We start from the raw sequence: 70,484 nt of genomic DNA on the forward strand, positions 1-70,484 counted from the left end.
CTTCATTGCCTAGAATGAAACATGAAAGTAAATGTTATTCCACAAACGAAGCAAATCAGAAACAAAGCAAATCAGAATAGTTTCCCTACACTTCCATGGAATCATGAGATGGCCAGTTGGTCAAGATAAGAGAATAAAACCATTAAATACATCTTAGTGCGAGGTCATACTCTTTGTCCAAACATTATTGTACTCGTAGTCTCCCCCCTATGTCTTGGAGACGGACCAATCGTCACAACCAATGATGTTCTTGCAGTGCCTATGAAATCCAACAACAGAAGCACATCTGTGAGAACAAATTACTGCGATAGCCTACAGGCAACAAGGCGCACAAAGGCAAGCCTTCCTAGCTTTGCAAAAAGATGGCTGATGACCTAGCTATGTCAAATCATTTTCGCTTTTGACCAAACCAAGGGAATTTACCTCCAAATGAATCTTTAAGCAACCTAGTAAGCTTGGAATCACGAACAGGAACATGTGCGCTACTTTCAGCAAGTGCATTGATGCATTTTCCTAGTGAACTTAGGGACAAGTTAATAGACTTCGCCTCTTCTAATGTATGACCCTCGCTTCCTGCACAACATCAATTTTCAGCTCTACAGGGTTGCAGTTTACAGTAAAAACAATTATCTCAAGACGAAGATATAAAACTGTAGGAGGGCATGACATTTTTAAGAAAAAATGTGCCAAATTTTATCGATGAGAATGCACTTACCAGATTTGTCTATTCGCTCCGATCCTGCCAGGTCTACAACTACAAGCTTGCTTTTCCTGACAATAGGTGGTCGTAGAGAGTCCATCATTGAAGATGAATGCCCATTTTCAGCAGACATACTAACATTCATTTCACTTCTACCTTTTACAGCCCTTCTGACATTTACCTTCACCAAAGATAATCACAGAAGGTCAAAAAAATAACCACAGTAGTCGTAATCATGTGCTAATAGGCAGCAAGATCAAAGAACATAAAGATTACCATGAGAATTGCATGACTACGAGATGACTCTGTATTTAACTTTGTGTTTGCAGCAACACGATGAGCTTCACCAATCCTTAAAAGGTCCATAAAACTCTTCTGGTCTCTAACTTCAACTACAGTGGCCCCAGGCAACGAAACATCCCCTGTTCTTGGGTCTTCTACAATGGCTATGTTATCATTTACAGGATCAAGGAGATCTTGTATCATTTCCATATACAACTGCATCGACAACCCAATACAGAGTTAGGTCAGAGAACTGTATAAAGTTAGAGTGCACAAATTCAAAACGAAGGCACAAGATAAAATCACACAGAAGCCAAGCATCACAAACCTGTAGATAAGATAGTGATACTGTATCAGTCTCAGGGGTTATATCAGCAAGAATATCCTCCATTGCACGGACCATGATTCCCCGTGCAGCAGTATCTTCATCACCAAGCCTCCCAAGCGTAAAAGTCTTGCCGGTACCAGTCTGCCCATATGCCATAACTGTACCATTATATCCCTCCAAAACGCTCTGCAGAACGAGGACATCGTTGACATTGGTAAGAAAGTAACACATAGCAGGAGTATTGGACTATTGGTAAAAATAAACAAATGGCAGGAGTAAAACTGAAGGCTATGGCACTATTAGAAAGTTCCAAGAGTTCAACTCCAGGTTTCGTCTATCATGTCAGCTAATTGGTTAAAGTTTCGGATTTCATTACATGTCAACACCCATGCCAAAAGTCATTTGAAGTTCTGCTAAATATCTATCCACAAAAATATAAGGTTAAGAGCAACAAGCTTGCAACATGCAAACGTATGTTGTTTCTTAGAGGTTTCACTAAGAGCACAAGCTACTGTGATTACTGATGTAACATAGAGTCATGGAAACGAGAAAGGATGAACAGGTTTTACTCCAAAGGTTAAAATGATAAAGGTTAGAAGTTCACATACCTCCACAACTGGTTTAGCAACAACTTCATACACTCTCTTTTGCGAAGAAAACTCTGTAAGCACTTCATCGAATTCAAATGTGTCGGACTCCCAATTGTTTTTACGAAGCTTTAGTCTTTTGAGCTACACATCAAACGTTCATCCAGTGAGTACATAGGAAACTTGAAAGAATCTTGTTTCGCGCAGTATGCTAAACAGGAGATCAAACCTCTGGCTGGAGTTCAACACAGTCGGCAAAATCAGCATCCGCCGCCTGCTCTTCTGCGTTCCGAGGCCTTAGCCGTACAGCAACTCTAACTCTGCTTGAAACTGCAGGAAAATGGGGGAGGCAAAACTCATTTGATTAAAGAAACGCGGACGCTCCAGGTCAAATCAAAATCACCACGCACGCATGCAAATTTGCTTACGGATTCGGAATGACCATGTCAACCAAATTTAAAGCATAGCGTGCGATAAAAAATCTAGCAAAAGAAGCATTGATTTATTTCATCTCTGATAGGAAAATTGTGTCCTCCATTTCACAAAGTGATCTCTCTCGCTCTGCAATCACAGGGCACTTCCCGGACATGGTAAGCCAATTGCCTACTTTGAATGCGGACCACAATTCAGTAAGAGAAGAACAGGGGAACATTCAAGAAAATTATGGATGCACATCTACCAAGCCGTGCTCTTCAGTACCATTCGCAGTTACTGTAAACTGTACAAAATAAATTTCGAAGGGTAGGTGGCGCCGTGGTGGCTGGGCGCAGGGCCGTCGTGAGTGGTGCACGAGGCAGCTGGATGACGAACAGCAATGGTCCAAGCACAACTAAGGCTGCATCAGCAATGTCCTCCCGTCGAGGAAACAGCGTTTTCTATTTTGTAATGTGAAAAGAAACGAAAAGAAAAACGACCAGCACGGCATCCGCCATTGATTTAGCAGGAGGAATGGTGCGATCCAAGGATACTGTGACCCATTCACCAAGCGCATCTCAACCATTTTATTCTTCTCTCTACAGCTTCCAGGCGGCGGTGCAGAGGTGGCTGGGGAGCCACGTCACACGGCCGTCATTCAGGCGAGCTCGCGGGCGGCGGCGGCGCCGAAGGAGCAGAGCCTACACGGCCGTCCAAAATCCAAATCCGAAGAGGTTCCCCCCGAAGCGATCGCACCATCCAACAGAGACACGGTCGCCCGCGCCGGCGATTCGGAATCCGGAGGCCAAAGCGGGCAGGCCGGATCGCGGAGGGCCGGCGGAATGCGGCGGATCGGACCGGACCGGACCGCAAACCCCCCAAAAACAAACCTCCCGTGGATAACGATGACAGCAAATCCAAATCCGGATCCCGTTGAAGCGATGCGAGCGGAGCGGGGGCACCAACCTCCGGATTCGGACGAGTTGCGGCCCCCCGCGGCGGGGAGCGGGCCGGAGCTGGTGCGGCGGTACGCGCCGGAGGCAGCGGAGAGGCGGGGCTTCCCGGCGGGGGCCTTGGGCGTGGCGGTGGAGCTCTGCTGCCTGTCCATCTTCGCGGCCGTCCTGGACCCCAGCCCGCCGTTCCTGGCGCCGCTCGCCATTATAGGCAGCGGCGGCGGCGTCCGTGACAGAGATCACGGGGAGGCGGTGAGCCGCGAGGGAGGGGAGGGGGGGAGCACGGGGACGGAGGCCGGAGAATAAATGCGGTGAGGGGCGCGGGGCCCGCCGGGGGGAGGGGGGTGGAGGGCCGGCGAGGAGGAGGGAGGGTGGAGGCTGGCTGCTAGTGCTGCTGCTGCTGTGCTGCTGCTGATGGGTTGGTGGGCGGGGCGGAGCCGAGCCGAGCCGAGCCGCTGCACAATAGGGAGCTCTGCTGGGCCGCGTGGGCCGTATCTCTGGCTCTTCATGCGGCTGGTGTGGGCCCGCCGGCAGTCTGCTTTTTCCGGCGGGCGGGCCATGGGAAACCGCCGGTCCCACCGGGCAGCTTGTTGACGACGCGTGCGGCCGTGTGGAGCGTTTGAATCCGGCTGCCTCGCTCTCCTTTTTTACACTTGTGGTGGTCGATCAGTTTAGCTAATGGTCCATCTCCATAGCCATAGGGGTGGGCTAAAGGTGATAGGGGTGGTAAAATTTACTGTTTTTGACTTTTTTACGAAAAGTTAAGCCGAATTTGATCCTGGTTAAAAAAAATGACTCTTTTGCTACCGTCAGACCCTTGACGGTAGGGTATACCAACCTGCCGCCGAGGCCCGTGGAGGTAGGGTTACACGTCCACCATAAAAAGATCTGTAAGTTACGGACACAGTGCGCGCGAGTGTCTACCGCCGGACCCCTTGATGATAGGGCCATTTTTCTACCGTCAGTGGCCTCGGCGTTAGGTTGTTTCACCCTACCGCCGAAAGTTCTGGCGGTGCTAAAAGGGTCGGATCCGGAAAAAAAATATAATCAAAAACAAATCCGGCTTAACTTGTTAATAAAAGGTCAAAAGAGTGAATTTTACGGATAAGGGTTGAAGATATATGCACCTTTTTTCAGAGGACTTTGGCATGGGTCTTGGCAGCAAAAGAAGCACCTCGACTCCCCTCTATCCGTCCTTGCCTTGGCAAACAGCATGATCGATCGCGTCACCGTCAGTGTCACGCTGGCTGCATCCACAGGGTGCATACGTACGTACTGTATGTACGTACCACGGCATCTTAGATCCGGTTGGTTGGCGCCATGTTTCCATCCCCCGATCTCGACATCTTCCGTGCGGCCGGGGAGCTCGCTCGCTCGCAACCAAGCTAGCAAGGGACGGAGACGTCGCCATCTGCATCTGTATGTATGTTCCTTTCAAGTGACGGTGCGGCGCAGGAGCTATCTGACCTTAATTACCGACCGATATGGAGACCGGCCTGTAGACTCACTGTAGGCTGTGGTTGTACCGGACGAAACGCAACACGCGCCTCACCTGACCCCGACGGTGACACTCCAATTGCACCACATACCCAAATACGTAGGTGCGTAATCCCTCTGTCCGGTAATAAGTGTACTTTGTTTAACTTTATTAAAAAAAGGTGCTAGCATTTGTGATATCAAATTAGTATCAATAGATTCATCTTTATATGAAGTTTCTAAATATATCATTTTAATGTCATATACGTTGCTACTATTTTTTATAAAGTTGCTCAAATTCTAAAAAATTTGATTAACTACAAATCTATATATACAGAGGGAGTACGTACGTACACATCTCTCCCTGCGGTCACTGTTCTTGCAGGGGACGTATCGACCTTTTGTGTTTCTGTGCATGCACCATGTCCTCATTGTACCTATCGATGACTGAACCTTATTTCACCTTATATATAGGGAAGAAAAAAAGAAAAGGGTAGGCTTGGCTTGGCTGGCTAGCCAGGTATAGTAATAATATATTCCTTTGTGTCAGTATTTCTTTTTAACCTTTTTCGAAAAGTAATACGTATATATAAGAACGTCTTTCAAGATAGATAACCTTGAAAAACGCTTTTATAATATGAAACGAAGGGAGTAGTTGGGGCAGTATTTCTTTGCTTGGATTGCAGATTAAGGTTCGGTGGAGATTTACCCATCGGTGGGTAGGCACAACCGATCACACCCATGCAAGCAGCAGCTGGGTTCGTTTTCACCCACTCGGCCAAGACAAGATGTGCCCGCGGACGTTGATGAACACAACAGCACAACATCCACACAACCCTGATGCCCGCGGAGCTACAGGGTATGCCAGGTATGCCCCGGCATACCCTGAAATTACTGCAAGTTTATAGTATATATACATGTATTTATATAACAAAAAAAAACACTTGGATCAAGCCCATGTGGCCACAGGCCACGCCCACGCGGCCCATGCTAGCGATTGGAGAGGGGAGCCGAGTCCGACGCCAATTGGATCGAGGGCTCGAGGCACCACCGAGCCGCCGAGGCGCCGACGGTTCATCAGCAGCGTGCGCCTCATCATCTCATCCTCGTGCAACGCCGACGGTTTGAAAGTGACGCCCACACGGTCGCCACGGCCTCCTCCTCCTGACGGAGTGTTGCAGCATTAGGGTCCGCCTGGCCCGTCTGAATCGTCTGATTGATCAGCCAGCCGCCTGGCTCGCGCCGTTGGTCACTTCGACGATCTTGGCGTTCAATAATCAGTACACACAGGACTATTGGCCGCCTTCTGCGCTTGATTGTGGATTGATCGTTGTTGCTGCAATACATATTACAGGTTCTCAGCCACACGGTCGCAGGACTATTGATCTTGACGCGATCTCGGCGATCTTGGCGTTCAAATAAAGAGGCACAAAGTGTATGATTTGGTTTATGAGCTCCTCAAATTGGTATTGCTTCTACCAATGGCAATAGCAAAATTTGAAAGGGTATTTTCTTCAATGGTTTTAGTGAAAACAAAGTTACGAAGTAAGATGGGAGATAGTCTTTTGGATGATTGTCTAGTCACTTTTATTAAACGGGATATTTTCTTTCAAGTTGATGAAGATGATATTATCAAGACATTTATGTCCCTTCGAAAGCGTCGAATAAAATAGTCACAAAAATAGCATTGTAAGTCTCTAGTTCGCATGCATACCGATATTTTAATTATTAGTATGATTTTTGAACTATTTATATTGTATTTAGTGGATGGTCTCAGCTTAATCCATGAATTTAAGTCTTATCGTGTGTGATTTTTTTTTACCGGCATACCCTAATCTAAAATCCTAGATTCGCCACTGCTTATTGTGCTCTTGTTTATTCCTGTGTTAGTCGTACTAGTGATATGTATAGAAGCTTCTAATATATGTCTAGTACGCAATAATATGATCAAGCATAGGTACGAGTTTAGACTCTGTTTGGTTCCAATAAGTCAGGTGACTTATAAGTCAGGTGACTTAAAACCACTGACTTATAAGTCACCCTTGTTTGGTTGTCACCTGACTTATAAGTCACCTGACCACACCGGCGACCTCGTTGTCGAACTGGACAGACCTCGCCGCGCTCTGGACGCCGCCCGGCACGACGGCGATGTGGTCGTCGTCGACCTCGCCGAACAACGGCTCGCCGGAGTAGCGGAGCATGCAGGCGTCGAGCCAGACGACGGCGTCCTTCTTGGACGAGCAGAGGCGCTGGGCCTGGTCTCCCGCGGAGCGGATGCACTCGGCGCACGTCGTCCTGGGGACGTCCCCACGGCAGAGCGCCAGGCCGTGCACGTCGCCGGAGCTGCCGATGTCGACATAAGCCCCTGAGCGAGCGGATCCGGCCGGGGCGAGCTCGCGAGGGAGGGCGGCGGCGGCGAGCTCGCGATGGAGGGCGGCGGCGGCGAGCGGATCCGGCCGGGGCGAGCTCGCGAGGGAGGCCGGCGGCGGCGAGCGGGTCCGGCCGGGGCGAGCTCGCGAGGGAGGAGTGGGGTGCGCGGTGCCTGGGCGTGGTCACGGGTGGGCTGGCTGAAAAAGTGGTGGGACCCACCCAAAAGTAAGTGACTTATAAGTTTTAAGTTGGGGTGGAGCAACTTATGACTTATAAGTTGGGGTGACTTATAAGTTAAACCTGTTTGGTAAAATAAGTTACTTTTTGCACTTTTTAACTTATAAGTTGGTGACTTATTTGGAACCAAACAGAGCCTTAGTACTGTTTACATCATGCTCATGATTTATTTTTGGAATAATTCACTCAGAAAATTATTTATTTACTCAACATACTACCGCTTTTATAATGTCTTTTTAAGATTCCACTAGCGAAATACATACAGATGGACATACTTTAGAGTGTAAATTAATGCATTTTAGTTCGTATATAGTCTTTAGTGGAAAAATTTAAAAATCCGGAGGGAGTAGTACACTAGCTAGCATTGTCCCTCTAGCTCGCAGAGGGCTCCACTTGCCAGATCTGTCATTCTCCCAACTGTATCTATCGACGATGCTGTTTACATGATCTTGAGAAAGTCTGGATCTGCAGGTTTCAGCTCGGGATAATTCTGGGGAGACCGGGCGGCCAGCAGACAAGCTGTTGCATGGCCCATGCCAACGGGATCCAACCAAAACGAGCCATGCTTTTCCTTGGGCAAGTGAGAAATAATTGGAACGCTCGGGTGACACGCGCACGGTCGGCTCTCTCCGGAGAAAAGGCATGCATGCATGCCACTGCCAGACCCATCTGGATGTGGATGTGGATGTGGTTGGAAGCTGACATACATACATCGAGATATATAGAAAGGCACCGTCTGCTAGTGCTAGGTATGGATCCGCATGACGGCCAGCGCATGCAGCAGGGCAGGCAAGGCATTAAGCTAGATCTGTGACTGTGAGCATGACATTCTCTTAGTCGTAGCAGGGCACGACACGAGACGAGACAAGACCAGATCCATCCATATGCACAGGATGCCCCTGGTCCACCGAGAAATCATAAAAAGAAGAAATCTGTCGTGTCCAACCGATCGTGCTCCATGGCATTGCCATTGCCATTGCTCGCCATTGCCGTGGCCCGTGGCCACCTGGACGACGGCGACGTACGTACGGGGAAGTTGATGGACCGATCGAGATCGAGGCGGCCACGTCGCGGTGGGCGTGGCATGTCGGGCGGCGGGGGAGGGAGCACGAGCACGGCGGCAGCTGGTGGCCAGCGTATCCGTCCCTTTCCGGGCGGACGCGCCGCATCATGCGCCCAACTCCCAACGTACCTCCAGCTGCAGCGTCAATGCGTGCGTGCATGCCATGCAGGCATGTGTTTCCATTATTAAGGCCAAGCGACGGTCTCGTTAAAACGAACAAATAGGTCGGTCCAGCGCGAGACGGCTCGGATCCATCTTGTCCGTTCCGTGTCCGGCGTGATCCATTTTAAGCGCAAACTTGCGCGAGATTTGGATCGCGACGGACACTAAAACGAACGCGCGCTCGTCCGCCTTGGGAACGCGTGACAGACGGCCACCAACCTTTCACCCACCCGCATGAATTCGCACGAGCGGTCGGTCCCACCTATCATCCACCCAGTGGAAGGTCGCGATCCTTCTTAAATGAAGAAGCCGTGGACCGATCATCTACAGTTCCCATCGCCACGCCGCGGCCTCCTCGAAACCCGACAGCCCCCTCGCGAAACTCTAGCCTCGTCATCGAGCTCGCCGGCCGCCACAGCCATGGGTCTGTGGAACTACGGCCGCAAGGGCACCCACGACCGCGAGGCTGGCTCCTCGTCGAAACGCCGCCACGGCTCCATCAAAAAGGAGGCCACATCACCACCGCGCCAGTCCGCGGCTCCCATTATTAAGGTACTGGTGCTCGTGCTGGTGTTGTTACCAGGCGGCCTTGGGCGTGGCGGCCGCTGCGGCCTGGTCGTCTTCTTCCCGGCTCGTCGACCTTCGCGGCCGTTCCTATTAGCATGACAATATAAAAGATACGAGCAAAACTGAACGGCAATATTTCGGGGATACCTGTATAATTATTTTCATCTTGTATTTTTGAATTTAAAAATATGATATTTCAAAGATATCCGTATCGAAGACGTATCTGTACCATTAGGGTATCGGCAAAATACAGAAGAAGGATACATAGATTTCTGAAGCATCAGTGCTTCGTAGGTGGTGACTGATGAGCCGGCAGAGGAGGGAAGAGGAGAGCAGGAGACCGCAGAGACACGACGAGCACGAGCGGTGTCGTCGCGTCGCGGGACGTATCTCTGGTTCCTCCTGCTGGCAAGGCCGCGCTCCCGGTGACCTTCTCCGGCGGGCCAAGGAAACCTCTGGTCCCACCTGGCAGTGGCTGAGATTAACGGTCCACGGTGGCACGCGGCTTCTTTATGCAGGCTGCTGGCTGCTGCGGGCTCCGGCCGTGTGGGCTTGGCTCGATGGCGGGACGAGTGTATGCAGGCGGGACCCAGAGTCCAGGGACGAGTGTATGGCATTTGAATTCCACTGCCTCTCTCAGCACACTCTCTGGGTTTTGGGGTGGGGTAAAGGGTAAAGAAAGGGGGTGGCCACTGTTAACCTGTGCTCTTGATGATCACCTGACGGCCCTGCTGTGTTTGTGTGGAGTGGAGTGGAGTGGAGGGGAATTGGTTCGAAAATGGGTGCAACTTTTGACAACCTTTGCAGCCGAGAACAATTGTACGTACACAGTCCTTGGAGTTGGAGCCAGTCCTCAAAGAATCCTCCTACCGTACTACTTATCACTCTCACGCACGGCTTTGGCTTTCTGTCAGACGCAAACGGCATGGTTCCATAATCGTGCCGTCAACGTCGACGTTACATCGGGCCATATCAAACGTTAAATCAAACTAGCTGGTGCCATGTTTCAATCGGTCGGCCGATCTACTTTGTTTCGTGTGCGACTTATTTCTTTCCCCTCCCGCAAAAAAAAAAAGAAAAAAAAAGCTTCTTCCTTTCCCAAGCAAGAAAACATCACTGCTTCTTCTCTCTGATCTTTTCTTCAGAAAATGCTACTCCTTTCGTAGTGATCTAAAAGCTTTTATATTTTTTTACGAAGGGAGTACAACTGAATCCAAATCTGCCAACGAAAGATACAACCCACAATGCAATCGCAGTAACCGAGAATGCATTCCTGGGTTTACCCGGGAAACCTTTTGGAGCAAGGAAAGCACGGTAGCTATAGTAAGCTAGGGGAGGACTATATATGCATGGAGTGGATGCCTTTGCTTGGGTTGCAATTTCAGTCTGAGGAGCTACACGGACAGACAAGCTAGCCTCTATATATGTCTACGTAATTGTTGTTGTGTAGGCACATTGTGGTCGCACTGTTCTACGGGATCTCTGCGGTTGGTACAAGACTCGATCATACCTATGCATCTACTTGCCTGGCTTAATAAATAAATATTATTATTTCCTCTCAGTCATGAAAGAGACAGGCTGAAGACGATGACAGTACATCGATTTCGCCTTAATTTAAGCTCGCACGTCTCACTAATACTACTGAGCCTAATGCTCATGCTTACCTCTTGAATCCCTGCACATATCATTCCGTCTATCAGCATCAACATCATGGTTCCTGTTCCCGGTCTGTCGTGATTATAGTTATAGATACTCCCTTCCTCTCACAATATAAGATGTTCATATATATATATATTTCTGTCTAATTACAATTATTTAAGTAGTACAGGGTTGTATCATAGGACGGATGGACTATTTGACTCGAAGTAGGATACGAAATAATTGGAGCGATGAAGCTAGTGGCTGCAGCACCATGCCTGCACTGTCACAGCAAACTCCTGTTGTGCAGTGAGTAGGCCCGAAAACGTATGCAGAAAAAATCAGATTTGCTAACAGGACTCCGTATGAAATAGCAGGGCCTTTGTGATTGTGGCCCCGAAGCATACGAGACGAGAGCAGCAGTGGAGGGAGTGGTGCCCATGACAGCCGAAATAGCTGGCTTTGGTGCCCTGCGGCCTGGTGTTAGTTAGTGCTGTGCCGGTAGCTGGGAGCCCCGAGCAGAAAGGCAGCTGGGGAGCGGTTGGCGTGGCTTGGAGCCGAATGATCCAGTCCATACTCGCTTCCATGATCCATGTCATGCAACAACTCTCTCCTACGTGCATTTTGAGACGGAGGGAGCATTTTGCTGTGCCATAAGAATTGTAGGAGGGACGTCTTGTTCCATTGCCATCCGGGGAGCATGCTGGTAATGGTGGCAGGTGCTTTCAGGTCAACCCGATGGATATCTTCGTGGCCTGCATGAAATTCAGAGACAGACTGTCCAAGGAACGAAAGAAGAACCGCCGCACTTGTTTAATGATGATTCCGTTTCCTTCTCCTTTGTTAAGTGTGTCCTTATATCATATGCAGGTCTCCGTTAGTTTAACAAGCTGCCAGAGCTGAGCAGCCATCGATCGCTGTCTCAAGCTATATACGTACACTAGTGTATCCAGCAGCCAGCGGCAGCGGCAGCGGCGCGGATTATTCCTTGTCTCCTTGGATCCTCCCCGCGGGTCCGACCGTTGCTCGTCGATGCGTCGTTCCAGTTACCAGAGGGGAGGACTCGCATGTTCCATCTGGATCGACTCAACGGATCCATAGCCTGCAAGTCTGAATTTGGGGTTGGATACAACAGTTTGCAGCGTGGAAAGGAGAGCATGCATCAGACAATGGACATGTACGCCCTGGCCTGCTGTAAAACTCTGCTTGTGGAGATCGATCCGTCCGATCGATCGGCAAGGATCCACCACGTGCCCTGGCCTGGCCCATGGGATCGAGACGGCAATCCGTCCAACCGAAAGATGAGCGACCGATCGATCGATGCTTTTGCCACAGAAATGATGAGCAACGCTTGCTTGGTCAGTGGCCACACGCACGCACACGGTCCGGCGGGTCCGGGCAAAGGTCCTTCATATGCAAGATCCGGAAGCTCATTTTGTATGCCAAGAATAGATCCATCCACTGCACCAACATCACATTGGCATCTCAGTATCTGACCCCATCTCGGCGACCGATGAACGGGGTAGTCACCGGCCGACGGCGCCGGCGACGGGGTGGCGTTCTGGGGCATAACGGTGCGACTTGGTTACCTCTTTTGTGTCGGGTGTGCTCATTTTTTTTAACAAAACGCAAGCGTTTATATATACGTGTATATACTCATCCTTATAAATATATACACACATATCCTACTTCTATAAGCATCTTCAAAAGACTTAGCCGGAATATTATCTTAAAATTTATGAAGTCATTATTGGCACATCGTCGTCGACAAGAACGTCTCCTCCCGCTGAATGCACATCGTCGGAAATCCATCCGACACGGGTTGGTTCGTGCCGGTGGCCATCTGTCGGACGAACGTTGAATGTGTCGAGCGGGATGTGCTAGTACCGTTCATGTAAAAAAATGCTTATCATGTAGGAGTGCACGCATATGTTGTCTAAGTAAGTAAATGTTAAATTTTGTTTAACAATGCATTATGTTGTAAGCTACACAAAAAAGACAAAATTCCACAAAAACACAAGCCTATTTTTCTGCATGTATTTGTCTTTTTGTGCCTCTCACATGCAAGCATGTGTATTGATGAAATTTTAGGCAGTTATAGTACACTACTATACCTTCATGTACTACTACACAGAATATTGGAAATTTTCAGCCGTGAAAAATAGATATTATTTTCAACTTCAAAAAAACAAGCTCAATGTGCCCATGCTGCAAAGGCATTATTCGCGCAGAGTGTGTTCTCGTCTTCTCTTCTGAAAGTTCACACCCACACATTCATACTCCTGAAACCAGACTCCCTATACCACTTTTTTCCTTTCCTAGAAATAATAACTTAAACGAAGCCAGGGAGATCATTGTTTGATAGCTTCTGTTCCTAGTGAACTATGTAGCATTCCGGAATCAGATTGTAATATGTTTTTGAGTAACTTGGTTACCCTGTTTATTCTAAAATTTTGGTTACCCTATTGTTTCAAATTTCCTTTGGAGACAACATATTGTGTTTCAGTGCATTTGCCTGCCTATTTTCCCCAAGGGACACAGCCTAAGCTCAATCATGTCCATGTTTACTTTGCTTATATGCTACTCCCTCCGTTCCTAAATATAAGTCTTTTAAGAAATTTTAATAGAATGTATATAGACATACTTTAGAGTATAGATTCACTCATTTTGTTCTGTATGTAGTCCCTTAGTGAAATTTCTAAAAAGACTTATATGTAGGAACGGATGGAGTAGTATTTTTTTTTAGACAATCCCATGTGCTATTTTTTTTTTTTTTTTGAGAAATCCATATCTACAGGTTTCTTTTTTTTTGACGGAAATCCATATGCTATGAGTGATCCACCAAAGCCAAGGCTAGGCCACCCATGGGCTCACTATGGACCGGGCCGTGCGAACTCTACTGTACCGCGCCATTGCTCAGCCCAAAAGTACCATCCAACCAATATCGCAATGTTTTTTTTTTCCCTAGAACAGCCAATTCCAACGTGCGGAACGCCCGAACCCGATCACCGACCAGACCGACCGACCGACCCGAACCAAACCACCTTCGCGTCGTCTCCCTCCGCACCGCCGCGGCGAACTGACCCACCCACCCGAGCTCCACCCCCAAACCCTCGCCCGCCGATGGAGCCGCAGCCGCCGTCCTCGCCGCCGCCCCCCGCGGCGGCGGCGGCCACGGCCACGGCTGCGCCTACTCCTCCTCCCGCTCCCGCTCCCGTTCCCATTCTCCTATCGGACTCGCCTCCTGCGGCCGCGGCGGGGGAGCCCGCGCTGACCGCCGCGCAGAAGGCGCTCCGCTTCAAGCCGACGCGCTCCCCCGAGGACCCCGAAAAGAAGGTTCCCCTCTCGCCCTCACCCACCTCGTGTTTTCGATATGCAGTAGCTCCTGTACGGCGTGCGTGCTTGCCGCGCATTGGGGGTCGGGGGGGGGGGGGGGGAGCTAGGGTTTCGGCGGGCGTACCCCTGCGGTCTTTGCCGGAACGTAGCACGGCTAACCCGGATCAAACGAATCATGCCGCATCGTTCGTAGGTGGTTTCTGCAGTTGAAAAAAATGAAGTGATGGCAAATGTGTGCAACTGGACTTTCATTTGGAACGTTCCATCTGTTCTGCTCCGTGTTTGTAATTGAGCTGATGAGCATTCGACTTATGAGAGGCAGACTGGACTAGAATATGCAGGCCTACTGGATCCAAGACCTTATGCAGCGCTCAGTAATAAATCACAAAATGAATGATGCTAGAGTGCTTGCCGCTGCAACCGAGAAACGGTCAGAACAGGGATCCAACACAAAGTGCTATTTTAACTGATGTGCTAAGTTATGGGCTGTGTAACCTGATAATGTCTTTGATAACTCTGTGTGCCGTTTTCTTTACCGGACTGTCATGCGTGTTTGCTCTGCTCATTCCCATAATTAAGTTGATGCGAGTTGAGAGAGGAGGCTGGAATATTCAGGCATATAATCGAGCGAGTACCTTGTGTTTGGCAGAGGATCCTTTGTGTCATGCTAGTTGCTACCATGCCTTTGCGTAGAACATCTTCTTAGTCTGACATATGGTGGTCCTGTATAAAGATTACCTGCTTCCTAGGCATGAAGAGTGTGCCAATAACTAAGCATTTATCGGGGCACATCTTACAGTTATGTAAAGGCTCCTGTATGTTTGATGGATCAGATTGTAGATTTTAGTTTTGGTACGTTTCATCCGTTGTGATTTTCATTGTTAGATGCTACTCCCTCCGTTCCTAAATATAAGTCTTTCTAGAGATTTTACTACGGACTACATACGGATGTATATAGACACACTCTAGAGTGTAGATTCACTCATTTTGCTCTGCATGTAGTCTATAGTGAAATCTCTAAAAATACTTATATTTAGGAACGGAGGGAGTAGACCTTATTGTCCTTCAAGCTGCAATGACTTTCTGATTAACTGTTACCAAAATCACTTTAAAAGCTCTAGAATAGTTAGGCATGTCACTGAGCAAGTAACTTGTGTTTGGTAAATAATTCTTTTGTCATGCTAATTGCTACCGTCTCCTTGCATAGAACAACGGCAGATTATCCTAAAGTATGGTGGCCCAATACAAAATATCACATGATTCCTATGCAGGAAAAGAAGGGCAAGAACTAAGAATTCGTTAAAGTGCATCTTCTAGTTTTGTAGAGGCTCAAGTATGATGTTTGATTAATCACACAATAAGATTGAATGTTGTACATTTCATCCATTGTTATTTTGATGATTAGACAATATTTATATGTAGTCTATGATGATTTTTTGATTAACCATTGCCAAAATCTCTTGAACAGAATAAGAAGCTCAAGGATGTGGAGATCAGTTTTCCAATTGTCTATGGAACCATTTCATTTTGGCTTGGCAAAAAAGCAAGCGAGTAAGCACTTGCTTCACAGAAACATATTTTCGTTAATTTCTTGAATCAAAACTTTACATTGTCTGAAGAAAAAAATATTTTCCCCTTCTAGGTACAACTCTCACAAGTGGACCGTGTACATCCGTTCTGCAACAAATGAGGATTTGAGTGTCATAGTTAAGCGTGTAGTGTTTCAGCTTCACCCAAGTTTCACTAATCCAACAAGAGTTGTAGAGCAACCGCCTTTTGAGTTGTCCGAATCTGGATGGGGAGAGTTTGAGATTGCAATAACCCTTTATTTTCACAGTGATGTCTGCGAGAAGCGCTTGGACTTGTAAGTGACAAAGTTCTTTTTTGAAAGAGATTTTTTATTTGGGAGCAAACACTTAGGTGGTATAATTGACGCAGGTTTCATCAGCTTAAGTTGTATCCGGAAGAGGACGCTGGACCTCAGTCAACAAAAAAACCAGTTGTAGTGGAGACATACGATGAAGTTGTCTTCCCTGAGCCCACTGAAGCCTTTTTCCTGCGAGTGCAAAATCACCCCGCTGCTACCGTGCCCAGGCTACCTCCTGGTATAACATTGTCTTCTCCAGGTATGTGGCTTATTGGCTTCTACTTGCTATTTTTATAGTGGGAAATGGTTAAGTAGCATCTGAATCTTTGAATCATCTAGGTCCTATGGAACTTATGCCACATGATAAGAAGCGTTTTGACACCAAGGATCATTCTCTGAACCAGTGGTTCTCAAACTTCTCTGAAGCAGATGAACTTTTAAAACTGGCTGCTGCTCGTCAACAGGTGAGAATCAGAGCTAGTGGTATTTGTCCTTATTAGTTGTATATAATAGCTGGCAATGCTGGTAGAAGGCATTATTTCCCCATGGGACATAGTCTTGCCACACATGTTGTAAGGTTCACTGCTGTTGAGAGTTCCCTCATATGAATTTCAGTCAGCGAATGTGTTTTAGGATAAGACGTATGCCAGTAATAGAAAGCCTAGTGTCTGGTTGTGGAATCATCCATTCGATCTGATATGCATATCCTTGCTCTTGCTGTAACACTGGAAATATTTTGCTCTTGGTGTCACTTTCATAGAGCCATGTGCTGTTTCTGGTGGCTTTTATTTCATTTTGCTTGTTTAGTTACGTGGTGTTGCATATAACGGGTCACATTCAAACCTGATAGAATTTGCATGGATGTGAACAGTTAGTCGTGGAAAACATCCTGTGATTGACATTGTTGCCTTTTTGTTCTTCTAGGTGCAAGCTCACATAGCTAAGCTGAGAAGGCAGCTAAGCATGATAGAGGGAATGCCCCAGCAATCCAGAGTTATCTCTGGTCAGTAAAGTTAACCTTTCTTCTTCTTCTTCTTCTTTTGATTAGCAGTGATCACATTTGTAAATCGTGTGCTGAAGGGTTTAACTTCACAATCTTTTATGTCCAGGTCCTGGCCAACAATTTGGGCATAGCTAATGGAACGGTAGCTGTTGTAAGAAAGATGCCGGAACTTGATAACTCGCTAACATGTGATAAATGTATCTTCATTGACATCTTTGGCTCGCAGTTGATGTTCAGTTCCTGCCAGTATGCATAAAGTGCAATCTATGTCGTACTCCCTTTGTGCATTTTGGAATCAACATGAGCATGGTGTACTGCACATGACCTGACCTGGAGGCATGCTGGATCGTGTACCTGCCTTAAGTTATCACGCTGTCTATTCTTCCTTTTCTTTTATGTTCCAGTAGAAGCATAGCACAGGGTTGCAAATCCATTTTGCTAACATAATGGAATGCGCTTTTCTTTTTTGTTACTACAATATTTGTTAATTTCCAAAATCATTTAACAGTTACATGAAGACTCTAGTCTAACCTTTATTTGAAGTGGATCCATACTAGAACATCTTGCAGTGAACAAGAAGTTTAAGAAGTTTTTTAGGGGAATGCCGTACGACACACCTTACTTGAACTTAAGAGTTAGTAGCGATCTAAAAGACCTTATATTAGTTTACTGAGGGTGTACATCGTTTATTACATCCTGCAAGCTAAAAGCTGGGGGATTACCCTCCCAGACTAACGGAGTATTCGAATAAAAAGCGTGCCTTGCAATGTTGTGCGCCACCATGTTGGCCTCCCTTGGACAATGCTGATGAGAAACCAAACCGAATTTCAATGATCACATTTTAAGCTTCCTTCAGGTCTGAGAACTAACAACATCCATCTTTCATGGACCAAGAGGCAGGCAAAAGATCCCTAAAGGCAAAACAAGGTGTTCAGTTAGGCTACAAACCACCTCCCTGTGATTATTTCTTGCACGGTGCGCCTCAGCACACCTCTCCCTATTTAATTTTCAGCTACTTGCTCTACCGATTGTGCTAAAATAAGGTACTTATCTACCTTTAAAAAAGGAATATCTTTTTTGGGAATAACCACTTAAAATAGGATTGTGGGTTGAATATTTAAAAATATAGGGATTTTGTTTTGTAATATCATTGAGGATGACCAAAAGCAATCGGCATTTTTTTTAGAAAAATCCCTGTCCTTTTCAGTAATTAACCCACAATCCCTCTTTAAATCACAACCAAACCCTTTTTTGCATTTTTTTTTTCAGAAAATCCCTTTATGTTTCAGGTAAACAACCCACCGTCCATATTTAAGTCAGCTGAAACGTCTTTTTCTGTTTTAACAAAAGAAAAACTTATTTCTCGGTTAATCAATCCATAGTTTATTTACAACAAAATTATCCATATCTTTTACACCATAAGTCTGATTCTAACATGTTATATATATAAGTTAATTAAAAAATATGTAGAATCTAACTATGATGTTGTTTTTAGTTGTTAAACATTTTAAAAATATTATTTTTTATGCACGCTTAATTTATAGTGTATGGTCCTTTTTTCCATACGAATTGCAAATAAACACCAATTAAAACCATATTGAGAGGGAAAAAAATACTGATAACCAGACATGCACACCTCCGAAATACCTCACGAGAAAAAACAACATATTTTTCATCTTATTTCGAGCAAGTGTGGGGGAAGTCGACAAACGTCTTAGGACTAACCATAATCAAATGCGTTTTCATTGTGTGAGCACTGAGTCCATTGTGGACAAGGCAAATGTGATACCATGTGAAAATAAACAACCTATTAGGGTCTTGAGTCATGGTTATTGCGTTAAGGGCATGTGTCATTTTCTCTCTTGGTGCAACACACGGGCTGTTTTGCTAGTCTCCCCTAATAATAAAGCGCGGAGCGCTTCTGCCGTCCGTCGTGGTAATTTTACATAAAACCCCCTGTGTTTTGTTGAAATCAACCCGCAGTCCTTCATTAAGTGGAAAAAAACGTTTCATTGTTTCAAAAAAAAAAAACTGTCCCATTACCTCCGTCTTCCCCACCCCGCAGACCTCCCTGCCCCCTTCGTATCCAGATCGAGCGACAGAGAGAAGAAGAGGGGAGCCACCGCCGCTTGCGCCACGGACGCCACCGCCCCCATCCCAAGCCGCCGGCAAGCGCCCCCCCCCCCCCCGAGAAGGAGAGGCGAGAGAGGAGAGGGATCCGGCAGGCCGAGGACGACGACGAGCTCGTCGGCTTTGAGGAGGGAGGCGATGAGGAGCGGGGAGCTCGGGCGGACGTGCGGAGGGGATGACCATCCCTCGAGGCCGGCCCACGCCCCGGCGCGGAGCGGGGAGCTGCTGCCCAAGGGCAGCGGCCCCGACGCGGCGGCTGCGGCGATGCGGCACGAGGGGTGGATGGTGCGGTACGGGCGGCGGAAGATCAGGAGGTCCTTCTTCCACACCCGCTACTTCGTGCTCGACAACAAGCTCCTCGCATACTACAAGAAGCAGGCCAAGGACAACAACATGGTAGGTGCTCCAGACTTTCAGAGCTCCGTACCAGAGTTTCTGGTCAGAGTCAGATCGTTTGAGCTGATCTGAAGCTGAACAAATATGTTCATTATAATTTGCAAGTGCTCTGTTGAGCTGGGGCTATTGAACAAGAGGGGATGCTTTTAGTTGAGTCTGGGAAGTGCTAACGAATGTGCCTCGCGAATTAGTGGGGTTTTCCTTTTTCTTGTGAATCATGTGAGCAACTTGCTTGATCTGCCTGGAGCCCTGGACCTTTTTTAGTGTTCCAATAATTGAGTCTACTGTTCTCCTGAAAGGTGCTGTTTTCATAGATGTACAACACGTAGATGGGGGGTAAGAAGTAAGAATGTTTGAAACATATTTCCCTGTTTCTGTGGGAACCGACAAGTTTCAGTTAGCTGCATTCCTCTTTGTTTGGCCCTTAGCAAGAGGTTTCCAATGCAATGAGAAAACATGACAATTTGATACCAGTACATTGTTCATGTGGTATATTCCGCAGCAGGGGCATGGTGCTTGTATTTAACTTTCTGGAGCAAATCTTGTGGATGTGCAGGTTCCACTGTTTCTCATCTTCTTTTGTATATACCATAAGCATGTATTACTGGTTTTGCGATGACAGGCTGTAAAACAAACAGATAAAATGATTAGATACAACAGTACCAAAAAAACATGCTGATAGAAAGCCGTAGGCACAGTAACCAACTAAACTTCATTTACTCACATATCTTACTAAAAGTGTCTAACTCAATGTCAGTGTTGCACATAATACCTGCAATTTTTATAAAAATGTTCACAAATGATTGAATGTATGCAGTTAAACAGTAATGCTTCTGAGTCTTTCTGATTATATACCTGAGTGAATTTTAAAGAATTAATTGTCGGGATGGATCCGAATATTATAGTATATTTTTAAAAATGTTTCTTGAAATTCAGAATAATTCTTTGAGTTACCAAGTTTTTTGACAACCATGATATTTTTTAAAAAATATGAACATTGTTTCAACTTGTGAATTGTGAATAAAATTAAAAGAAGAAATATTTTGTTGCATTTGTGAACAAATTTTCGAAATCATGAGATAAGATATGAACATAATGTGGTCATCACCATTGAAGATGGTGGTTTTTTCTCCCCTTGCAACGCCCGGACCTTTTGCTTATATGCTTATGAGTTTTGGCCCTTTTCTGGGAGGAAATTAATGGATATTTTTGCTGAACTTGGCTAGAACAGAAGCTTCTCCTGCATGTGATTTCAGATTTCAGATTTGTTCCTTGAATCAGTAGCTCTGATATTTAATTTCTCTGTTCAATGGAAGGCGCATATGAGCTGCTAAGTGATACATTAGTTGTTGGGTAAATAGAAATTATATTCTGATGCTTATGTTGATGTGTTTTTGCCCTTTCCTGGGAACAGAGTTAATGGATATATTTGCTGAAGTTTAAATAGAACAGAAGCTTTTTGTATGTGATTTGTACCAAATGTAGCATGTGGATTTCAACTGTTTGTTGCTTGATGAATCAGTGGCACTGACATTTGTTCCCAGTGTTATTCTACTTCTGAGTCCAATTAGCGCGCATATGAGCTGCCGAGTGATATATTAACAGCTGTGAAAACAGATGTAATATGATATGGATTATTGATGTGTATCATATCTGAGTCAAGAGTGCGAAAAGAAGATAGCCCTATCCGTTAAAATGGACCAATGTGTTTTCAAATGTTTGCCGGCTTATTTTCCTCAATGAAAATCTCGAGAAAATGCTAAGAATTTGGCTTCTCCAATCTCCATGCATCGGCAGGAGTTTATTTTCAGCATTATTGATAACCCGATTGTGCAATTACACCAGTCAACAACTCCATAATGCACAAAAGCTTACACACTAGGATCCTTCTAGAAATGGCAGCATGCTTTGTGACTGACGGCTTAAAACCGGGCTGTGACCTGGGAGAACAGCGCTTTGAAATCCTTCGTCGGGGTGCCCCAAATCGAATGCCTTGAATTTTACCTCTTCATATTGCAGGGCATGTTTCAAGAGAAGTACAAAATCAGAATGATAGTCCTCAAGTGTCTGTCCATAGAATAAAGTTGCAGCAATTATCATATATGTTATACCTGAACACAAACTTCGGCCACATCAGCTCTAGGAATCGCCTTAGTGTCAGTCTGGAGAAGCTCATCATCCTTCCCAACAATCAGCTCCCGTACTCCCCCATCTTTGTCTTGCAGACCACCAGGCCTAAATCAAAGGAAAAAGAAGGAAATGATAGCATATTATGTATCAGCGAAGAGTTAAGAGGCTGAACCAGAGCCTCCTCTCTCTCTCACTCCGCGTGGAAACAACAAATGACCCTTCAGGAAGGAGTATTCAAAAATCTTGAGTTTATTCTCATCGAAGGAGTAGACATTACTGACATCAGCTTCCACGTGACCCCCAAGATTGAGAAGATTGTCTGGAACTTCCGAGAGATGAAATCAATTCATGGAGTCAGCCGCCTTCCATGATCATTTTATACGGTCATACATATGAATATAAGTCTATTTAAAATTTCTACTAGAAAACAACATATGAATGTATATAGATATACATTATAAGTATAGATTCATTCATTTTGCTTTATATGTAGTCCCTTATTAGAATTTCTAAAAAGACTTATATTTAAAAATGAAAGGAGTAGTTGCTATAATGATTTATCGTATGTTTAGATATCTACTTACACTTTAATGGCGGTGCAAAGTTCAACTACATGTTGATGAAGGACATGAGGGAAGGGGATTCAAATACAAAATTCATGATCCGAAAATCGACAATCTAAACCCGATGCAACGCACGGACACTTTTACTAGTAGTAATAATAAATACATTAAAAAAACACACCAAAACACCCCGTATTTTCGTCCGTCCTAAAACTAACTAGCGTATTTCCTTGGAGTACACAAGTAGGGCGTACGCATTGACGAGCAAGCTAGGCTTGCACAGCGGCGGAGTGTCCGGCACAGCACGTCCACCTCTAGTTTTCTGCTCTGAAATCCAACTCTGAACATGCATGGCTAGGCTAAATCCACGTCTCCGCCTGCCCAACTTGCAGCAACGCCGCCCGCCGCCGCCGTTCAACCATGCATACCTCCGCCTCTACGAGTACCGCCTCCCCTACCTCTACCCTACCCCCAGGGCCCGAATTCCCACCGTGCTCTGCACCTCCGCCGGCGCCGGCTAGTTCGCCGAGAGGACCAAGGCGACGAGTGCTATATATGAAGGCTAACACGAGCGGTTCGAAATCAAACCCAGCTGCGCCGGTGCTGAAACAGGGGCCGTTGACCTCAGCATAACCTTGCGGCGCTGACCGTGATCGATGATCCCCTCCTTCTCGGTTGCTGGCGTCGCCCCTCATCTTCTTCAGCAGCTTCAATTCGAGTTGCTGCTTGCCACCGCCCTCACCCGCCCATGGGATGCCGTACGTGGTCACCCGTCAGCATCGCTAGCTTGACACCGTGCGTGCAGGTTACCGCGCGCCGTCCTTCTTTGGCAGAAACTTCAACCCAAGGTACAGTGTGTGGCTGTGTGCAAGCAATATATATATATCACAATGTGAAACATCTTCCGATGTTCATTGCTAGCACACATAACTAAGCTGCATTTGGATAAAAGAGTTCGGTCAAATTCTAGCTCGTGGTACAAAAGTGGAAGACCAGCTTCTTCAAACCAAAATTGAAAACTTTGAGGAAGATGGATAACACTGATGACATAGCACATGCATGTTCTAAGAATCTCTACCTATTGCTTAAAAAAAACGGAGACGAAATCGAGATGCTCGAGTCTGCAAACCCAAAGGGTGCAGTAACCATTGATTTACTTAAACTTCGAGCTGCAACGAGCCAATGATCTGTCTTTTGGAAGCATCCATGAGAAAAACTTGCATATACCTTGGTGAAAGATTTGGTAAACTGTGACCATGCCCAGCCTCGACACTGGCAATCGATAGAGAAAAGAGAATCTCGTTTGGATAACCCCTCAACCTCCTTTGCCCTGAGTCTGCATATGCATCATTTTCGTTTCATGTGCTGTTCCCGGGTGCTCCTGCTGCTGGTTTGTTGTCCTCGATCAGTGCTTTTATGTGTTTGTGCTGCTTACTATGTCCAAACTCCAAACCCCCCTGTTACTGCTGCTTGGGCTAAGCCTCTGGCCCCTGGAGATGATGTCTGCATACTGCATATCAAGCTTTCTAGGGTGGCAAAGGTTTTGCGCTCTTGGAGTCGTATATGAAAACCAGGTTACAACTTGCTGCTCTCCAAAGTGGCTTCAGCAGGTTATTCTGGGCCTGGACCATGGCACCATGCTCAAGATCTCGGCGATCTCATGTTGGCTAACATTCCTCTCAAACAGTTCCTGAGGTTTAAGATCCTTGCACTGGCTGCCATCGCAAGATCAAGAATTAGACAGCGTTCAAGAATTTAATGGCTCAAGACAGGAGATGCCAACTCAAAACTCTTTCACCTTAAAGCCAATGGCCAATGGTCTTGAGGGAGAAGGTGACATCTTCTTAATGCTGCACGAGTCAGATGAAGCGTGCAGGTAAAGAATTTCAGGCAAGGTCCTTTGCAAACTATTGGCAATTTGTCTTGCCCCTTGTTTCCACACCATAGTCTTAAACTGTCAAAGCGCATCAATTAAGCAAAGAAGCATCCATGGAAATCTCATTTATGTCAGAAGTGCGGTTAAAAATATGCACACCAAGAAACAGCCGTGCTTGTTTCTCAAGCTAGATATTGTTGGGCTTTTGACTGGGTTTCTTGGGAATGCATGCTCGAGCTGATGGAAAGGATGGGTTTTGATCAGCAGTGACGGAACATTATTTTGCTAATTTGGAGCAGTTCGTCTTCTTGGATCCTTGTCGATGCATGGCAGTCTGGGAGAGCCCTTGATGCATCTTCGGGGCCTATGTCAGGACTCAGGGAGACCCACTTTCTCCAATGCTATTCACCATTTGGATCATGGCGCTCCAACAGGAAGATTGTGCCTGAGCGCTGTCCCTGGTCAATCTTCTGCTGGCTAAGCTTAGGATCATCGTTTATACAGACGATGCGGCTCTGTTTGGTAACCGTACCTCCTCTTCTATACGCCAACTCTCTGAGATACTTGGTCTGTTTGGGGAACCTTCTGGGGCGAAAGCTAATCTTCAAAAGAGCACCTTCTACTCAATCAGATGCACGGTGGCTTCGTCGAAAAAAGTTGCACGGTAAACATTTTTTCCGATCTTCGGGTTCAGGTGCAAGAGTTTGCTTGCAAATACTTGGGATTACCAGTTCACTTCAAACATATCCCCAAGTCTGACCTGCAGGCTGCAGCCATTGATCGGTAAGACTTCAGGTAGGCTTCGAAAATGTCCTGTATTTTTCAAAAAATATTATGGATTTTCCAAAATTTTCTTTAAATTAGAAAAGTGATTTATGTTTTTTAGGAAATGTTTCGGATTTTAAACAATGTTCATAATTTTCAGAAAAAATATTTATAAATTAACGTTTTTTCAACAATATTTTAAAAAAATTGCTTCAAATTTGTTAGCATTTTAAAAAAATCACAGTTTAAAAAAGTGTTCATATTTTTAAAAAATAATTGGAAAATTTAACTTTAGTTCGTTTTCATAAAAAAGAAATAAAAATAAAGAAAAACGAACCAAAAGATAAAAAAAGGAAATAAGCAGAATAGGAAAAAAACAGAAAAAAGGAACTGGGCCGGCCCAGTCAGGCGATCGCCCTATGGGACCGAAGGACTAGGTAGGAGCTCCCTTCATCCGTGCCCATTCGCATGCAGTTAATAAAGAAAAAAAGAGGGGAGAAATGAGAAAGTCATGGTCTGCTCCGGAGCTCATTTGAGCTCGGGATGAACACTAAATTCCAAAATAAATGAGAAACATTTCAAAAAATTCCTTTTTTTGGGTGCAACCATTGACAAATGTTTATTCTGCTTGCAAAATCTCATCAAATAATAACATTCCTAGAGGTCTTGGGAAAAAAATCAGTACTCCAAAATTTTATCGAAAATGAAACTTTGGAGCACCAATTTTGTTTTTCTTTGCTACGACTTCTACAAATATTTTTTTGATGAAATTTTATGAGCACTGAGAACTTTTGTCAATGTTTGCACTGAAAAAAATTAAGAATTTTTTGAGCATTTTTTGAATATTTTTCGACGACACTATTCATCCGACGTCGTTTCAACTTGTGTTCAAAAACATCATGTCCGAAGAAATGAGTGTGTGCACCGGATTCAAACCCTACTCTCCTGGTTGACTGGAAGTGCGGCAAGCCACTAGGCTTGGCTCGCGTTTGTTATGGTCAAGTAGTAGAGATGTGCACCCTCTGTATCGAAATACTAATAGTTGGGAGAGCTAGAATAGTTTTTCCTCGCTACAATTATTTTGGTACAGAGGAAATAGTTCCTGGTTTTCTGCAGTTTTCTCCAGTTTTTTTTCTTCTCTATTTTCATTGTTTTTTTTTTCTTTCTTTTTATATTTTTATTTTTTTATTTTTTATATTTTTTCTTATCTGTTTTCCCCATTCTTTTTTGCATTTATCTCTTTTTTATTTCCTATTTTACTTTTTTTATTCTTTGTTTCTTTTGGTTTCATTCTAAGTTTTACGTACATGTCAACACCATTTTTCTAATAAAAAATGCTATACTTACGTAAAAATTTACATAAGGCTACGTAACTTAACTAACTACTAATCCTTCCGCCCCCCTGATTTTAACTGAATGAGGCCCCTAACCTAATTTTTTCAAATTAAAAAACGCCACCTAAGCCATTACGTTAGTCTATGGCCCTGTTTGGATCCCACTGCTAAAGCTAGTTTGAGCTAGTTTGAGCTGAACTAGCTCCCAAAGTATCCAAACACATGGGCTAGTTTGGGTTAGATGCAAACTAACCCACAAAAAAACTAGCCCTGAGAACAGGTGCTAATTGGAGCTAGTTGGGGATGGACAGGTAATAATAATAATATTTTAACCACATCGGATCCTTTCCTCTCCATCCTCCCACATCGCACGTCGCTCCGCCTGCTCGGCCCGCTCGGCCGCGCTCGCCCCGCCGGCCGCGCTCGTCCCCGCTCGACCTGCTCGCCCCCGCCGGCCACCTCCGTCGCGTCCCGTCCAGGCCGCCTCGTCCACCTGCCACCGGTCGCCTCCATCCTCCTCCATATCCCTACACCAGGCCTACACAAAAGCTGGCCACAACAAATCGTGGTTAAAAGATACACATGATTGAAAAAAGTGCATTTATTGTCAAACTAACCTTTGCATCCAAACACCATCAAAGGCTAGAGTTAGTTCATGGTTAGACTAAAGTTAGAAACTAACTCTAACCTCTAGCCAAGTTAGAGTATCCAAACAGGGCCTATGTATGGTAGCTACGTAGGTGTAGCATTACTGTTTTCTAATACATGTTTAACATTCTTACAACACAAATTTAACATTTTTAATACATGAAAAATCTTTTTATACATGTTCAATATTTTCCAATTTGCTTTATTAACATTTTTGAAATACTTGTTTAATATATTTTTAAATGCCTAATTAACATTTTTTATGCATGACAAAAAAATCTCCGGTTCTAAAAACATGGCCAACCCTTATTTGTATACACATTTAACATTTCCAAATGCTTGATTAATATTTTTATATATTTGTTCAATATTTTTTAATGGTTCATTAATATTTTTATATACATGATCGAAGAAATCACCACTAATGGCTCCCCTTAAGCGATAAAAAAGCGAAGCATAGGCCACATACAGGAGGGAAAAGGGGGGGTATAAAGGCCTGGCCCAAATCAAGCCTGTTCAGCTAGGGTTAGTCGGTTAGAAGGGGGGAGAAGAGAGCTCCAGTGGTGGCGGCTCCTGCTCTGCATCCAGCGACGACAACTCCTCCTCCTCCTGGAGGTCCACCCCTCCTGCATCTGAACGCCGACACCTCCTCCTCCCCCTCTTGGATATCCACCCCTATAGATTCAGGTGAGGATCTCGTCCTCTCTCTCCTCCTTCTCTCATCCATTGATCCATTATCCATAGATCTCCATGATGAAGAATTCTGAGTCCGACGAAGAAGAACTAGAGAAGACCGATTCAGAGGAGGATATAGGGTACAAGGATGAGGATGCTAAAGATGAAGTGGCACTTATGCTTCAACAACTGCCATTTATATTATAAGCTATTAAGACATTACTATGCATTTATGCTTGCTGTGTGAACCACTAAACCTTATCCTCATAGGCTATTTTAGACTTTCACTTATCTATATGTGCTATACTTCCTATTTTCTTGGGCATATTATTCAAAAACAGCCAAATTTTGCTCAATTAAAAAAACGCTTAATCTTCGTTAAGCTACGCTTAAGCGGCCATTGCTCTAAGGTGTGGCCTTACGCTTACCGCTTTTTTGAACATTGATGTTAACTGTATGGGATCTTGACCCAAAGTTTCATAGATTTACATTTGTGGCTATGGTATATATATGGAGACATATGGTTCAACTAAGTTGACTACGGACTACTCAACTTGTTTTGTTGTCATGTTAACCTAGGAAGGTGTATGTGGATACAGTAGCTCTGTTGTGTAGAAGATTTTCATATTATCTTTGTCTTTGGGGATTCTTAATTTCTCCATCAAGGGAATGACTGCAACATCTATTTTGGGAGCTATGACTTTCAGATTTACATTAGTTATGTTAACTCTTTGATTTTGACCCAAAGTTTCATATATTTACATTTGTTATGTTAATTTTATGTATGGGATCTTGACCCAAAGTTTGAAACTTTTCTTAGTCATATGTTAGATTACCAGATCAATGAAAACTAGCAGATTCGGCTTTGCTGACTATAAACAATCAAACTCTAGGAAGATACATTGGTATTTGGTAGTTTTTGTCTGTGCTTTCATGGTAGGAGCGAGTCATAAACTAAAATACCATATGAAGCCAACTCTAGATAACTCGAAGTATCTTATCGTGGAGAAAATTGCATCTTGTGCAACAACCTAACTTGAATCATCATTTTTTCCCTTTTTTCTGGAGTTGCAATCCATGATGCATATTTTTTATGTATAACTTATGCTAACTGGTTGTTAGAGTATTTATTATCCATGTAAGAATATATTCATTCTTATTTTGTGTCTTGTCTTTAATTGTTAATTTAATTTTTAGAATTTTACATGCTATCTTTCACGATCATGTTGGTGTCTTCTAGAGATTTGATCCATGTTTGGCTAATGCTTTTGTTGCTGCTTAGATGGTATGCACAATATTGCTTTGCAAACCTTCAGGACATTGATTGATTGTATTGCTTGGTTCTGGTCTAAGGATCTCTTATCCTGAAATTTTATGGTGCTTTGCTAACTGATGGTGGTTCTTTGTATACGTAAACCTTAGGCTGATAATAGTTATTTAGTTGTTACTAGACAACAAATTTCCTTTTTTTCAGAATGTTGCTGGATAATAAATCTGTGTGAACTCATATAAATGACGACACGGGGCACAAAGAGGCGCTTTAGGCTACTCATAGTGGGAAAAGCTTTAGCAAGTCAAGTGCGCCACATGCATGCCTCAGGGGGGGCGCCATTGACGGCCCAGCCACTAGTGATCATGCTAGTGGACACGAAAAACAACACTCGCTCTTCGTGAGAGAACTGCAGGTCAACTCCCAAAGTGAGCTATCGACACAGGTGGAATGACCACCACTAGTATGACGCTCGTGCTACGCTATGGAACCAAGGAATTGCGGGCATTTCATCAAACGTCATTTGGGCATCAGCTGCCGGCGCACCAAATTGTGACTCCTCACGCGCTTCCGGCGGCGACGGAGGAGGAGGCAGGGCCAGTGGCGCTTCCAGTTTCTTCCTCACGAGTTATTTAGGACCAGATGCTCTTACTAAATCACCTTTGAAACCAATAGTAGTTGCTATGCTTAAATCACCTTTGAAACAAATAGTAGTGCTATGCTCGAACTTTTTCTTTTTGCTGAAGAGTTACTGGACATAAATATATAATCATAGCATTGCTGTAGAAGAGGGGTTGGATGAACTGGGTCAGGTGCATGTTCTTACCATCGAAGGTCCAACTATGGCCTCCTCATTTTTTTAATCCTTTTCTCTCATGCGTACTCCTTCAAGAGCTCCAAGATTCATGTCTCGTACATACATTCAGCTCTACAACCATGACCTCCAGTTCATTAATCTTTTAAACTAATTAACTGACTGACGACCAGTCCTTCTCACGAGTCACGACTCGCGTCACCGAGCACTTGCGGGAACGAGAGAAAGCACCAACGAGAATGAAGAAGCGGCGATGCTCTCAAATGGAAGCGACTCACAGGCAGCAATGGGCGGTCCACATATTCGTCTATGTGCCGTGTGCTACGCTGGTTGGGATACAATGCAGTTCTTGAATGAGCGCGCCCCGTAGGGGTGTGACCCCCATGATGTTCAGCGACGGCCAGCACGCATGCCGATAGGGTGTGCGGCCTCCACCAAGTCCAGGCGATGGCGAGCGAGCACGCATGAAGGGGTGGCGGCTTCCGCTTATCAGTGAGGGCAAGCGAGCGGCGCAACGGCGGGCATGGCCTCCAAACTATCCCGGCGACACAGAGCAGAGGAAACTGAGCCTGACGATATGGGGAAGAAGGAGAGAGGGGTCCTGGGGGGAATCACGCGCGGAAGCATGGCAATTTGAAATTTGAGCAAGGATCCTAAGCTCAATGCAGGAGAAGGAAGGGGATTGGGGGAGATAGGCGGCAGGGAGAGGTGATTGGGGGAAGCTACCGCTGGAGGTAAGAGAGAAAGATGGTGGGGAAGAGATCACTTTTTTTATCTACCATAAAGAACGATCCCTGTGGCTCCCTGCCGCTATGATGGTCCAGTTGTCAGGTTGAGGGAGAAGGTGGCTTAGACTACTCACAATGATAGTAACATAGAGATGGTAAAACTTTATAATTAGGAAAGATACAATAATATGAAACAGCCTTGTCAGCAACACGCCCAAGGCCCTGGGTCGCAGCGGGCGTGATCGTCACGAGTTTAATCACAAATCAAAGCTATTTAACAACTCTAAAACATCAAGTATGTCATTTGTGTGACTGAACTGCTTATCTTGGACAAATTAATAACCAGCAGTGCTTCTTTCGTCTTATGTAGTTTATAGTACAAATCTCTAAATGGTCTTATATTTAGGAACTGAGGGAGTACACCTTACATAGCAGACACATGTCCAACAAATAGCAGACACATGTCCAACGAACGCGGAAAAACCAGCATCTTAGTACCACAAACATAGCAACCACGGGTGAAAGCTTCGGAACCAGAGTAAAGACTGGAGTAATCATGTAGTTTCCTCTTAAAAAAAATGAGAAGGATCAAGATGCCCTCATATAGATGCTATTTACATAAATGGATCGATTTTTCTATAAACAGCCAATGAAGCAACCTAAAATCTTTGGGAATCAGGGCCTATCCATACTCTCAGTCATATGACAGAGCCTAAAACGGCATAAAACACAGATAGGAGAACTTTTTTTTTAATGTTGCAGGCCTGGTGCCTTGGACGGTATAGCTTCTTTATATAACTCCAGCGCCTCATCCATTATCTTTGCTCTAGATAAAAGCTGTGCTAATTTCTTCCCCGAAAGAAGATATATGTCATTCCCTATTAACTTTTCAACGGCCTTAGGGGCTGCGTGTGGATCAAAACCAGCAGCAGCCATTAGCAGCATTCCCATGTGATCTGCCTCTATCTCCGTCCTACATAAGTAGCATCATCAGGAGCGCTCTAACATGAAATATTTGCATAGGTTTGATAATGTAAACTTACTCAATTCATCGGTACTTACCTTAGAAATGTATCTGTTGGAATTAAAACAGTTTAAAAAGGAATAAAGTGGGTATAGAGCTGCTGGGCAACTCATCTTCCAATCATATAAGCCCTTGAGTGCATCAGATGCAGAATTAGATTTCCAGGAATAGTTTTGGCTAGTTAGGTTCAGACATTTGGCTATCGAAATTAGATTTGGATGAAAGGTTTGGAGGTTTCAATTTACCTGATATTTTTATGAATATATCACCGTGTATAAACATATAAACTACCATGTTAGTTAGATTTTCTGACACTCAGAGTACCCTCAGTAAATCTGACTAAGAGAACATCAACAATCTGAGATGCAGAGTTCAATTTACCTTCTTATGAAGTGCACCTTGAGGGGAAAAGGAAACCACTTCTTGTACATGATTGACTCTGACGGGTGTCTGGCAACCACATGTGCAATCTACATAAAGAGGCAACACAGCCAGCTTGAATACATTGGAAAAATACACAAAAGCACAGATGAAAACATTAACCGAGTAGACCTACCTCATGAGCAAGAAGAGTAGCAATTTCATCATCGCTCTCCAAGTGGTTGAGCAATCCAGTGAACACTATAATCTTGCCATGGGGCCACGACATTGCACCAACATGCCCATCATTTTTAACAACAATCACCTCCCAGTCAAGACCATTAAGGTGTGATATTTGTGGTTGTGGTCTGCATAGCTTGCCTTGTTTGTTACTCTCAATTGCATGCCTAACATCTAAGCTCGTGTCTTTGCAAGGGGAACCATGGACCAAGGCCGCATCACAACCCTTGATGTCAAGGCTGCGTTGAACAGCATCCAGAAGTCGCGCTGTGATAAGATTGACACGGACACTGTCGGGGTGGAGCGGGCTAAGAAACTTGGATGAGTGGTTTTACCTCACAATAGTAAAACATGACTCACCATACTCACGGTCGTCTACTGGAGAGCGAATAACAAAGTGAGCCCAATTAGTATAGGGCACAGTCTCAAGACGAAAGAAGCGGGTCTGACTGCTATATGGGACAATATCAAGATAAGTGTGGTAGACAAAAGGCCACATAATGTTGATGAAAGCAGCCGCAACCGTGACCTTCCAAAAACACCCAAAGTAGGTACGAGCAAAATGGATCACCGATCTCGATGGGGCTGCACAGTACTACGAAGGCCGACATACAACACGATTAATCTGACTTGGGAAGAGTCCTCGGATGGGTCCCAAGATCTGTCGTTGCTGCCATGGAGCGTTGAAGTACCGCCGAGGGAGAAAGATGTCGGGCGTAATGACTTGAAAAAGGAGTCTTCGAATAGACTCCATGTCCTTGAATTGCCGTGTTGCAGTGTAGAACGCTGAGAAATTAGTGCTGCATGTGGCAATGTAGACGGTCGACTATTGCGCATGATGATGTTGCGGAACATATGTCCATGAGTTGAGGCCAAGGCCTCCCCATGCCATGAGGTGGTGTAGTAGCGTCGAGGAAGCAATGTCGCTTGTGATAATGTGCATGTTGTGAAACAGATGTCCCTGAATGACCCCATGCCATGGGGCCGTGTAGTAGTGCCGAGGAAGCTGCATCGCCTGAGGCAACACAGGCGGTCTAGGGCCGGCAACCATGTTGTGTCGAAATAAGAGTCCCCTGGTGGTGCCCAAGACCACAGAGGACTGCTCTAGCTGTGGATGCACGAGGGGGGAGGCGGCCGGCTTGTAGAGGAAGGGAGGCAAGAGGGCAGACGGCGAGTTTCCCCTGCAGCAGCTCATGTTCTTGGGTTTCAATCTCTACCAGGAAGGGAAGAATATGGATAGCGGCTACCGTCTATACAGGGGTTCGATTCGGCAAGATGCATTTATGAGCGACGGCGTTGGGCTGTTGGGATCGGAGTAGGACCGTACTGCTTGACGGACTGGAATATTGGAATTCTTCGAGGGATTACTATGCTGGACGGATTACTGAGTTCATGGGAGAAGAAGAGGAATCCGGCCGGATCTCTTCCTCTGTTTTTGGACAGCAAAATAGGGGGAGAGGGTGTTACCAGCGCAAGCTGCCACAACGCCGCCGCCGGACCGCCTTGCCACCGACGCTCGGCCGCTGGATCTGTGAGCTCGGTCGGGGGGGACTAGTGATTCAGCAGTTGAAGGGCGATTGTTGCGGTTGGAAGGAGGAGGATTGGGGGGGGGGGGGGGGGGGGGGGGGGGGGGGAGAGGAAGGCTCAACATTGGGGACGTGCAACGCAAGCGGCGGCCAGAGTCAGAGCCGGCCTCAGAGGAAGGGAAGCACTTTTTCTAGGGTTTCGAGGGTGAGAGTCCTCGCAACGTCAATATGGATCAGAGAAAAACGCCTGCGCGGCCCTTTCAGCGGTGGGCTTTACCCTCCTACGCGCCGAAAACGTCTCCTACTTTTCTTTTTTAAGTTGATATCGACCTGGGGAGCTCCTAGTCGGCGCCTAGGACAACCTGCGCCCACATGCCCTGCAAATGAACCGGTTTTTTTATGAAAAAACAAAAACAGGAAAAAAAGAACACAAAAAGTTCATAAAAGCGAAAAAATGGTTCACAAATTTTGAAAGGAAAGTTCACGAATTTGCGAAAATTCACTGTGATCCAAAAAAAAGTTCACAATATTTTGAAAATTTCATGGATTTTGAAAGTAAGTTCATGAATTTCGAAATTTTTTATAAAAAGTTCGTTGAACTGAAAAAAAAGTTCAGAAATCTTAGAAAAAAATCATCATTTTTTAAGAGAGTTCATCGGTTTAAAAAAAACAGTTAATCAAATTTCAAAAAAGATCATCAAAATTTGAAAAAAGTTCATCGATATTCAGAAAAGTTTATATGATTTTAATAAAAAAATCGTGAAACTTTGAAAAGGGTCCATTGATTTGGAGAAATGTTTTTTCGTTCAAAAAAATTAATAAAAAAAGCCTGCGCTTTTTCGAAAAAATAAAGAATTATATAAAAAAAAAATGAAAACGAAAACGTAATAAAAAGGGTAAAGAGAAGAAAAAAAAAATAAAAAGAGAAAAACTGAAGAAAAAAATAATCCTGAAAAAACCTAAATGAAAAAGCCATCTAGGAAGCTTCCGGGAACTTTACAAAACCAAAAAAACCTCCCTCTCGCTGAGCCGGCCCATGACCAAACGCTGCACGTGCCGGTTAAGAAAAATGCACTACCTGATGTTGGTTAAACTTAAGAGTTTAAACTATCTAGGGGAATCCTTAGGATACTCAATCTCTTCATATTTATTCTTGATAGCAGCGGGGAGCCTTTCGTGCCTCTTAAAAACTAAAAGTGAATCATTGTACCTCATTGGAATCAAGGTTGCTCCTTTCTCTAAAGAAAATGTTGCTCCTTTGGCACTGCTAGTGAGCACCTTTTCTTGTAGATCATAGTTTGTTGTTTGTCAAGGCTAGTAGATATGGAGTGAATAAGTTATCTTCCTTGTCGGAAAGTTACTGCAATACCTCAAGTCAGAAAATCAATTTATCAAAATCCTCAATTTTTCGGCAAAGGTTGTTCCCGTGAGTTAAAACTTGAAGTTAAGACAACACTGAATGTGGTAAATGAGTCCCTCTAAAAAAAAGAATGCCATCTCACGTGGGCAGTAATAAGAATGGGTCCTTTAAATTTTTTAAGGAAAGAGTATGGAATAAAGTGAAAGCATGGATGGCCAAAATTCTATTTGTTTAAGGGAAGGATGTGTTAATAAAGTCTATTGCTCAGGCAGTTCCAGTATACTCTATGTAATGTTTTAAACTCCCTCGTGATCTCTGCGAGCATATCAAATGTTGATCCGAAAGTTTTGATGGAGAAGCAAGGAAGGTGAGAGGAAGGCCATCTAGGTCTCGTGGTGTGCAATAAAAAGGCTTAAAAATTGCGTTGGTCTAGGATTTTGTGACACTGAACTGTTTAACCTGGCACTTGTAGCCACGCAAGCATAGATAGTACTAACAGAGCCTAACTCAATGAGCGCAGGGATCCTCAAAGCTGAATGTTTTCATTCATGTGATTTTATCTATGTTGAACTCGGCAACTTGTCATCTTAAATTTGGAGATCCATCTTGGAGGGGAGGAACACACTTAAGCAAGGCGTCAACGAGGCATAGGAGATGGGAATACCACTAGCATGTGTGTCGTGGTTTTCTTACGACGGATGTCCTCATGAAAGGACTTAAGTGTGAAACCATCACAACTAGGTGGCGGCTTGAGAGGGGTTGGTCGAAATCGAGAGACGTGAGTTTACCCAGGTTTGACCCCTCCGATGGAGGTCAAAGCCTTCGTTCTGCTTTATGTGTATTGATCGCGATATCAATTACAAGGGTGTATAATCGCTACCTCTAGTCTCGAGGATTTCTAATCTGTCCATCTCTAATGACTTGTCTTCTTCCGACTTAACTTGTCCCTTTTGAGGTGCCTTGCCCCTCCTTATATAAGTTGAAGGGTAGGCTTACATAGAGTCCTGCTATGACTAGGATTAGTCTTTCTTGAATCCTAATCCGGGTCTTGCTTCTCTTGCGAGGGAACATTTCCTCTACATGGGCCTTCTATGTAAAGGAGTCATTGATGCGATTTCACATTTTTGATGGGGTGACGAGGACAACAGGAAAAGAATGCATTGCATGGCATGGTGGAAGATGTGTGTACCAAAAAATCAAGAAGGTATGGGTTTTAGAGACATCATGGCGGGAGTAAACTCATTAAAAATGATTATATCTGGCGGGTTGGAAATGAACAAAGTATTGATATTTGAAGAGATGCATGGATCCCCAATTGTTCAAATAGGAGGGCCATTACTCCGAGAAGAGGGAAACTTCTACGAACGGTTTTTTATCCTATTGATCCGGTCACGAGTTATTGGGATGAAGATTTGGTGAGACAAACGTTGTGGCCAATTGTTGCTTAAAGGGCGCTCGTAATTCCCCCCACGATGCATAATATGTCGGACTTCATTGCTTGGAGTTTTACAAAAAATGTTTTTTTTTTCACTGTGCGATCGGCCTATTTGAAGGAATGGAATAAGCTATATGGGACAAAATTGCAACATGCTAATGGTATGGGAAAAACCAATGTTAATCCGACGTACTTTACATGGAACCCTATTGTGTCGGGTTACGCTGGCTAATAGGCACATGAAAGTATCGGCCACCTGCCCATCATGCTCGAATGGGGCAGAAGATACAAAGCATGTTTTATTCATGTGTCGAAATGCAAAAGAGGTATGGGGAAAACTAGGATTGCATGAAGTGATTAATTAAGCTTGTGTTGTTGATTGTGCGGGGGAGGCGGTTTTCGAATTCTTGTTGCTTATGCCAGAATCAGAATTAGCGCTTATGGGTGCTCCAAAAACACGAGAACTGATTGCTGTTACAGCTTGGTACCTATGGTTGGAAGGACATAAGTTGGTTCATGAAGGAAAATGTCCAAGATGCACAACAAATTTCCTTGGGTTCCCGACTATAACGGCTAACTATGTCAATGCACACTCTTCTAAGGCAATTGACAGAATAGGAGGATGGAGCAAGCATCCTTCATGTTTTGTGAAGCTTAATGTTGACGCTTCTTTTGACCATGATCTACTTAAGGGTACGACTGGGGCTATTCTCGGAGATGATAATGGAAGATTCATTGTTGGAGGGAACTAAAAGATTGATTATTGTGCCGATGTATTAAGAGTAGAAGCTTTGGCTCTAAGGTTTTGTCTACTTGCACGAAAGCGGCGGTAGCAATATTTGTTGACTCCTATTTTACAGCTTGTGATTTTCCTCTTGCTATGTTTGAACATTGTAATAGAGAAGCAAATAAGATGACTCGTGAACTTGTTAGGGTAGCGAAATTTACTATCTTTAGGGGACTGGTTTGAGGGACATTGAACTTTTAATAACTGATGATGTAACTGTTATTTCAAATAAATAAAGTTCAAGTTTATTTCCCAAAAATAAAATAAAATCATACAGGCGCCAACCACCAGGCTATGATTCGGATAGGCGTGGCCTACGCTCCCGTGGGACTGTCGAACGAGCCCTTGCATGCACGCACGCACGCATGCCTGCCTGCTCCTGTGTTATCTCAGCTAGCTACCACACACACACACACAACTTGATCGTCCGGCCGATCGATCGATCGATCGATCTTCTGGAGATGGTCCAGACAGCTCCTATATTACATTACAGGCTGTTGGCAAGGACCAGAGGAGAGGAGGAGCCTTCGCAGGATCTCTCCCTGTCCCCCTTCCATTTCCTCAATCATAGGCCGTTCCTTTCACGAATATGTGTGTACCCAGCAGCCCAGCTGGCCGAACTGGAGCTCCACCCGTGCGTGCACCTACGTACCAGCCACTTCACACTAGCTAGCTCCCTCTGATCCATCTAACGCAGCTGATTTTCTCAAAATTGCGCCGGGTTCTTGACTAGCTCTAGCTTGGGCCTGAAACCACATTGGGTAACCAACGGGCTCATCATTAGGCGCGCGGTTGCCATAATTAAGCCTGCATTAGGGACCTTGATCCGCTCTCTCTCTATCTCTATCTCTATCTCTATCATGCGCAGTTGCACAGTGCACATATAAGATAGATACATATAGATAGATACTCCCTCCGTTCCTAAATATAAATCTTTTAAGCGATTTCAGTATGTGTCTACATACGAAGCAAAATGATTGAATGTACACTCTAAAATATGTCTATATACATCCGTATGTGTTCCACTAGTGAAATCTTTACAAAGACTTATATTTAGGAACGGAGGGAGTAGATGGTACGTACACTTGTGTACTTGCGACGGGCTGCGATATAATGGCAATGGGCGTGCACACGGCCGGGGGGGTCGGAGTCGTTGGTTGGGACAGCGGATAGGCACCTCCCCGCAACTTGCCGCTCGGGCGCTGTCTGCCCCTCCCCACACACGCAATGATTTCCTTTCCGTCGCTCGATCGATTCCCCCGGCGGCCCGTCAACGTCGCCGCGCGCGACCACGTCGCTCCGACCCACCGGCCGGCTCGCCATGTGGAAGCTCAGACGTCGCCGTCCATCGCCCGCCCCGCGCGATACGACCGGCCGGCCGCCCGCCGTCGCGGTCACTCGCCGCGGCCACCATCGGTCGCGCCACGGACGTGCTCACTCTGCATGCATGCAGAGATATGGGATTCTGAAACTCTACCGGCCGCTTCTCTTTGGTCGACTTGACCGGTCCATGACACGACGCAGCACGTATAGTCGAGTCGATTCCATGGAGCTAGCTGCAGGTCGCCGTCGACCCGGACCGGCTTTGCCGACGACGGCGACGCCGCTGCCCGCCGCAGACATGCATGCGCGGCGCCCCTGACAGCCTAACCTTCAAGCCCGCCTTGTCTGGCCGGTGTCCCTCCTTTCTACTCTACCTGCGTGCGTGCATGCAGCTGGTAATCCATCGGATCGAATCAAATCTAGCCAGCATTCAACGATGAAAGCGAGTAGACGACGGCGCTCTCTCTCACTCACTCTCTCTCTCTCTCTGCAGTGCACGCATGCATGGCATGGCATGGCATGACACGGCATGCAACGTCGTCGACGTACGCCACCGTCCCTCGGGAGACCGGAAGGACGTTCTCATAAGTTATTAGTTAGGTGCGTGCTTGTGCCTGCCTCTGCCTACAGTGCACACGACTCGTCGTTTTTCTTGTTTGTTACACTGCTGGTACATGCCCTGCTACAGTGGAGTGACATCTCTTGTTCGACCCCTGCGAAGCTGGTACGTGTAGGTCAGTAGGTCTGAATCTGATTGTCTGGAACCCTAGCTAAGTTGTTGGTCCTGATTTGGGCATGACCCGGCCGGTCGTTGCCACCGTGCATGTAACGTAAGGACGTACTCTGTACGCGACGTTGCATGGCCGCTCGTTTGCGCGCGCCTTTGTTTGCTTTCAATCCCAAGTTAAAATGATGCGAGGTTAATTATATTGCATACGTGCTTCCTCCGTTCTTAAATATAAGTCTTTTTAAAAGTTTTACTACTCCCTCCGTTTCTAAATATAAGACTTTTAGAGATTGTACTATAAACTACATACGAATGTACATAGACATATTTTAGAGTATAGATTTACTGATTTTGCTCCGTATGTAGTCTTGTAGTGAAATCCCTAAAAGGTCTTATATTTTGGAACGGAGGGAGTAGAAGACTAGATACGAATGTATGTATAGATATATTTTAAAGTATATATTCATTCATTTTGTTTCATATGTAGTTTCGTAATAAATTTTTAAAAAAAACTTATACTCCCTCCGTCCCAAAATAACTGTCTTAAGCTTAGTACAAATTTATACTAGATCTAGTATAAAGTTGAGACAGTTATTTTGGGACGGAGGGAGTATTTAGAAACGGATTGAGTACAATGCATGCATGATAAAATCCTTGTAAGATGCAGCCCATGCGTGTGACGTGTGCACAGGGGTAGGATCCAGCTCCAGTTAGGTGGTCAATTAGTGCAGAAAGCTGGATTAATGGGCCAGCCAGCTCCGGTCATCAAAGAATAAGAATGCAGAGGATCGGACCGTTGTTCACGCATGCTAGCTGCAGCTTGAGTTGACATTACCACGTCCATACTTTGCCGCTCCCATTTGCGATAAGTGGCAACATGATGCTGCGAGTTGGTTGAGCGCCCATGCAGCCCTGCCGAGCAAATGCAGGACACGAGCAAACGCATGGGACGATGGGAGGGCCGGCGCTCCTCTCCTGATCGACCGGTGCTGGCCACATACATGCATCGCCCCGGGAAATATCCTGTCCTCAATTGAACCTGAACCTGAACCTGAACCACTTGGCTGGGTGGTAGTTGTCTGTCAGTATTTAAATCGCGGCATGTGGATCTTCACGTACCAGTTGGGCCCTACATTTCACCCCCAGATAGCTTGTCAGTGGTGGTGCAAAACTCTGTATCGATCTGCTTGTGGTAACTTTAAAAGCACAAAGGTTCGGTGCAAGCTCAACCTAGAGCTTTCTTCGATTAATTAGTAACAGAGGTAAATCTGAATATAATACTCACTCCGTTTTAAAATAAATGTCATAAAATTTATACTAAGTTAATATAAATTTTATACTAGATCAACGACATTTATTTTAAAACGAAGGGGGTAGATTACCAAGGTCTCTCTGATTCGAAATGATTTTCAGCTCTTTAGGGAGATTCTAGCCTCTGAAAAGTTACATGGATGAGATTGTTTTGATCGATCTGTCGAGGATTTCTTTGCAACAACCCTCACATGATTAATCAGTAACTCCAAGCCTATGGGAAGCTGTTTTTCATTTTGCTCTATCTCAGGTGCTAGAAAAATTTCTTTTCGTCATTTACTGTTTCTAGTTCAACTCAAGCTCGCCGAAGAAGAAGGAATCTCGTCGGACAAGGGACAGACCCACTATCTATCTTAAGGAGAGTCACTCCCCTTTATCTATCCTTAGGGGTGGGGTGCATGGGATCGTGAGAGTTCTTCACTAATGCAGTGAAGAGGGTCGACGAGGAAGTTCGCAGTAGTGCTCGCCACTAGCGGGTGGTGGAGGCCAATGGTTAGGGCAACATTATGATCTTCGTATAGTGATCCAATCCAATAGCTCCATCATGGTGACGGCACTTATGGATGACTCTCTCCACATATCTGCTCATGGACACCTCGTGATAGAAATCAAGAAGCTTTTGGAATCGTGTGGTTTTATTCCGCAGAAGATTGATCGTCATCAAAATAGAGTTGCTCGTAGTCTAGCTAATATAGATTGCTCTGGAGGTAGCACCGTCTGTTGGTTGCGCCGTGTTTCAGGCTGTACCACTCATCTTGTTTTAGCAGACTGTAACACTATTTCAGAGGAATAAAACTCATTTTTATCCCGCAAAACACACACACACAAACACATCAACAAATAATAAAGTCATATAAGATCAATACTATATGTAGACGAAACAGAAAACCTAAGGAGGTCTGGTGGTGCTGGTGCCAATGGAAGCCTGTACATCCACGTGCTAACAGAGTACTCACTGATCTTAATTTACGGATTAGTTAACGGAACAGATGTCTCCATGAACAAGGTTCATTTTCTTGAGCCGCATAAACAAGGGGCCTCTAGTGGGTTGCATCATGTGAATCTTCAATAGAAAACACAAAGTAACGGCTAGCGTGAAGCCAAATGTGCCTACTTGCATCAACGGCGGTGAGCATCCGCAACTCCCAAATGATAAATGGATAACCAGTGGTCGGTCCGACATTCCTGGTTATCTCCCACTATGACCAGCCTTAGCTATGCGTTAGCGCGCTGTAGTTGAACAATTAATTTAGAAATGCAAAGTTTTAATTAGTTTTAAAAAATACTTCATCTATGCAAAAATAAGGACTACCTTAAAAACGATTCACGTATGTCACTTTTTTCATGTCCGTTAGATCTACATCAACGGCTCACAAATCTTCCTCCTCATCAAACCATCTTCCTCAAGGTACTATATGATTCAACCCTCCTCGTGCAACCGTCAGTCTACCATGCACCATCTGTCTGTCTTCATCGTTGTGGACGGTGGGCGCTATATATCACACACCGTTCCATCGCAACACTCACCTCAAAAAACCTCCGCCCAACACGTTCGTTGTTGTTGCTCCTCGCGTCGACCCCTCTTTGGCCTCACAAAAATCATAAAAATGACCTACTAGGTTCAGCAAACGCCATAAAAATATCGCAGGGTCAAATCTTTGCTGGAGGCTAAGTTTGTAGCCCAAGATTGTTCCCTCTTCTCCACTGGTAGTGCTCCAGTCTGCCAGTTACGTCAGTGCCTCATCTTTGAAAAAGATGGTCCACTCCAAAGGAAATCCCAATCTACCTGAAAGGAGTGGCTATCCTTGGAGCATGGAAATGGAACCACCTATCATCGGAAGACGCAACAACTAACCCGGGACATAGGCAGATAAACATAGGGTGTGTGTGAATTTGCCTACGTTGTGCACTCGTGATTGATCCATCTACTGATCAAGGGGATCAGGAATTAAAACATACTGTCACTGTTTTTTCAAAAAAGGGATATCGTGCATACGGCCAAATTATTAAATAAAAATCCAACAAAAATGTGTAACTTCGTACAAAGTGTTATCTAAAGATTTAAAAAACATGAGAAATCACAAAAGCCTTGCCTGGCAACTTATTTTATTATTGGATTGTTGTTGAAACCGATTGTTGATATCCCGTGTTACCGTCTTCCATCGATTGCATTCATAAAGTCATATGCTTCTTGGTTTCGGCATGGCTGGGTAACGACCATGTATCGACGGATTGATCTACAAAAAAATTGTCATATTAGAGCATCTACAGCCTGACTGGGCAAATCCGACCCCTTATACTCCCTCTGTCCCAAAATAAGTGACGCAAATTTTGTACTAAGTACAAATTTTGTACTAAAGCAGTGACACTTATTTTGGGACAGAGTGAGTACATCCGTGGACGCATCCGGGCGGCCCCTTTGATTTCACTCCCCGCATATGTTCACATATTTCATATCCGAACTTTCAAATCCATGCAAAATCATGCACGCCAGTGACACAAACAATTGTCACATGCAAATAACAAATGTTGGTATTGAACATAAATAGATTTGAAGTGCACAATCAATCATTTGTTCTTTGGTTTTCATTGTGGTTGGACATATGCTTCACCAGATCATTGAGTAGTTGCGCATGCACCTGATGATCTCGGAGATTCTGTTGTATTTGCAAAAACTTCCTAAGCTGAGCTACATCTTGATCTTCCGGAAGTTCAACTTGTTCTCCAGGTGCTTCAAAATCATTGGTTGTGGCTACACCATCATCCTCATTCCCGACAATCATATTGTGCAAAATAACATGGCATATCATTAGCTGCAAGAAAGTTTTTGATTTCCACATCAATGCAGCCCTTCGAACGATTCTCTCACGAGCTTGCAGCACTCTGAATACCCTCTCCACATCCTTCCAAGCTTCTTCCTGCATTGATGCGAAGTGTTTTTGTTTGTTTCCCTGCGGTTCGGATATGGTCTTCACAAATGGAGGATCACCATCGTACAACTATACCATCAACAACCGAGACTACAACACGAGATACTATCTTGTTGGTTCGGACAATGTGTCGGACACATCCAGCGCAAGGCAGAGCGAGAAAGTTACCGAACGTACCACGGTGTCTTCCGGATCGGCGACGACATCACCCACAGCGAGGACGGGACAGAGGACTGCTCTGTCGTAGCTGACGGGTAGAGGCTAGGAGCGGCGTCGGAGTGTGTGCGGCAACGGAGTTGCGAGTAGAACGACGCGGAGGAGGGAGAAGAGAGGAAACAACAAATGGATCTGATAGTCCGGCAGTATGGATTTAGTGCAGTTTGCGGTGGGGTCAGGCTGTAGGGTCTAACATGATAAGCATGCCCGGGCACTCCTATATCCGTTCTATATTTGGGCGGCATACGAGGGGTGTGAGTCAGCTCTAGCATTTGAGGCGTCCGGTTAGGTCAAAATTTCCTGACGGGCGTCTATCCGGGCGTTTAAAAGGATCCGATTATATATGCTTTGATGTTTGTTAAAAATAATATTATTTCAACAATTATAAATGATCCAAAGTAATGCGCACACTCGAACTTCAATATATGCCGCTATCTTAGACCATCTCCAACAACCGCACCAAAAAACCCGCCATCTCGCTAAAACCCCATTTTAACGCGCGCGGGACGGTTTCGCACGCTCCATCGAAAACAGGAAAGTTACGCGCGCGGGAAAAGCGGACGGGCGCGCGCTAGATTTGGCGCGTGGCATCGAGCGCGCCTAAAAAATGCAGTGCTCACCACGCGCCCTTTCACCGAATTAGTCGCCCCCTCGTCTCGCCACGCGTCCTCGCTCTGCCTCCGTTCTCGCCTCGCCGACGTTGGGCCGCCATGCCGTTGCGTCGTCGGGGAACTTCTGTTTACCGAGGCGTCCGCGCGCGCCCCTCCGGCACGTTCTACGTCGAGATCCGATCCGGCAAGATGCGCCTCGGCCTCGGCACGTTCGACACCGCCGACGATGAGTAGTAGTTTTTCATCGGGTCTTTCTATCTATGCTATGCTATGTATTTTTTTAACTATCTAGACTATATATGCAATTATGTTATGTATCGTTTTTATCTAAAAATGTGATAAAAAAATGTATGTTGCATGCGCTGAATTTTACGCGCCCGCTGGTGTGCCGCACGCACACGTAATTTTTAAGCTTCCATTAAATTTTATGATGTACGCGTTGTAAACAGAAATTTTACGGGTCCGTGTTGCTCTTAGGCTCCATCTCGTTTAGTCAAGTTCAAAAAAACGCCACCACCACCGTTGGTCACATCGGTACACGATACATACATACATACATACAAAGTCGTTAATTTTACCGGTGGGTCGATCAACTGGCGCTGGGCGGCGTCCGTACCCCGCAGCAGTGCAGAGATACGTTTGCAGTGCAGGGAGATATGGCCATGATTGATCGTGCCCTGCACCCCGCAGCAGCTAGCCACTGTAGCCAGCGACACTGGCTGGTCCGGCCCGGGGCATTGAAACCCGTGTTCTCTCCACTCCACACCACAGCTCCCCGTCCATTATCCTTGCCTGCCTGGTTTGATCCATCCTTTCCCGAGTTCTTGTACGCCTGTAAAGCAAAGCAAAGCAAAGGACCGGACGCACTTTCAGTGGAGGATGGATTTTGTTTCCCGGATCTCTCCGTTTCCACGCCACGCTTTCCGCAAAAAGATGTCAACCCTGACCCTGGCCGGCCGGCTCCTTTCGCTCTCCTCCGCTCAAGCCGCTCCCTCGACCATTTCCTTGCCTCCCCACTTCCACTTGTAGTCCATCACGTCCAGTGTTCTAAATTCCAATCTAACATTGACCTTGTTTGCTCGATCAATAGGTGGTCTAGCATTGACCTTTTGCAGGTGCAAACTGCATCACTCGCTCACAATGAACTCCTGCACGGACGCACCCACACGCGCACATAGAGAGGAGAGCAGTGGTTATCGGATCCGGACCATCATAAGATTCACCACTAGGCTGCCGGAGTCTACCACCGCCGGTGGTTCACGTAGTCCTCCGTACGGTGAAACCACGGAGACGGAGGGGGACAGGTGGTGCGGCGGGGCCCAGGCCCAGGCCCGCCCGGCAAGCCCACGGGCGCCGCGGCCCCACCCCGGCTCGCCCCTACTACCTACGTGACCCTTGTTGCTCCACCACCACCACGCGCACCAACCATGGCTGCTCTGCTATCCATCCATCCTCCCGCCTCCTATATATGCTCCTCCCCCTCCCTCCTCACCGTCCCATCTGCCTCCTCCTCCTCCACCACCTCCACACCGCCGGCCAAGCAGCACACCGGGTCCAACCAACGAGCGGGACGAGCTCGACGCAAGCCCAGCTCGGCAACGCAATAATGGCGATCAAGAAGGGGGGCGCGGCGGGGCTGATGCAGATCCTGAAGCGGTGCTCCAGCCTGGGCCGCCGGCAGCAGCAGCAGCAGCAGAGCCACGGGTGGGAGGAGGAGGAGGAGGCGGCGCCGTCGGACGTGCCGCGGGGCCACTTCGCGGTGTACGTGGGCGAGTCGCGGCGCCGGTTCGTGGTGCCCATCGCCGTGCTGGACCGGCCCGAGTTCCGCTCCCTGCTCCGCCGCGCCGAGGAGGAGTTCGGCTTCGGCGGCGCCGGGGACCTGCTCGTGCTCCCCTGCGAGGAGCTCGCCTTCCGCTCCCTCTGCTCCGCCTCCTCCCTCCCCTGTGCCGCCGCCCGCTGAGGCCCCAACCCGCCTCCATTTCTTCGGTCCGTCGGTCCGGCCTGGCGCCATTGCCAGGCGGGCCGACGGCCGGGTGCAGTGCAGTGCAGTGTGTGTAAATACGAGTCCATCGATTCGACGTGGCGCATGCGCGTATTAGCGCGCGCCCTTGGAAGTCAACCGGCCGGCCGCCATTGGTCGATCGGTTGCTGCTGCGTGTGGAGATATCATCAGACGGATCGAGCCATCGAGGAAGACGACGACGAGGACGACGGAGAGGAGGAGATCTTTGAAGAGAGATTTTTAGAGCTAGTGATTGATTTATCACCGGCCGGTGTGTGGATTAATTTGCGTGTACGTTGTTTGTGACGTGTTCGAGTCCGGCCTAATGCTCTCTGCCTCCTCCGGGAGTGCGTGATTAGGCGAGGCGAACCGTCATTACACCCCTTTTTTTGCACTGTGCAAGCGAATTAAGATGTGTTTGGCCGGCTAAGCTAGCTCTAGTGAACGAGATAGTGCAACCGCAAATGTGTACGTGCGTACGTGTGTTCCTTCTCCTCCCCTGGTTTGGGAAATAAAGAATGGTCGTTTTGTCATGAGATACTATGTTTCCCTTTTCTTTTATATAGTGGTTATCTCGTACTCCCTCCGTTTTCAAATATAAGTCTTTTAAGAGGTTTCACTATAAGTCTTTTAAGAGGTTTCACTAGGAGACTACATACGGATGTATATAGACATATTTTAAGTTATAGATTCACTCATTTTGCTTCGTATGTAGTCTCCTAGTGAAATCTCTGAAAAGACTTATATTTAGGAACAGAGGGAGTACTATACATGTAATATGTGCATGCATGAGAGGCAATGCTCTGTGCTCACATGGTACACTTAACCCTACCAACACATACACTTAACCATATCGTCATGTACTTCTTTATAGTTGACGGGAACGTTTTCCAGTACCGAACACACATCGTCATAAGGCCTCAGATGACTCCAGAATAATGCGACCATAAGACTTGAACCCTAACGGGTTGGTTCCGCCACATTGCATTGCATGGCGATATTTTCTCTGTGTCCCAGCTTCTCAGCCTTCCCGTGTTACCGACACTTGTTTCCCCTGAGGCTGTCTGCACAAATATGCACGGGAAAGCGTAATTTGAGAACACAAGCTGGCCTCGTTAACTCTGTCATCACGAAACAAAAACCTAAAGATGCAAAAGGATATATACCACCTTACCAGTAATCCCATCCTCATTTGTAAGCTGGCTTGAAATATTGTGGGCAGTGGCATGGCATGGCATAGCATGATCGCGCTCTGGCGAGGCCACATGGACGCCGGCCCCGGCCGTATAACCGCCATGATGCGGCCCGCCCCCATTCCCATGTGAAACGCGCTCGCTTTACAGCTTTTTACCATGTTACGCCGCGCGGACCGGCCGGCACGCCATGATCGGCCGTCGCCTGTCGCCGGGACCCCTGGCCCCTGCCGATCGACCTTGCGCGGCCAGGAATCCGCCCACGATCCGTCCGGTACGGACGGCGGGCCGGCTCCTCCATCATATCGCGGCTCACCCTACAGCGAGGCCAGCTGCAGCGCTGGATCGAGCACTTGAGCACCTACGGCGCGGTCGGATCATGCCGCTGCCGCTGCGCCGGCCGGCCAGCGAGCGCCCTCCGGCGATCGGCCGGCCTCGCACGCACGCACGCACGCAGTAACCTCGGTCGACGTCTCACCGCGCCCGTGAGTGAGTTAGTTAGTTAGTTACTGCCCGGCCCGGCCGGCGACCCCACGACGGTGACTGCCGCTCCGCCGCGCCGCATGGCATGGGGGCTGGCTGCCGGGCGCGCCCAGCGCAGGCGCGGGCGCCACACGTCCACATGCGCGGTCACGAGCGAGCGTCTCCCTCCCTCCGATCCCCTGCCGCTGTTCCTTCGTTCGCGGAAGGGATCACGTACGGTGGCGCGGCACTTGGCATGCAATGCAGGCCCACCCACCTGCGCGCGCGCACGTACGTACGTGAACGTGAGCGTGGGCGCGCGCCCAGCCCCACCACGTACGTACGTGACACCCCCGTCGTCTCCACTTACGCCCCATGCATATATATATCTACGTACGTACGTACGTGCGTACTCGCCAGCACCAATCATCTACTAGCTACAAGCACGAGTTCAGGCAAGGCAAGTACTGCTGGTACCTTGCGACTGCATTATTATACGCGTACGTGCTTGCACATGTGTGTACTTGCGTGCCAACGTGTGGCCGGTTGTACATGTACTTGCATGCAAGCTTCGTTTGCACGTACGCGCATGCCGGCCGGGGCAGCTCTGGCTGATTATGTGTCATCAACAAGTACCGCGCGCACGGACATGTACACGCGTGCGATTGCGTAGTGAACAGTAGCAAAATAACATGCAATTGATGGTGCAAGTATGGGCGCGTACGTAGTGGGCAGTGTGAAATTGACATGCAATTGACGGTGCAAGGCATGGGCGCGTACGTACGCGCGTAGTGGGCATGCAGCAGCTCGACAACGTGGCGCCGTAGCGCATTATTTTTTCAAAGTCTCTCGTTCAGGGTCGAGGGAGTACTGTATTATTATGTGCAAGGAAGTGGTTTTCTTTTTAGAAAGACTGGTATAATAATGTGTGTAGTTGGGAGATATTTCTGCACGAGATCTGCATACATACATACATACGCCCGGCCGCACGACCGTTCCTGATTCCTCCCAAGAGCCTGTGGTGTGGTGTACACCGCCCATTTCCGGCGACGAGTTTGTCAGTTTCCAACGCGTGGACCTGTATTATGATTAGACAGTAGGAGCATCTCCTGTACGCACGCACGTACACACCACGTAACGTAGGCTCAGTTGCGGACCGCCGGTACGTGCGTAGACGGTGGATGGTCGGATGGAGTTATTTCAGTCGCTTTCGACCAGCTCCATCGATCCGACTCTCTGTCTCTCTCTCAACTCTCAAGCGTTCCAGTTGCAATATTTGGTGTAGGCAGACTTGGACACAGTGCGTGCACGACCTCATGTTTTTTTCCTTTAAACAAAAAAGAAAAACTTTAGGCAGCAGCGAGGCGTGCGTTGACCGGTTCAAACAAAGGACTGAAGCCAGGGCTCTTGCAGTACGTAACACATGCATGCGCAGGCAAGCATGCATGCAGTACAGAGACATAGAGCAGAACCCAGTGACTTAATCGCCACCCTTGGACGCACAACAGCCTTTCCACACAGCAGAAAGCAGCAGCAGCAGCATGAGAGCTAGAGGAGGGTCAATTTTTTTTGTTTTGACCTTTTGCCTTAACAAATTTCGAAATTGACCTAACTTTTTTTTAAATGAATCTGACTTTTTTGATGATGCCAACATCCCTGACGTCTTGTTTGCATGAAAGACGTAAGGTCCTTGACATCTGGTATCAAACCATGTCAGAGACTTAACGGGTCAGTCGATCATGTCAGCCCATGACATACGCCATGAACCTTGACGTCTCACATGCAAATTAGACGCCAGAGTTGTTGGCATCACAAAATAAATAAATCAGATTTGAACTTTGTTTGAAAGTAAGGTCAATTCTAAAATTTGGTAAGGCAAAAGGTTAAAAAAAAAATGTCGGGAGCGGTGGTTGGGGTAGTAGTAAAGTAACGGTATCACATGTCAGGCAGGGTTGAATGAATGAACGAAGGGAATGAATAAATTGGATAACATGGCATGCAGGGGGGCTGGGCCGAGGCAGGCCATGTGCCGCCCGCTCGGGCGCTCTACAGCCGCAGCGGCTCGTGACCAGGAACAGGGAAATGGCAATAATGCCGCACTCATCACCCGCCTCCTCTCCTCCAAGCTGCGGTGCACACGCGCTGTCGTACGCCCCGGCCTGCACGGACGTACCCCCAGCCCTGGCCCAGCACGGCCGCCCCCTACCCCCCCCCCCCCCCCCCCCCCCCCACACACACACAGCGCCATGTGTAGCCATCCGCCAGCCTGCACCTCACCTCACCTCCCCTAGTCACCTCAGCCAGCCAGCCAGCCGGTGAAAAAATCTGGCCGGCCGGCTGCGCACCAACGGCAATCATAATTCCTTGCATGGGAGGAGATCCATCATTCATCCAACCATTCATGGGGATGGTGACCCCGAGCGAGGTCCTGGGCAAGCAAGGCAGCGGTGTCATTGCGCCGCTGGTGGCCACGGCAGGCCCTGCCGGGTCCGCGGCAATGATAAGTTCTTGGACGACGGGTGGCCAGGAAGAGACCCGACGGCGACGACGACGATGTGATGGCTCCTTCCTGCGGCGGTTGGGCGACAACGACCTTGTACAAGAGGTTTATTCCCGCCATATCTCCCGACGGATCACATGTCGGGCATGAAAAGGACGGGGTGATACAACCACGTACTCTTTTCTACTGTCTACTGCAATTTCGTACTCAAAAAACTGATGGGCTCGTTTGGTTTGACGGGTAGGCGAAATCGCTTCGAATCAGGGGTTCGATTCGGGTATGTCGAGCGCCTTGTTGTTACACTGTCCAAGGACTCGAGCATGATAATACTACTCTACAACAAGTAAATTTCCCGGGGAACGAAACGGAACAGAGACAGAACTTTGTGTGGGTGAAGCGCAAAATCACAGGAAAAACCTTCTCCTGCTCGTGTCCAGGTCGGGCTGCAAATCGCAAAGCAAGGTTCCGGGTTATGTCACGGGAATCCATAAATGTGGCGAGCAGAGTGCAATGGCGGATGGATGGTATACTGGTACCTTGTGAACCCACTCGTACTCCCCGCTTTTCGTGTCGAAGGTCCCGTGTTGCAAGGTTTGCAGCTTCAGAGTGAAGCGAGGGCCACATTCCTATACCACCATCAATAAATACATTGAAGTCATTCATAATAATAGTACAGAAAAGTTAACGGGGTTGGGAAAAATGTACGCAGCAGCAACTCTAAAAACAGATTCCATCGATGGCTGTAAAAGTAGCGTTGCTACCAACATGTGACTGGCATGATAGCCAAGCTACATGAACTTGTGGGTTTTCACTTAGGCATCCTCCTCTGGTCCATAGGGTAAGAATATCATAAGAATAGGAAACTTGTAGGAAATGACATGTCATGTATCTCAAAATCCTATGAATAGGAATAGGAGAAGAGATGTCCTTTGGTTCACATGATAAGAATTTTCCCATTGTGTCTAGGCTAATCTTTATTTTCCTTTGAAATGTGAAGGATATGAAGAATTCCTGCACAGGAATAGGACTTATTCCTAAAAACCAAAGGAGTCTAGAGGAATTTTTCCTACAGAACTCCTATCCTATAGAATTCTGAATTCCTACAAAATTCCTCCAAACAAATTGAGGCCTTAGTATGGAACATATTTCGAATAACAAGGCAGCGTCATCTAAGCATGCGACATAGAAGGATTGTGAGAGCTTAGTCCTTTCAAGGTTGGTCAATTACAGTATTGTCAACAAAAATTCTTGCAATCACATATAAAACTCAGGTATGGAGTAGTAGTGTATCTCAAGTACCTGAAGGCGACAGTTCACTTGCTTCTCAGTTTTGGTTTCACCCTTCGATTTCTTGTCCTTCGAAACAATTTTCTTTTCTTTCTCCTCAAAGATGTACCTACAGTGAGGATTGCAGATCATTAATTTTCAAATGCTGAAGATAAATTATCATGCAGAATTACAAACTTGTGACACCCTTATGACACTACTGCCTGGTTGCATTGCACATTTGCACCTGCAGTGTGGTTTTGACTTAATTATGTTTTCATATATATTTACCTGTGATGACGGAAAAATATATAGTCTCGCTGGTTATGGAAGGTCACAACTCGTCGGCCGCGGAAATTTGGGTCTTGAGGGAAAAGAGATTGTATCATCCTGTATAAACAACAGGGAAAGTAGACATGTTAGCAACACGAATATAAGGTCGTCCTATTGTAAAAGGAGTGCATATTCTCGACTCACCTCCCAACACGATGACCAAGGCGCGTAGTGAAATTGTTCAACACCAACTCTGGCTTATGACTTGTAGGGTTCCCATGGTTCTGTCATACACAGAGAGATAAACCAAAACGGTAAATGAAGGTAAGCTTGAATGGTCTGTACTAAAAGCTTTAAATACAGATAAACTGCAAAATACCCAACAACACATATTGTCATATAATAAGAGCACATCAAAATACAAATATAGTGATCACAGAAAGTTAGTGAATATCAAGATGTCCTATCTGCTATTACACTTTTCAGAGTCCAATCAATCTAGAAGATCATCTACATAGCCATGAACAGATGAGCCCAACTCCTTCGTTGCAATAAGTACAAATCAAATGCTGTAAAGCATGGCAAAATTAAAACAAGCAACATGCATATGTCAGACAGAGACATGGACCAGTCTCTAGCAGACATGCCATATGACACCGAACATTGACATATGCAAATCTGTCTTGCGTAGACAAAAGTAACACGTCTAAGACAAACTAGAGACAGGCTAGAGACAAGAGACAAGCTAGAGACAAGTAGGATGATCAATTGCTGGCAACTTGACTTTTTTGTTTATGTTCAATGAATCTTTAGTTCAAAAGGCAAGCCGTGTAATATATGTATTTATGACATAACTGTTCCCAATTGTGGATGCTATCTGAACCACATGATCAAATATGAAGACTTATTTTTGGAAGAACCAAACAAAGATTAAACAAAAACATTGCACAGTTGATTCTAACACTCAGCAGGAGTCTCATAGAAAACAGAGAATAATAGGATTGTCGAATAAAGCAATCCTCCTTCCAGCACATAGAATACTAGTATAACTGTATAATACAGTTCCTTCTAATAAATTACTCCCTCCGATCCATATAAATTTTAGTACAACTTTGTACTAAATCAGCGAGACAGTTAAAATGGATCGGAGGGTGTAGAAATAAGAGCAATATATACCGAATTTTTTCCTAAATCTATGAAAACAAAAACAATGTTCTTATATGTAGCTAACAAGGTGAATATCTTCATAGAACCTAGTGCGAGCAGAAAGTAGCATATATATTGCTCTTTAGTCACTACAACAGACAAAACAGTAAGCAAACAACCATCTTGCTGTAAAAAATCAATCTGACAAGATAAGCCACTTCAAAAAATTTCCAAATGGCCGCACAGGTTCTAAAACCCAGAAGAGGAAGGGAGAGGCTTTATGTTCTCCTTCTATGCAAGCACAGAGAGGTTGCTTATGGGGTCACAATTGACAGCTTGAACCCATCAAATGGTTATGCCAATTATATAAATAAAAGTAATATTGGATTATCAGCACAGAAGATGCGTCCTTTCAACAATCAACTAGCACTAGCCTGCCCTTGCGCGCAATAGTTATTAGAAAGGAGAAATTAAAGGTCCCGCTCTTCATACAGCAACTAAATTTTTAAGAGAAGACAGCTTAGCACATGGAGCACAGCATTACTGCACTGTTCTCTTTGGAGAAAGATTATGCTAGATTACTACAAAATTTGGTTAGTGGTTACTTGGTTAGCATGTTTAACAATACTAAGTAGTTTCATAGCAAGAAGGTAGAGGGAAGAGAAATGCTTAAGACTAGGTCTCACAGTCATTATGACTGCTGAAACTACTAGATGTCAATAAGTGATAACTATAAAGCACCTCAACAAATTCTTCACAAATTTATAGGTCCTTATTTCGGTATTTCCAGTAAAACCTCACACGGTTTATCTAAGAAAAGAGACTAAGAGTATGTAGTTATGCTCCCTAGTTGGCTAGATCTTGTTGAGTGACTAGTAAACCTCTACCCTAAAAATATGCACTGCAAAGACGACATAAGTAAGGAAATGCACACAAGCAAACAAAAATTGAAGTCACACATGTAATAACTTGACATGAAAGAAGATACTAAAAACTACGGTATTGATATTAGAATAAAAGGTACAGATATAGCACCTTTATATCCTTCCGCAGAACGAGCTTGGATAGCTTAAAATGTGCAGTAGGGCCCTCAGGTAGGTTGATGATCAGCAGCGCATCTGTTACACAAATGCCAACGAGATGTCAGAAAACAAGAGCATTAAAAAAGAAACAAAATGATGAATTCTAACCAGGTTCCCTTCGATTTGTGTGGACAACCATGACTGAAGTGAACTCTCTGTTATTTGCATATTCCACAATCTGAAAATAACAGTGTGTTACTATGGATGTGAAGACGTAACTAACTGGACTAAATGAATGGAACGTAACATGAGAACTATCATACTTTCTTGAGGTCATAAGTTCCTCTATTAACATATTGAGCATTTGGAATCACTTGCATTAACTCCTTGATAAAAGCAGGTCCCCTCTGTCAACATAAGAAGCAGAAAGTACATCGTTAGATGACAAATCTTGTTACAGGTTAACAAATTATCATAGATTCAGAATAGCGAGCACAAAATCAGGGACGAGGTAAAAAATGCATACGCCTGAATTGAAGCGACACGTGGTAATCAGTACTTTCGGGGTTACTACTTGTTTAAGCACTGCATTGAATTCATCAGCATCATTCCCTGCAAACAGCTGCAAACAGGAACTATTATTAGAACATACACAAACGGGGTAGAGTTGAGACACTAGACTAAATAAGCATTCGTCCACGGAGAGAATTACGTAATAGATATATCAGAGTCAAGACAGTGGTAGTGGTGCAAATATAGCATGTCCTAATAACAGACCTAACAGAGATGCTTCATGCTTTCATAGTGTGTTTCACTGACATTGAGGTAGGAAGTCAGCAAGATGATAAGAAAATACTGGTTTTGATTCTAAAATAATGAAATTGGAGTATTCAACAACTACAACAGCAACTATTAATATAATCGTATTGATGATGACAGGAGAATGTGAATGTGTACATTGTATCATACAAAAAAATTGTCAATTGTAATGACACCCGCTATAACAGCACCACAAGCATTGCAAATCTAACTTCAGACCTGTTAATTAGCTATAAACGTTGTAATTGTTCACCCAATATATGTAATCATAAGTGTGATATTACTGAACATCTGAATACTACATAAGAGATTCTGTGTTATTAACATGCTAATACAGAAGAGATTCTGGAAATCCACAAGTACTGTATCTATCGCAATGCAATGGTACCATAAATACAATTAAGCAGTATATGTGTCATGTTAATGTTATAAAACTGACATGTGTACACCAATTGTGCAGGTTAATAACAAGAATTAAGCACAATACTGCAGCAACCAAAACACAAATTCTGACCAAAATCTCCAGCACTCAAATGTTTGCTTTTACTTGAGCTTGAAAACAATCCATTAAGCAAGCAGCCCAGGCAACGAATGTAACCACCGAAATGCACACCTAACATCACCCAGCCATATCAAAGAAAGAAATCTCTCCCTCCAACCTCATGTCCATACCTGCTCTCTCATATTTAATCATGCCATCAGAAATAAGAAGCTACTAGTTTTGTTATCCGTGTAAACCAAACATAGCATAAGCTCCGACCGCAATCAGCCAAACCATTTATTTTTAAGCTGTAAATCTGCAATCATTTCAATAGTAGGGGAACTCGCACTGATTGTAGATCAATTGATCAATTGAGCAGCACAGAAGACATTGTACAAACCTCCTGGTCGTCAGGCCGGCAGACGGTCTCGTCGGGCTCCCTGGTGTTCTCGATCGTCCGGGGCACCTGCTTCTCCGGCACCTGCAAACACCCAATCGCGCCAGAAGACCGTCAGAATCGATCCAGAGCCTCGCGCCCCACGGGGAAATCCGTTTCTGGGGAGGGGGAGGAGACGGTGCTTGCCTCCTCGCCGAGCTCGGCGGCGCGCTGGGCGGCCTGGCCGCGCTCTCGGCCGAGCCTGCGCTTCTGGGCCTTCTTCTCGCGCATGAGCTTGGCGTACACCTCGCTGCGCTTCTCCTTGTTCCTGATCTCCGACGGCAGCGGCGGCGCCGGCTTCTCCTCCTTGGGCCTCTTGTCCCTCCGCCCCCGCCTATCGCCATCGTCCGCCGCCTCGTCGCCGTCGGGCTGCCTCCGCTTCCTGTCCTCCCTCGCCATCGCCTTCGCCTTCGCCGCCGCCGTTGAAGGTTGTGCGCGGGGGATGGGTTTAAGCGTTAGGGCACCGCGGCGGCGGAGCGTGGTTGGGTTTGTGAGGAGAGAAGACCCGTGTTGGGCCGTGCATCGATGGCGTGGGCTGATATTGTCTTTGTATTTCTTTCCTTGTTTTTTTTATGTTTATTACTAGGGGCCTGCTACGCATCCACCGGCGGATGTTTAATAAATATCCATCACTTGGAGGGCCGTCCGATCCGCTTCGGCCAGACATTCCATAATTCCTGAAACGATGGTTGAGTTGCGAAAAACTTTCGCTTTGTTGCAAGAAATAAACTTTGGACCCGTTAATTTCTGAAACAACAGTCAAGTTTCAGAAACAATTTGCTTGTTGCAGATTTTTTTTTCTTCGCCTTTCTGCAATATAGGTACTTTTTGCGGAAGAATTTTTTGCAACAAAGGTCATGTTTCAGGAATTTTTGCAAACAAAAGTCAAGCTGTGGAAATTTTTTGGAACGTTCATGGGCGGCATGGGCGGCTGGCGGCGGACGGATGGCCGGCCGGCGTCGCGGCCGAGCGGTCGGTGGGTACCCGAAGTAGATCATGCCGTAGGGGAGCTCCGCCGTGGCGAGGTACTCCGGGATGCTGTCCACGACGAGGTTGCCGGTGTCCGCCGCATCCGCGACGGAGCGGCGACACACTGCGGCCGAGAGGAGTCGACGGAGCGGCGGCGCACTGCGGCCGAGAGGAGTCGGTGGAACGCCATCGGGCAAATCTGGTGGACGACCTCTCCGGCGGCGGAGAAGGTGGAGATCTGGCTGTGCGGAGGAGATGGAGATCTGGAGGACGGTGACCCAGTTTCTGAAACAACGAGCTAGTTTCAGGAAATTGTTCGTGATCGAGGCGAGATTCAACGGACTATTGGGCGGTGGATGGATCGCGCGGATCGGTCGGTGGATGATAATCTTTTCCCTTATTACTATCCTAAAACATTGTCTCAAAACAAAAACTACAATCCTAAAACAAACTAAAATTTGGCGATTCTCAAAATAAAAACTAAAATTTGTCACGGGCAGAGAAAAGGTGAAATGTTCGAGACTGCAGAAAGCGCTTTAAAACTTCAATTGCAAAAAAAAAAAGTTGTTCTAGAAACTGCATACAAAATCAAACAACGGCATGTGACATGGATATGGCGCATCATTTCCGACATCAATCGAGGGCTTTGAGCAAGAAACGTCGAGTGGATTCGTGAGATCACTGAAGTGGTAGACTATTGGTAGAAAAGTTGTTTCTGATAGGGATCATTGATAAGTTCACCAAGTATGGCCATTTCATGCCTCTCAACAGTGGCGGAGCCAGCCAACTCAAGGAGCCGGGGCAAAGCCTATATAGAGTGTCGTTCTCTAGCATTTGCCCCTGTAATTAGTGGTACTAATCAAGAGTTCTATGTACTACTTAGTGGAGAATGTTGGAGCAGCCCGGGCAGTTGCCCGGGGTCGCCGGGAGGTAGCTCCGCCCCTGCCTCTCAAACACCCCTTTACTGATGTCAAGGTGGCCGAAATGTTCTTGGACAATGTCTATAAGCTGCATGGTATGCCTGCATATATTGTTTCTGATAGGGATCCTATATTCACCAGCATTTTTTGGCAGACTCTCACTAAGAGGACTGGTACTCAACTTAACACGGGCCCTGCTTATCACCTTGCCACTCATGGACATACAAAAGAGAGTTAACCAACAGGTAGAATGCTACCTCAGAATCTTCATCAGTGCTCATCCCCACAAGTGGAACAAATGGTTATCCATGTGGGAGTTCTGGTACAACACTAAATGGCATTATGCTACTAGTAAAACACCCTTTGAAATCTTCTATGGTCACACTCCTAGATACTCTGGCATGACCAAAGTCTTAAATAAACCTTGAATTTATACACCTTGTCGGAAACGAACCCTCATCTTTTAATCCCTGCAATTAGTACCATGTACTCTTTAATTCCTGTTATTTCGAACCCTGCATCCGTTTGGCACACCGGGAAAAGATCATTCCCGACCAGGATCATAAGATAGTCTCGCTGACATGCATACCCCACTGTCATATTCATCTTCATCCTTAGTCCATGCTAGAGTTGTACTGGCCTAAACAAGAAAAATCTTTTGAAGTGTTTTCAGGATTTGCTCCACTACATATCTTTAGTCGGGACTTTCTCGCAAAAAAAAAATCTTTAGTCCGGACCCACGTATATTGTATAAATAAACTATAAAATAAAGAAGATTCATGCGTGCTTTCTTCTTCCTCTGGCTCCATGTGTCCTACTTGAAACTGAATAACGGATCAATCAAAATCGATGGCCAAAGAGGCGGGTCTGTATGCTGGTTAGCAAAAATGATATCGCAATACTCCCTTGTGATCATACATCCCATTTTCTCCTTCGATTGGGTCTTCTAGTATGCTGGAGAGAGGAGTCGTGGAGTTCACACCTTGCATGGCATGGAACTCTCACCCGTCTTCATTCAAAAGAAAAAAGAACTCTCACCCGTCTACCCAGGGCGTCGTGACCTGTAGTGCCCCAGATGTAATCCTGCCCTATTTGGAACCTGTTGCATGTGGGTCCACCCTGTCAGAGATATGATGATGTCACTTGTGTCTTTGATTTCCTGTGTCACCTTGTGTCCCTTGCATATCTTTCTTGCATGCATGCATGCATAGCATAACATATCATGTCATCTCCTTGTCCTTGTGATTTCATGTGCCCCTTATTTTTAGTTTCCCTTGCATGCATGCAAACCATGATGCTCCATGTCATGTCTTGTGTGCACATATCTTGCTAGGTGTGATTGTGTCATCTTGTGATTGCATGTGTGGTTGCATAAGTGAAGTTGTGGGGTGATTTAGTGGAGTGTGGTGTTTGGCATTGTTTTATTTTCAACCCCTTGTTAGTTTCCAACCTATCTCTCTTTAATTCCCAAGTTCAAAATCTATTTGCTCCTAGGCTGTTTTAAAAATGTTACACCTTTAGTTTATTTTATTTGAAGTGTGGGCATGTAAGGGAGGGGTTTATAAAACCTCTTTTGCTTGAGGTTTTTCTTTTTTTCAGATTTATTTAAATCTGTTTGGCAATTATTTTTAGTTGCCCAATTAGCCATTTTGGTATTTTATTTATTTGGGGCATAATTCCCTTATGCCCAGGGATATTTCACCTCCAATTTTATGCCCTTGGTTTTTCCTAGGAATTTCGTTGCATGTGATGATGTATTTTAATTAGAGAGGGCCTCAGGTTTTCTCTCCCTCTCTTCCTGGCAGCAAGAGCCCAGTTTCTCTCCTAGGCCCAAGCCTCCCTTCGCTGTAGCAGCCCACTCGCCGTCCCTCTTCTTCCTCCCGACGTCCAGACAACCTCCCGATCAGCGAGCCCTTGATCCAGCGGTTCGAGCTCGTCCCCCCGAGGCTCATAAAACGCTCCTCTCCCTCCCCCAGGCAGGTAGGGTTCCTCCTCTCCCTCCTCTTCTTCCTCCCGCGCCGCCAGAGACCTCGTGGTCGTTCCGAAGCCATGACCAGCTCCGGGTCGAGCTCGTCGCCGGCGTAGCGGCCACCCCGTCGCCTCCCTGCAGTTGCGCAGGAAAGAGGACCCAGGAGGGGTCCCATTTTCGCGTGGAGCCAAAGCCGGAGCTTCTTCCTCGACGTCCCCGGCGTGCGCCTCCTTCCTCGTCTTCCTGCAGGGACGTCCTCCTCCCTCGTCTTCCTGCAGCGACCAGCGCCGCGCCGCCCTCCTCCCTCGTCTTTCCTCGGTGAGCAGCCGTAGTACGTGTCCTTCCTCCCCTACGCGCGCATGGGCTCGAGTTCGCCGTTTCGTTCGCTCGGGCTCAGTAGCAGAGAACGGCGCTGGCTTAGGCAGCAGCTCTGCTCGTCGTGGTAGCAGCACTAGGGCGGCCTCGAGGCAGGGAAGGATCCCCTAAGGACCCTACTTCCTCCGCCGCAGCGAAGTACAGCCGTTGGTATTCATGGAAGTCATCGCCGCCTCCCTCCGTTTTGTTCGCCGGCGTGCTGTGTAGCAGAGAGGTGCTTCGCTGCTCGTGTTTTGTGTGTGCGTGGGGTGCAGAGTTGGGGTGCTTGTGGGGCTCGCCGGTTTCGTCAGCAGCAGGGGTGCCCTCCTCGTAGCCAGCGCACCCCCCCGTCGTAGAGCAGCAGCAACGGTAGGATAGTGCCCCGGCGGCCTCTCTGTTGCCGGTGCACCCCGAGCAGTGCAGGCACGCAGAGAAGCAGTGCATTGTTTCCAATACTACTCTCCTCTCACAGTAGCCGTGTCGTAGCGCGTTGGTGTATGTCCCTGCTTGTTACCTGGAGGTGTGGGGTTCGATCTCTAGCTGATGCACTCCCCCTTTTTTGCTGATATTTCGACAGCGCCTAGTGCAGCAGGGTAGAGTTTCTTGCTGTGTAGCCCTGTTCTAGCAAAGCCTGTTCCTTAGCAGAGTGGTAGTGATGTTGCTGTTTACTAGGGGAGGTGCAAAGTTCGAATCCTCTTCCCCCCATTTTATTCTTTTTGTTGTGTGCATCTCCCATGTTCATGGGCATGTAGATGTGCTGTGTGCACTAGGTAGATTGGAGGCATTATTTTGCTACTATCAACAGCTTGTGAATTCTGTTCCTTTTGCTCCAGTCACATTTCTTGAAGATGAGCTTGTGGATTCATGGGCATGTGTAGGGTAGTGTTGCATGAAAGTGTGTGTTTATTTGTGAGTTACTTGTGTGCCTGGCTAGGCTAGAGCATGTGGGTGCTAGTTGTCCTCCTGATGGTGGCCTTGTGCAAGTTGGTGTGAGTGTAGGCATGCCCTCCCTCACCACATATATATGTGTGCGTGAGCTTATTCTAGTGCTTATTGCAATCATAACATGTGTAGGTATGTGCTTGATCTAGAGCAAGATGTGCTTGTGGATGATGTGGAGTATATGTTTGGTGTGTAACTTCTCCACCTTTGCAAGAACTATGCACCTTCACATGTCTATATGTGAGAGGGCTTGGTGTTTGTGTGTGGGGATAGCTTGGTAGATGTGATGGTGTTGTTGATGGGCATGACACAAACATGGGGTTCAAACCCCCATGTCACTTTGTCATTGTGCACATGAACTCTACCTTGGAAGTGGTTGTCTTAGTAGGGTGTTTTGTGGAGTTGCATATTCAGTTTTGTTGCAAGTTTGATCTTTGATTCCATGGAATAGGTGGAGCCCAAGGGCATGAGAATTTGTGAGATAGTAGTAGGGGTTTTGCTTTACACCATAGTGGTGTCAATTACCTCTTGGTGTCATGTGTGTGCAAACTATACCTAGACAAAGTGGGCATGTGGCTGAAAAATTCCAGATTAGTGAACTCTGAAATTTCACTAAGTCTGGGATACTGGAAACATTTTCTTCCCCTATAGATGAGGATGTGCTGGTCATTCTGTTGAGAACTAGCCTTAGTTCAGTGCTAGGGTTTTGAACCTGGTATGTTTGTGAAAACTCCCTGTCAAATTTCAAGTCATTTGGAGTCTAGTAGGTTGTGTTTTGGTTGCTGTCAAAAAGCTTCAGAACAGAGACAGAAACTCAGGTGCAGGAATTTTCACTAAGTCCCTGAGATCTGAAGGTTTTGGGAAAGTTTGTGGCCTTGTATCTTCTAGAGTTTAATTCCTTTAGCTGTGATTCTTGATGGTGCTTGTAGTGTTCTTGGTTGGCAACAACCACATATATTATTCGTCATGTTTGAAGACCTGTAACTATGCTGCATGCAGCTCCCAAAGAGCTAAGATGCAGATTATGGCAGATTGGGTAGTTTTGTCATTTTGATCAATGTGTGTGCTTAATTGTTGTTGTGGTGTTCTTCCTTGCTCAAATTCATTCATGTTGAGTTGCTACAGGTCTTGGCAACCTGGGATTTGTGCCAAAAGTGAGTGTGGTGTTGAAACTTCCACGTAGAGCTTCATATCTTGTTTCGTTGATTCCCGTTGATCCGTAGCTCCGTTTGCAATGTTCTTTATATGGTTTTGCACCGTTTTCACGAGCCGCATCTGATCATGTCATTCTCATGCATGTTAAAATAGCTTAGTGTACAGTTCTGTCCAGAAACTTGCAGTAGTTTATCTTTGTGGTGCTAGTGATAGAAGTAGTGGTGCATGCTCATTTTTCATCTCATGCATCATGTGATTGTTGCATCTTGTGGTGCTGATGTTCATTGGCTGTTATTCTTATGTTGGGTAGCACCGGGATCGGAGAACGAATACGTGGAGTCAGGAGAGTACGTGCAGGACGATCCAGAACCATTCCAAGCCTTACGACCAAATCGGAAAGGACCGCATCTTGGTCGTTACAAGTTGGTAATCAGAGCCTTACGACCATAGGAGCCTTTGTGTGATCGTATTTGGGCGAGTCGAGTCTAGAAAATGTTTTTGAGTCGTAGTTATATCAGAGAGTAGGTTTCTTTTTCTCCTCTTCTTTGCTCTGGTGAGGTTCCCGTCTTAGGAAATCTTTAACTCTACTCCTTTTCTCGCTCAAATTTTTTTTTAGGATCTCGCGGGTATTTGTGAAATCTATATGATTTCGATGTGACGGAATCATGTCCTGGTGCCTCCTATCTGCTCTAAGTATCAGGGGAGTTGAGCTCCAGGGATTATCGCGCACATCGCCGTCATTCAGATTTCTGAGTATCTAAGAACGGAGGGTGTTCGTTATTGCTTCAATACGGGTGGTGGTGAGATAACCCCGATGTCCCCAGTACTGGTGTAGATTGTTCGGGGGTATTACCACACTTTGTATCATTGTGATCACGAGGATGTGTTGTAGATGAAGGTCTGAGATGCTGGTTGTGTGTTGAAGGATGTGATACAGGTGACGGGTTAGTTTAGGAGTTGTGTGAAATACTCTTTGTATCCGTGTACCTGATTGCATGACCAGTTATTTCGGGAATTCTTAGGTGGGAATTCAAGTAGTTACTTATAGGACAATCTTCCAACAAATGCTTGATGTTAGGTTGGGGTTCGACATCTAGCGGTACACGTTGTGTCTTAAAGAGTCCTTGTAGCTTGCTACGACTCGGGGACGCTTCGTATGTCGGGTGCACCGCCTTGCACTTGATGGCTACTATAAAAATCGAGCCCGTGCGATCCTGTCCATGAAAATACCGGACGAAATATTTCTCATAAGTTTTTCTGGCTAATTGCAAGCCGCACCCTTTGTTTTGTTGAACTAGGTGGGACATCTAGTGGTATCTTATAGGACTATCTTCTTACACACGCTTGATTGAAGATTGGGAATTCTCGGTCATATGTTTGTTCCGAGCAGTTCCAGCTCACACTTGTTTGCAGTGGTCCTTATCGGAATTTTGTCGTCTGTTACTTTGAGGATGCACTCTTGCTATGTTGTTCGAGTGCAATGCTCAATTCTGTTCAGATATTCTGTCTTTTGATTCAGCAATATCTTCACTTATTCTGTGGACTAATATGCTGTCCGTCTTCAGGATGGCTCCACCAACTCGTCAGACCCCAGCACGTGAGGATATGCCGCCTCCACCTCCTCCTCCTCCGCCACCGCTGCCGCCTCCTCCTGCAGAGGCCTGGCAGGCGATGATGGCAGCTACTAATGCAAACACTCAGATGCTGTTGCAGTTGATCCAGGAGAGAGCCAATCATCAGCAGGGCAATTTCCAGCAGGGTGGCAATCACTTCGCCAGTCTGAGTCAGTTCCTGTCAAACCAGCCTAAGATGTTCACTTCTTGCGACCAGCCGTTTGATGCGGAAGATTGGATCCGTGATATGAACAAGCATTTTGAGTGTAGCAATGTGCGTTCGGAGGACTATGTCAAGTTTGCAATATTCCAGTTGAAGGGGCAGGCTTCTATTTGGTGGCAGCAGCTTAAGGACTCCAGAGGTGGCAGGGTGATGTCTTGGGACGAGTTTTGTCGTGACTTCAGGTCCCACTACATCCCTTCCAGCTTTGTTGAGGAGATGCGTGAGCAGTTCAGGCGTTTGAAGCACGGCAGCAATTTTGTGTACAAGTACAATGTTGAGTTCCACGAGCTGGCCCGTTACGCGCTGCAGGATGTTCCGGATTAGAAGAGCAAGATCTATCAGTTCAGGGGTGGCTTGAAGGAGGATTTGCAGTTAGCACTTGCTTTGCACGATCCTGAGGAGTTTGACAAGTTCTACAACTTAGCTCTCCGAGCAGAGGCAACCTTGCTCAGGGTGGAGAACTCCAAGAAGCGTTTCAGAGATTCCAGCTCTTCCTCGACTCAGGTGGTTCAGAAGCAACATAGGTTTTGGGTTTCTCCTCCTCCTCCTCCTCGGCACTCGCAGCAGCCGAAGCGCCCTGGTGGACGTGGTTCTTCCCACCCACCCAACCCTGGCTTCCAGCAGAGATACCAGCATCAGAAGCAAGGGCCTCCTCAGATTCAGTTCCGTCAGCCAGCAGATGTCACTTGTCACAAATGTGGGCAGAAGGGTCACTATGCCAACAAATGCACTTCTCAGCTCCGTCTGCTGCCGCCTCCTCCAGGCAAACCTCCTAGCAACGCTCTTGTGAAGTTCAACCCCAGATTAGCTCGAGTCAACATGGTGAATGCAGCTGAGACAGAAAATTCATCGGATGTGATCATGGGTAATCTCCTAGTCAATGATTTTCCTGCTAAAGTCTTGTTTGATTCTGGTGCATCGCATTCTTTCTTGTCTTATCCGTTTGCGGCAAAGCACGATTTCCATCTTCAAGAGTTGGCCAGGTCTTTCGATATTGTTTCTCCGCGCATGCTTATGAGTTCTCGTTGGGTTGCTCCGGATGTTTCTATCAAGATGGACAATTATGCTTTTCTGGCCTCTCCGTATGTCTTGGGAAAGTCCGACATTGATTTGATCCTTGGTATGGACTGGTTGGCCATGAATAAGACATCAATTAATTGTGAAGCTAAAGAAGTGAAACTGACCCACTCTTCGGAGGATGTGATTATATTCGCGGCGCGCGATGACACAATCCGCTTGTTCTCCTTGAATGAAAAGGGTGAGATCAATCCCATTGAGCAAGTTCCAGTAGTCTGCGAATATCAAGACGTGTTTCCTGAAGAGCTGCCAGGCATGCCTCCGCACCGCGAAGTGGAGTTCGTCATTGAGCTTGAGCCAGGCATAGAGCCAGTGTGCAAACGGCCGTACAAGCTGGGTCCAGAAGAGTTGAAGGAACTCAAGAAGCAACTCGATGAGCAGGAGCGTTTGGGTTTGATCAGACCAAGCTCGTCTCCGTGGGGATGTGGTGTTCTGTTTGTCAAGAAGAAGGATGGTTCGGACCGGCTGTGTGTCGATTACCGTCCATTGAACAAGAAGACAATCAAGAACAAATATCCACTTCCGAACATAAATGAGTTGTTCGAACAACTGAAAGGTGCTAAAGTATTCTCTAAGCTTGATCTCAGTATGGGCTATCATCAGATTCGCATTCGCGAGGAAGACATTCCGAAGACGGCATTCAGGACCAGTTTTGGCTCGTATGAGTATACGGTCATGTCTTTTGGTCTGGCTAATGCTCCTCCGAATTTTTGCCGATTGATGAACTATATTTTCTCGCCATTCAAGAATGAGTTTGTCTTGCTCTATCTCGACGACATTCTGGTCTTCTCTGAGGATGAGGAAGAACATGAGAAACATCTCAGGTTGGTGCTTGATAAACTGAGAGAATACAAGTTGTATGCCAAGTTTTCCAAGTGCGAGTTCTGGCTGAAAGAAGTGGTTTATCTTGGGCATATTATCTCTGCCGAGGGCATTAAGGTTGACCTGTCCAAGGTTCAAGCCATTGTTGAATGGGAACCTCCGCAGAATGTGAAGCAGCTTCGAAGCTTTCTCGGTCTTGCCGGATATTGCAGAAGATTCGTTGAGAACTTCTCCAAAATCGCCAAGCCGCTCTCTAGTCTTCTTCAGAAGGGTGTCAAGTATGCTTGGTCTCCAGAGTGTCAACTGTCTTTCTATACACTCAAAGAGAAGCTTATCTCCACTCCGGTATTGGCTCCCCGGGATGATTCCAAGCCGTACCAGGTCTTTTGCGATGCTTCTCTCCAGGGTTTCGGTGCAGTCTTGATGCAAGATAGGAAGGTGGTTGCTTATACCTCCAGGCAGCTAAAGCCTGCGGAGAAGAACTATCTTGTGCACGATCTCGAGCTAGCAGCTGTTGTGCACGCCTTGATGACTTGGAGGCATCTCTTGTTGGAACGTAAGGTTGAAGTTTTCACCGATCACAAGAGCCTCAAGTATATCTTCACTCAGCCTAACTTGAATCTTCGGTAAACACGTTGGGTGGAAATGCTCCACGATTTTAATCCGAGTGTTGAGTACACGCCAGGCAAGGCAAATGTTGTGGCAGATGCATTGAGCAGGAAGGCATATTGCAACAGTCTGATTCTGCAACCTCTCCAGCCGGGTCTTTCTGAGTCTTTCAGGAAGCTCAATCTTCAGCTGGTTCCTCAGGGTTTTCTTGCGAACCTTCAGATCTCTCCTACCTTGGAAGATCAGGTCAGAGCAGCTCAGCTACTTGACGCTATGGTGAAGAAGGTCAAGATTGGCATGGGAAAGAGTCTTCCCAAGTACAAGTGTTTCACCGTGGATGCCAGGGACACTTTGTTTTTCGAGGACCGCCTTGTCGTCCCGAAAGGTGATCTCAGGAAGGTGATCATGGAAGAAGCTCATAACTCTCTGCTTTCTATTCATCCTGGAAGTTCCAAAATGTACCATGCCTTGAAGCAGACTTTCTGGTGGACCCGTATGAAGCAGGAAATTGCACAATTTGTTAATGAGTGTGATGTATGTCGAAGGGTGAAAGCAGAACATCAAAGTCCAGCGGGCCTCTTGCAGCCTTTGCCGATTCCCGAGTGGAAGTTCGATCACATTGAGATGGACTTCGTCACAGGGTTTCCGAAGTCCAAGAAGGGCAATGATGCTATCTTCATCGTCATCGACAAGTTGAGTAAAGTGGCACATTTCCTTCCAGTCAAGGAGTCCATTTCAGCAGCTCAGCTGGCAGAGTTGTACACCTCGAGGATTGTCTCTTTGCACGGTGTACCTATGATGATCTCATCAGATCGCGGAAGTATCTTCACTTCCAAGTTCTGGGACTCCTTTCAGTCTGCTATGGGCACAAAGATCCGCTTCAGCACAGCGTTCCATCCTGAGACTAGTGGTCAAGTGGAGAGAGTGAATCAAGTTCTTGAGGACATGTTGAGAGCCTGTGTTATCTCTTTTGGCATGAAGTGGGAGGATTGTCTGCCTTTCACGGAGTTCTCGTATAACAACAGTTATCAAGCTAGTTCTGGCAAGGCTCCGTTTGAAATTCTCTATGGCAGGAAGTGTCGTACTCCGCTCAACTGGTCCCAGACAGGCGAGCGTCAGATCTTTGGCAATGATATGATAGAAGAAGCTGAGGAGATGTGTCGGATCATTCGCGACAACCTCAGAGCAGCGCAGTCCCGTCAGAAGAGCTATTACGATAGCAAGCACCGTGACATGTCGTATGAGCTTGATGATTTTGTCTATCTCAAGGTGTCGCCTATGAAGGGTATGCAGCGTTTTGCATCAAAAGCAAGCTTGCGCCTCGTTTCGTTGGTCCGTTCAGAGTGGTTGGCAAGAAGGGCGACCTTGCGTACCAGCTCGAGCTTCCGTCAATCTTTGCAAATGTCCATGATGTGTTCCATGTTTCTCAGCTTCGGAGGTGTTTCAAGAACCCCGAGCGCACTGTGCATCTTCAAGATATCGATCTTCAACCTGACCTTTCTTATCGTGAGCATCTAGTTGCGGTTCTCGAGGCGACTGAGCACAAGACCCGTAACAAGTCTGTCAAGTTTCTCAAAGTGCAGTGGTCACACCATTCCGATAAAGAGGCTACGTGGGAACGCGAGGATCACCTCCGTTCCGAATTCCCCGATTTCTTTCAGTCTTAGATCTCGAGGGCGAGATCTTCTTTGTAGTGTGGGAGAGTTTTTAGTGCCCCCGATGTAATCCTGCCCTATTTGGAACCTGTTGCATGTGGGTCCACCCTGTCAGAGATATGATGATGTCACTTGTGTCTTTGATTTCCTGTGTCACCTTGTGTCCCTTGCATATCTTCCTTGCATGCATGCATGCATAGCATAACATATCATGTCATCTCCTTGTCCTTGTGATTTCATGTGCCCCTTATTTTTAGTTTCCCTTGCATGCATGCAAACCATGATGCTCCATGTCATGTCTTGTGTGCACATATCTTGCTAGGTGTGATTGTGTCATCTTGTGATTGCATGTGTGGTTGCATAAGTGAAGTTGTGGGGTGATTTAGTGGAGTGTGGTGTTTGGCATTGTTTTATTTTCAACCCCTTGTTAGTTTCCAACCTATCTCTCTTTAATTCCCAAGTTCAAAATCTATTTGCTCCTAGGCTGTTTTAAAAATTTATTTGGGGCATAATTCCCTTATGCCCAGGGATATTTCACCTCCAATTTTATGCCCTTGGTTTTTCCTAGGAATTTCGTTGCATGTGATGATGTATTTTAATTAGAGAGGGCCTGAGGTTTTCTCTCCCTCTCTTCCTGGCAGCAAGAGCCCAGTTTCTCTCCTAGGCCCAAGCCTCCCTTCGCTGTAGCAGCCCACTCGTCGTCCCTCTTCTTCCTCCCGACGTCCAGACAGCCTCCCGATCAGCGAGTCCTTGATCCAGCGGTTCGAGCTCGTCCCCCCGAGGCTCATAAAACGCTCCTCTCCCTCCCCCAGGCAGGTAGGGTTCCTCCTCTCCCTCCTCTTCTTCCTCCCGCGCCGCCAGAGACCTCGTGGTCGTTCCGAAGCCATGACCAGCTCCGGGTCGAGCTCGTCGCCGGCGTAGCGGCCACCCCGTCGCCTCCCTGCAGTTGCGCAGGCAAGAGGACCCAGGAGGGGTCCCATTTTCGCGTGGAGCCGAAGCCGGAGCTTCTTCCTCGACGTCCCCGGCGTGCGCCTCCTTCCTCGTCTTCCTGCAGGGACGTCCTCCTCCCTCGTCTTCCTGCAGCGACCAGCGCCGCGCCGCCCTCCTCCCTCGTCTTTCCTCGGTGAGCAGCCGTAGTATGTGTCCTTCCTCCCCTACGCGCGCATGGGCTCGAGTTCGCCGTTTCATTCCCTCGGGCTCAGTAGCAGAGAACGGCGCTGGCTTAGGCAGCATCTCTGCTCGTCGTGGTAGCAGCACTAGGGCGGCCTCGAGGCAGGGAAGGATCCCCTCAGGACCCTACTTCCTCCGCCGCAGCGAAGTACAGCCATTGGTATTCATGGAAGTCATCGCCGCCTCCCTCCGTTTCGTTCGCCGGCATGCTGTGTAGCAGCAGAGAGGTGCTTCGCTGCTCGTGTTTTGTGTGTGCGTGGGGTGCAGAGTTGGGGTGCTTGTGGGGCTCGCCGGTTTCGTCAGCAGCAGGGGTGCCCTCCTCGTAGCCAGCGCACCCCCCCCGTCGTAGAGCAGCAGCAACGGTAGGATAGTGCCCCGGCGGCCTCTCTGTTGCCGGTGCACCCCGAGCAGTGCAGGCACGCAGAGAAGCAGTGCATTGTTTCCAATACTACTCTCCTCTCATAGTAGCCGTGTCGTAGCGCGTTGGTGTATGTCCCTGCTTGTTACCTGGAGGTGTGGGGTTCGATCCCTAGCTGATGCACTCGCCCTTTTTTGCTGATATTTTGACAGCGCCTAGTGCAGCAGGGTAGAGTTTCTTGCTGTGTAGCCCTGTTCTAGCAAAGCATGTTCCTTAGCAGAGTGGTAGTGATGTTGCTGTTTACTAGGGGAGGTGCAAAGTTCGAATCCTCTTCCCCCCATTTTATTCTTTTTGTTGTGTGCATCTCCCATGTTCATGGGCATGTAGATGTGCTGTGTGCACTAGGTAGATTGGAGGCATTATTTTGCTACTATCAACAGCTTGTGAATTCTGTTCCTTTTGCTCCAGTCACATTTCTTGAAGATGAGCTTGTGGATTCATGGGCATGTGTAGGGTAGTGTTGCATGAAAGTGTGTGTTTATTTGTGAGTTACTTGTGTGCCTTGCTAGGCTAGAGCATGTGGGTGCTAGTTGTCCTCCTGATGGTGGCCTTGTGCAAGTTGGTGTGAGTGTAGGCATGCCCTCCCTCACCACATATATATGTGTGCGTGAGCTTATTCTAGTGCTTATTGCAATCATAACATGTGTAGGTATGTGCTTGATCTAGAGCAAGATGTGATTGTGGATGATGTGGAGTATATGTTTGGTGTGTAACTTCTCCACCTTTGCAAGAACTATGCACCTTCACATGTCTATATGTGAGAGGGCTTGGTGTTTGTGTGTGGGGATAGCTTGGTAGATGTGATGGTGTTGTTGATGGGCATGAC

At 46.4% G+C, this 70,484-nt stretch overlaps 5 protein-coding genes across 5 annotated transcripts in view; 2 read left to right on the plus strand and 3 right to left on the minus strand.

Moving 5' to 3' along the window:
* LOC123407187 (kinesin-like protein KIN-UB) overlaps positions 1–3,673 on the minus strand; it is an 8,346-nt gene extending 4,673 nt beyond the window's left edge. Inside the window, exons 1-9 of the mRNA XM_045100265.1 lie at positions 3,278–3,673; positions 2,127–2,227; positions 1,919–2,041; positions 1,311–1,496; positions 977–1,198; positions 716–881; positions 424–573; positions 171–259; positions 1–9 (exon numbers count right to left, since the gene is read on the minus strand). The exon at positions 1–9 is cut by the window's left edge and continues 195 nt beyond it. Coding sequence (XP_044956200.1) covers positions 1–9; positions 171–259; positions 424–573; positions 716–881; positions 977–1,198; positions 1,311–1,496; positions 1,919–2,041; positions 2,127–2,227; positions 3,278–3,470 — 1,239 coding nt within the window. The 5' untranslated portion in view covers positions 3,471–3,673. The remainder of the gene's footprint in view (positions 10–170; positions 260–423; positions 574–715; positions 882–976; positions 1,199–1,310; positions 1,497–1,918; positions 2,042–2,126; positions 2,228–3,277) is intronic.
* A 10,169-nt stretch (positions 3,674–13,842) lies between these two features.
* LOC123410910 (transcription initiation factor TFIID subunit 14b-like) lies at positions 13,843–17,500 on the plus strand. The gene is made up of 7 exons (XM_045103837.1): positions 13,843–14,113; positions 15,582–15,664; positions 15,756–15,977; positions 16,052–16,239; positions 16,320–16,444; positions 16,905–16,983; positions 17,090–17,500. The coding sequence occupies exons 1-7, from the start codon at positions 13,901–13,903 to the stop codon at positions 17,116–17,118; spliced, it is 939 nt and encodes a 312-aa protein (XP_044959772.1). The 5' UTR covers positions 13,843–13,900; the 3' UTR covers positions 17,119–17,500.
* A 13,358-nt stretch (positions 17,501–30,858) lies between these two features.
* On the minus strand, positions 30,859–33,078 carry LOC123407614 (mitochondrial metalloendopeptidase OMA1-like). The gene is made up of 3 exons (XM_045100779.1): positions 31,893–33,078; positions 31,718–31,806; positions 30,859–31,285 (listed from the first exon to the last, which is right to left on the minus strand). The coding sequence occupies exons 1-3, from the start codon at positions 31,983–31,985 to the stop codon at positions 31,063–31,065; spliced, it is 405 nt and encodes a 134-aa protein (XP_044956714.1). The 5' UTR covers positions 31,986–33,078; the 3' UTR covers positions 30,859–31,062.
* Positions 33,079–45,575: 12,497 nt separating this feature from the next.
* Positions 45,576–46,700, plus strand: LOC123408565 (auxin-responsive protein SAUR50-like). The gene has a single exon (XM_045101644.1). It carries the CDS (start codon positions 45,631–45,633, stop codon positions 46,120–46,122), a length of 492 nt encoding a protein of 163 aa, XP_044957579.1. The 5' UTR covers positions 45,576–45,630; the 3' UTR covers positions 46,123–46,700.
* A 3,826-nt stretch (positions 46,701–50,526) lies between these two features.
* On the minus strand, positions 50,527–56,258 carry LOC123411263 (ribosome production factor 1-like). The gene is made up of 11 exons (XM_045104197.1): positions 55,910–56,258; positions 55,727–55,807; positions 54,553–54,648; positions 54,350–54,433; positions 54,195–54,264; positions 54,040–54,122; positions 52,063–52,142; positions 51,877–51,975; positions 51,619–51,715; positions 50,856–50,945; positions 50,527–50,762 (listed from the first exon to the last, which is right to left on the minus strand). The coding sequence occupies exons 1-11, from the start codon at positions 56,159–56,161 to the stop codon at positions 50,724–50,726; spliced, it is 1,071 nt and encodes a 356-aa protein (XP_044960132.1). The 5' UTR covers positions 56,162–56,258; the 3' UTR covers positions 50,527–50,723.
* Between the last annotated feature and the right edge of the window lie 14,226 nt (positions 56,259–70,484).

Source organism: Hordeum vulgare, chromosome 7H (assembly GCF_904849725.1).
Source record: "Hordeum vulgare subsp. vulgare chromosome 7H, MorexV3_pseudomolecules_assembly, whole genome shotgun sequence".
In the NCBI taxonomy this organism is placed as follows: Eukaryota; Viridiplantae; Streptophyta; class Magnoliopsida; order Poales; family Poaceae; genus Hordeum; species Hordeum vulgare.

Coding starts and splice junctions, on each gene's coding strand:
- LOC123410910 (XM_045103837.1), top strand. CDS start 13,901: ATGGAGCCGCAGCCGCCGTCCTCGCCGCCGCCCCCCGCGGCGGCGGCG. Junction 15,978..16,051: donor TGCGAGAAGCGCTTGGACTT/GTAAGTGACAAA, acceptor TAATTGACGCAG/GTTTCATCAGCTTAAGTTGT. Junction 16,240..16,319: donor TATAACATTGTCTTCTCCAG/GTATGTGGCTTA, acceptor TGAATCATCTAG/GTCCTATGGAACTTATGCCA.
- LOC123407614 (XM_045100779.1), bottom strand. CDS start 31,985: ATGTCGTGGCCCCATGGCAAGATTATAGTGTTCACTGGATTGCTCAAC. Junction 31,807..31,892: donor CTACTCTTCTTGCTCATGAG/GTAGGTCTACTC, acceptor CTCTTTATGTAG/ATTGCACATGTGGTTGCCAG. Junction 31,286..31,717: donor AAGGTGCACTTCATAAGAAG/GTAAATTGAACT, acceptor CTACTTATGTAG/GACGGAGATAGAGGCAGATC.
- LOC123408565 (XM_045101644.1), top strand. CDS start 45,631: ATGCTCCTCCCCCTCCCTCCTCACCGTCCCATCTGCCTCCTCCTCCTC.
- LOC123411263 (XM_045104197.1), bottom strand. CDS start 56,161: ATGGCGAGGGAGGACAGGAAGCGGAGGCAGCCCGACGGCGACGAGGCG. Junction 51,716..51,876: donor ATATTTTTCCGTCATCACAG/GTAAATATATAT, acceptor TCCTCACTGTAG/GTACATCTTTGAGGAGAAAG. Junction 50,946..51,618: donor AAGTGAACTGTCGCCTTCAG/GTACTTGAGATA, acceptor ATGGTGGTATAG/GAATGTGGCCCTCGCTTCAC.